Here is a 72,089-nt window from a genome sequence, read left to right as displayed (position 1 = left end):
GGCGAGCCGAAATGACTGGCAGCTTCGTGCTTGCTGTCTTTCCGCGCACCTATATTGTTGGAGGCGACGTAATATCAAGCTTGAATCGAATTCTGGTGTTTTACATCCCCAAACCAGGACTTGTTTATGAGGCACGCTGAAGTGTGGGACTCCGGGTTAATTTGAACACCAGGGGAGGTTTAACGCGCCCTCAGTGCACGAGACAAGGGCGTTTTCCCATTTCGCCCTCATCGAAATGCGGCCCCCGCCACCTTGTCTAGGTCTACGGTCTATGGGACACCATAGCCGCCGCTAAGCGACTGTGACGGGTCGATCTCATGTTTCAGCGATGAGGTGTAGCCAGCGGCCGCACGAAGCTTTCACACCGCGATGCTTGGGTGCCTCGATATCCCCGTTTCGGAGAGGGTGCCATTGGAACACCTTTCTCGTTGCCAGCACTCCTCATCACGCCAACGTTGTGACAACGAGTGCTCGCTGTTCATGTTTGTCTGTGCCCGCGTTTTGTGCGCGCGCAAGTAAGCGTATGTTTACCACAATTTATACAGCCGCCAAAACTACGTACCTTACTTGCCATAATTTTCTAATACTTTGTTACCGACCCGCCGTGGTTGCTTAGTGGCTTTGGTGTTGTTGCGCTGTTAAGCACGAGGCATCCCGGCCACGGCGCCCGCATTTCGATGGGAGCAAAATGCAAGAGCACCCGTGTATACTTAGGTTTACGTGCACGATAAAGAACCCCAGGCGGTCAAAATTCATCCGACGTCCCCCACTATGGCGTGCTTCATAATCAGATCGTGGTTCCGGCACGTAAAAGTCCATATTTTAATGTAATACTTTGCTGCCTTTACCAGTGCTTCGCCTTTCGAACTACACTCCGACATTTTTTTAAACAATATCTGAGAAAATGGTGGCACATTTCTGAAGTTGCATGGCATGTTTGCAGTAAAATGTTCACTGACTTGCTAGAGCAGCAAAATTTAATCAACTTCCTACCAAGTTAATCACGTTCTTCGGACATTTCATCCAATAAAATGGGCGTCGGCAAGAGCCCCGAAAATAAATACGTTTTCTTTTCCGTGCACCTTAATGGAACCTGGCCTGATATCTGCAGCTTAGGCTTCTCGTGCGTTGTCCTGACTTGGTATATTCTAACCCGCAAAAGGTAAAACCTATTTTCAGGAGCGAAACCCTCTGTCTCGACATCGAAGGCTTCTCCTATGAGCATAAAAGAAAGGGACGTAGTAGAAACGACAAACGATAGAGATTTTTCAAAAGGCACGACTCCTTGCTCAACCACATTACCGGAAAGCGGATTAAGATAGGGCTTCCTTCCCACTTCAGTGCTCGCCGGCGCAGCGCCATCGCGCCTTTCCTTGAGTGCTTGTTTGACCTGCGTCGAAAGTAGGTTTAGCACCGAGTGTTGATCGCCGGGCGTACGGCGTAGAGTTGGGATCCAATCATCGTAGTTCCATCGCGCGGCGTTTTCTTTTTTCTTGATGTGCTTCGGCGGGTGCGTTCGGTTGGCGCTGGTAATGCACGTGGGACCGATACATGCTAGCTTCTTGCTTCGCATAAGCGCGATCTAGAAAACATTCCGAATCTTCTCAGAACTTAACAATATTGGACTTCCATTCATATTATTTACAATGCAAATCACACTTCTTTCGTCTAGTGGCCGGCTGCGGACTAAGCGAGCGTCCACAAGAGCTACAGCGATAGACGCTGATTTTCTTTAACTGTTTCTTATATGGCACATGGACCGAGCATGCGGCATGACCGTGCGTGGTATGCACTGTCTAACTGTACTTTTTTCCATCTAAAGATGTCAAGCACATCGACCGATCGACCACTCTAGAAAGTGTGGTTCCCACTGTACATAAAAGTTGGGCATCAAGTGTGCCAGTATGTCAAACCCTGCTTTGTCTCTGGCTTCCGGGCCTCTGTCAAGCTGCAGACCGCATCTTTTAGTTCAGAAAGCCATTGAAAGATTGTGTTGTAAAAATAAAAAGGGGGAATTGCATTAAACTTGCCTGACTCAATGATAACCTCCAAGTGTCCCGCTTCTTCGAAGACTTAGTTTTGTAATGACTGCTCTATATTGGAAGTCCTGACGACCACTTCAACAACGAAATGCCCGTACATATCCCGGGGGCGAGCGCTGCTTCCGCATCACACGCAATGAAGGCGCTGTTGTCTTCGTAATGTTAATGTCAAACTTCCTCGGGTTGGCGTGTCCGTTTACTGCAAACGCGTTTAGTGCGTGAGCCTGTGCGCTTGCGCGTGCATGCGCATTTTTCACGCTTCATTAGTTGCAAGCGTTTGTCTCACGCCAGGCATTCGACTACATAGGCAAGCCTCTCCAGTGCTTACCAAAGCCGCTATTTCTATTAGCAATTTATGCATCATGAGACTGGTCATGTTTAGTAGCCAATACAGCGGGCCGTTGATTTCAGGTACCGCGGGGTGGTTATCGGCAAGATTCACTCGTGTATAATTAGATCAGTGAAAAAGCTTACCATTGATCGTGGTCTTCTGGTCGCCACACGATGATGTAGCGTATATTTGCAAGGCCACTCGTCATGTCTCTTGCAACAGTGTTCGTGCCGTGGTATGTACGAATGGAGCAAATTATTTGATAAGGTGGAAGCTTTGGCGACTTTGTGACTCAATATGGCCATGTGTGCAGAGCGCTAAAGACGAGGACTATAATAAAGATCAGTTGAAGTCAGCGCCTGTGTTGTTTTCTTCCTTCAGTCCTCGTCTTTTGTGCTGTGCACACATGTCGATACAGCAAATTACGTCAGTTCAGGAACCTCTAAGCAACAAGGCGCGGGTGTTATTCTCCTGCTTACTTCTCAGTCAAAGTGATCGCGCACACTTTAGCATGAGTGAGTCCTGTGTGTTTCTTATTACGTACTAAGTCCCTTAGTGTAGCGCTGCGTTGCCACCCAGTGTAGAAAAGCGGCAGTGTTGCCCGACCAAATCAACCACCTTCACAGGAACCACAATACAGTATGTCGCGCGTATATCGCACGCCTATTTTATGCACGGTTGCCAGATCGGGCTATAATTAGCCAAATTGGGCTACTTTTTAATAATAATAATAATAATATATGGGGTTTTACGTGCCAAAACCACTTTCTGATTATGAGGCACGCCGTAGTGGAGGACTCCGGAAATTTAGACCACCTGGGGTTCTTTAACGTGCACCTAAATCTAAGTACACGGGTGTTTTCGCATTTCGCCCCCATCGAAATGCGGCCGCCATGGCCGGGATTCGATCCCGCGACCTCGTGCTCAGTAGCCTAACACCATAGCCACTGAGCAACCACGGCGGGTTACTTTTTGTCCGAGTTGGCGTCAGAATTTTCCTTTTGGCTATGTGGCTATTTTCGGGCTACATATTTTTCCTGTGTAAGAAAAAGTACAAATAGTTAAGCATAAATGAAAAGCACGCTGGAATCAAAATGCAGACGTGAGCAGGTTAAATAAATTGAGCGCGTCTGCCTCAAGATCAAAATTTGCCAGTTATATGTGAGAGAACACATATGCATGTCAGAAGGTCAAGGATCGCGGCCTTTTGATAATTTTAATTGAGAAAGCTGGCCTCAGGAAACACGTCTGCATCCGGGAACTAACGCTACCCGCGCGCTGGCGCGCCAGCGAACAGACTGTTGCTGTCTCCACATGTGAGCTTTCGGCGTCCTGCGTTTTAAGCACGAGACGCTTTTAGCTCCCGTCGACGGTGCGCCGCGGGTGACCTCGGCGCCAGAAGGGAGGGAGAACACCGAGCTGAACCTAACCGAAATTTGCCGAATTTCCTGCCTGCCGCATGGTGCCTACGTGGCAATTCGCTCGGGCCCCTGTTCCAAAGCCAACGTAGAACATATGCTCTTCCGTTGCCCCACAGCCACCACACCCATCCGTTCCCTACACAACTCCAAACCCCCTTCTTGTCTTTGCTATCATTACACTATCAAATGCCGCCGTCGAACGAGTGTTCAGCTAGGTATGGCTCATTAAAACCGACCTTTGAAATACAATGTCGAACGAGACACTGCTGGCGCTCCTCCCCGTGAAGGTTGGCCTGGGCAGGAACGGAGGCTGCTTCAAGGATTTTAAACCGGACCAAGAATTTTATCCCGTTTCAGCTCTGACATTTTGTACGAATCAAGCAGTTTCACTTCGCAATAAGCTCGTGATGCTTAATCAACGCATACTTTTTATATGTATATATCGTACTGGATTTTCTACCAACCGGCATCTATTGTGTTAGATTGTCTTGCAATTTTTTGTAGTTTTTCTTTTACTGCATTGTGTGGTGTAAAGCGAAACTATCATGAGCTGTAAGTAATACTACTGAACGGCCGAATACATGCCATCGCTTAGCATGTTTATTGCGCGGTTCTATTTGTGTGTTGTTCTTTTCGTGATTTTTTGGTGCTCTGGGAAAAATAAAACAATGCATTTGCAATGAAGACCGCATTGGCCTTATCATGAATATGTCTGCATGCCTGCGTTTCTGCACTTCTTGTGCAGCATCTGCTGTCCGTGCCGCATGGCCTCCGTGACGATGCGCGCGGAGGCCATGCGTGGTCATCAAAGAAAAACTAATATGTAGCTATTCTTGCCCGAAAATTATTCAATACGCTTACGAAATGACGTCACGAAAAGACAGAGCTTTCTGGCTACTTTTGGGCTACACAAAAGCTTCCCTTTTGGCTATATTTGGGCTACTGCAGAGGCCAATTTGGCTACCTGTGGTTGGAGAGATCTGGCAACCCTGATTTTATGTCGAGGGTATAGCTGGAGAGTTCACGTTCACAACAAAAGAAGCTTCTCGGAAGAAAGGCCAACGCAAACACTTTGAAATTATCTATGTTATTTGCCAAATTTCTCACGTCGCTACTCATGTCGGCTAAATAAGTGGGAAGTGTTCAATCCAGAGCATTCTAGATTACATAGCAATCGGTGCTTCGCAGCAATCTCTGTGCTACATGGCTGGTTACTGGGCCAAGAGAAGGAAAATTGCTTTATATAATAGGCTAGTTATATTCACGTTATCAAACTAATTATACTCGCTGTAGGAGAAAATAAAACGAGCGTCTGCGCGCTAACGAGACACGTGTCCGCGAAATTGATCGAAACTTCTTTATCTTTACGGGGGCGGAGACACAAGGCCTCTGTGGGTTAAGTGAGATGGGGTATGCGACTGCGCGCGGTTATCTCAATTTCAGGAAGTCAAACAAAAGCATTAAGATACATTATATGCACGCGTTAGCGCGGGAGGCAAGAAACGAGCAATCTTATAGCGGCAATAAGGAAGGAAAACTGCGGCACCTTCTTTGGATATTGCCTAAAGCTACGTAAAAGTATACTTTAAGTGCGAGTCAAAGCGCTCCTTTTAAAGATGCTCTGTCCCACCCACGTATATGGTGTAGTGAAATATTGATGAAACATCTAGAAAATGATGGAACGAGAGGCACAAGTGGGACAGAATCTCGTGTTCCTCTTTCACACAGAGCTTCACTGCTAAGTCATCTGTGTAGAGGATATGGCCGCGAGCAAAATGAGGCCTGAAATATAGCGCGCCCGGATGGCCAAGGCTAGATGAGCCCTTCACTAAATGGAGCTTGTTCAAGCAACTTCTCAAAGGGTGAATAATCCACTGGACGCACGCTGTTTCTCTCTCTCTCTCTCTCATTATCGTTGTTGTTATTGCTGTTAACTTGAACGACTGGAGGGACGGATGGAACAGCAAGAATAAGGCAGCGCTCGAGCCGTCAGCACCCTAGTGCTGCGACAAAACTGCTCCCACATTTTTTTAAGCGGTTCCCATGCCTCATTCTGCCGTTCTTCTCCCAAGCGATGACCGTGTTCCTCGCGGTAATGAATATGATGAACGACTGCATGCGTGTCACACGATAACAAGAATCTCGCACACAGCGTATAGGACCGGCATCGACTCTTGTTTCCGGCCGTTCTTCAACAAAGAAGCCCTCACTTCCCCTAGTTTCAAGCGCTCGCGGTGCATGTCGTTGATGCATTGCTACCGGAGGGCTTTGTCGGGCATGGGCGCGGAGACACGGTGCTGCATGGCTGGCCACCGCCTTTTTGGGACGCATCACACGCACGCTGCAGCCCATGTAATTTCAAACGCTTGCGCTCGAACTTGCACGCGGAGCGATAAACGTGCTTTCCCATCGAGAAAGGCGGCAAGTGATTGCCCTTCGTGCTGCTTGTGTTATGGCTCCACCACGCACGCCCAGAATGCACGGCTAAAAAGCGCTTTCACTGTTGACCATAAAATAAAGCAGCGTCGGGGGAAACGTTTGAATGGGCAAAAATGACCTAGATACGTCTCGGGAGACCTCCGTGCTTGAGTGTTTCTTTTTCGCTTGAAAGTGCGAACTTCGGCGTTCTTTTACGTCTGTGCTATAAATAAAATACGATGAAGGAGAAGAGAGTTGCGGAAGAGAGTTATTCAGCGACGAAGGAATCGTCGTAGCTTGTAGCGTAGTCTACTATACATAGGGTTTTTCAGCGAACACTTTCAAAATCTTGAAAAGTTGCCTGTGGCACATATCATAATTCTAGTTCGTGAGCTGGTCTACTCGAAGCGGCGGACAATACTTACACAAAAAACTGAGATGCAAAATCGACTAATTAATGAAAATTCACTAATTAAGTTTTTCATTAATTACATAATGGCCCATATTGCAATTTACATATTTTAACCGTGGAGCTCGCAAGGCTCCACGGATTCTCCAAGCAAACTCGACGGATTCGCCGTGGAGTTCGCAAGTGCACTCCCACTTGGAAGGAATTTTCAACATGACCCCAGTTCCGAGACGTGAATTCCCGAACTTTGCGGGGTAATGCATTGGCGTTGCAGTTATTTTTTTTACAAAACGTCGTTTCATGCACTGAAGCACAAAAGTAACTGGACCGCCAATGCATTTCTCCGCAAAGTTCGGGAACTTATATTTCGAAACTCGTGTCGTCCTGAAAATTCGTTCCAAGTGGATCCGCCTTGCGAAGTACACTGCTAGAATTTGTAAATTGCAATATGGGTCATAAGATAATTAGCTTAAAAGGTAATTAGTGAATTCTTTTTAATTAGTCGATTCTGCATTTAAATTTTTTGTGCGAGTAGTGTCCGCCACTTCGAGTAGACCGGCTCATAAACTAGAATTGAGCTATTTGCCACAGGCAACGTTTGAAAATTTTTGAAAGTGTTCACTGAAACACCGTGTATGCACAGTAGATCTTAGGAAAGAAACGCCACCAGAAAGGAAGAATGAAAAGTGAGAGGTGTGCAGGTTTCCCAAATCGATCACGCCCGTCGAAATGTTTGGCATGCGAGAGTGGAATCGATAGACGGGGACCTACTCGGCGGAGCGCGAATTAGCGTCGCCCACAAGAGGGCCACCATGTGAACCATCCAACTTTGACAGTGTCTTTTTTTCTTTTTGAGAGTGGACAGGAACGCTTCGCTGGCACTTGTGAATGTACGGATATATTCGTTATAGGCGTCCACGCTATTCTGGTTCTGGCAAGCCCTTTGCAGGGCCTTTGCGCAGTTGCAATGCCGCGAAAGCTTCCCAAAGCGACGAAAATTTCCCGCTGAATTGCAGCTATAGTGAGCTGATTTGCCATATAATTTCGACTGTCGCCTACTGGTTTTATACTTTATCTGTGCCTTTAGGCCTCCGACACATGTCTGTTGTTTCTATAGTCATAGAGTTTCGTACCACAACTACTGCAGGGAAATATGCTAGCTAGCTATCTAGCAACAGCAACGGCGCCCTCCAAGTAGCGGAAACTCATCTTGAAGGCTATGCTTTTGCTGACTTCATGCCCCGGAAGCATTTGCAGAGCCGGAAACATGTCATCGACTTCTTGATTTGAGTACGACGCCGATGATGAACATGGTGAACATTAATTCATCCAGCATGGGAATGGTTGGCAGCATATATTTTACTTAACTCCATTTGTCTGGATTCTAACGGCCTTTGGAGCACATGAAGAGTTTTGTTGCCAAAAATAAATTGCACGCTTTAGATGTGCCAAAGATTCAGAGATTATGCAGAATGAATGTTTGGGCATAACGGCTTAGGGTTGGTACACGTTTTCTTCAGTAATGTGCACTTGACTTGTATGCATCCAATGGAACGGCCAGGTATTTTGGTGGCTCACAAGACCATTCAATACCAGCAAACTGTGTTGGCTTAAAGATCCATTAGCCAAACCACAGCCACAACCTTTTAGCACAGTTCATCCGTGCACCAGAGATGGCGCCGAATTCCTCTATCTCGGATACCACATTCGGATACGGGACTTGTCCGTACAAAAGAGAGCGAGGTCGTCTGCATATGCAAGCACTTATGCATGTTTCGTAAACACTGAAAGCATAAGTATTACTAGACTAAATTACATGTAAACACAGGGGTTCTAGGTAAAGGGCAACAAGTAATGGCGACAAGGGACAACATTGCGTCGCAAAAGGAAAGATGGGCACAGGTTTGGACAGGTGACAATTAACAATCAAACGAGATGAACAGTCGTTATAGCACAGCCTCACCATGTTAAATGTAACGAAGCCAGCGTTGGAATGCTCGAGAAGAGAAAACAGGAAAGAATGACGGACCCTATCAAACGCCTTAGCTAAATCTACTTGGAGCATTGCTAGTTCATCACGAGAACTGGAACACTGTCCCAATACTGTACGAACGATGTGTATGTTTGTTTGTACCGAGCGGCCTTTCAGTCCACAGGTCTGGTGAGAACCAATAAGAATCGACATTGTTTTGATCTGGATACTCTTCAATAATTCACTAGAAGCCATACAGTGTTCATTCTAGAATACACCGACAGAGAGAAACTGCGACCTGTTGAAGCTCACAGACCTATTACACTGTCTAATGTAGACTATAACATTTTAGCAAAGGTACTATCAAACAGACTACAAACTCGCATTGTCGATTAGTATTCCGTGAAGGTTTGTAGACTTTGTCCACCAAAGACAAGTCCACTTGTCGAAACGTTGACTCCCTCTTTCACCTTCTTCTCGTTTTGTTCATCATCTTGAATTTGCATCTCCCGCCTACCCCATGTATTCACGGGAGAAAGTAGGCATTTAAAGGCTTTATAAAACTCGCCTGAAATTCCATCCAGAACTGGCGTTTTTCATATCGGTAATTGGTCAATAGCTAAGGCATTTCTTATTGAGTGAATGAAATGCTAACGACAGCACGCTTTTCTTCAGTTAAAGGGGACACAAAGGACACATGACGTGCTACCAGATTATCATTCTGTTTATCAGAAGGCCCATCAAACAATGCCGTGTAGTAAACCTCGAATTCAGACATAATTTTCGTTGTATTAGACACCAAAGACCCGTTGCAATATACATCTGATATCAGCCTGTGTTTTTGCATTGCGGTATTCATCAAGTAAAGTTTGACGTATAGCTTCCTCAGAATGCAAGTACAATTATTACGCGATCGAATACGGCTTCCTCTATAGCGTATTGCGTCATACTCCTGAAGAGCACATTTAGCATTAGTTATACCGTCCATATAAGCACCAGGTGCCTCACATTCTAGGTTATAGAGGTTATAAAGACCTTTTAATAAAGCATCTTCTTCAAATTTTCTATAGAACGTCCTAACAGATACAATTTCAATCGCAATTGACAGAACCTCTTGTTTTAAAAGCTCCCAAGAGGCAAATAAAGGCATGTCAGCCGCCAAGCAAGTTTTGAGCGCAAACCACACACTAGAAATAAAGTCCCCATTATTCACAAGTGAAGGGTTGTTTCCAGATCGCACCGTTGGGTCTGAAATTTGAACGAATGTTTTTGCCAATCTGCGCGATAATAATGCAATGATCTGAAAAAGAATCAGGTTCGGCTTTATAAGACGTTTCAGGGGATATAAGAATCGTTGGAAAATAAATGCGATCGAGTCGTGTGTGCGTAGTACCTTGTGCATGTCTATAGGAGGGTAGGCTATTCGATGCCCCTGTGTCAATAAGCCGAGCCTTCTCAACTATAAGATACAACGCTTCATCACTCCCATCACTATGGCTAAATCCAGTACGGTCACTTATATTGCGCATACAATTGAAATCACCCATGAAGACAACGTTCCGGCGACAATCAAGTAAGCTAGTTATGTTCTCAAAAAAGTGAAGGCGTCGCGGTGCATATTTAGGCATATACATTGATTAGGTGCCATGGCAAGCCGTACAAGAATAAATTGCATTGTATAGATCGCCCCACTGTCACTAATAAATGCTACAGTTGAATATAGTAAACTTTTCATGAGATACAAAAAACAGCCCACCGAAAGGCCTACCGCGTGAAAGACAAATATATGGAATACAGAGAGAAGAGAGAGAGAATCAGCTTTTACTGAGCGCTTAGTAAAGGTTGCTGCGCGCTGGCACCAGAAGGGGTGGAACCTTCTTCTCAGCTCCCATATGCGTCCAGCAGTTCCTGGCCCCTAGCCGACCCGCCGTGGTTGCTCAGTGGCTATGGTGTTGGGCTGCTGAGCACGAGGTCGCGGGATCGAATCCCGGCCACGGCGGCCGCATTTCGATGGGGGCGAAATGCGAAAACACCCGTGTGCTTAGATTTAGGTGCACGTTAAAGAACCCCAGGTGGTCAAAATTTCCGGAGTCCTCCACTACGGCGTGCCTCATAATCAGAAAGTGGTTTTGGCGCGTAAAACCCCAAATATTATTATTATTGGCCCCTAGCCGCCAGCGCGAGCTGGGTCGGTAGGTCGGGGCTGGACAACAAGGTCTCCCATCGCTCGGGGGGTTCGGTGCTGGGGAGGGTGGGGGGTTCTTGAGCTTAGTGCACTCTGCGAGGATGTGTGCTAGAGTGCCTTCCGATCGTCTGCAAAAGGGGCATGAAGTGTCATGCTCTGCTGGGAACATCTTGTGCAAGAGCATGGGATGCGCTAGCGACCCCGCTTGCGCGCGTCGCACGATCGTTTGCTGCCTTCGGCTGAGTTGCGGATGCGGACGGGGAAGCCTACATCTGCCGCCTCTGTACATTTGGGTGATGTCTTTGTAATTTGTCACAGGGTGCGGTAGCGCTGGCTCGTCCTCGGTCCGGATTGACAGTTCTTGGGCATAGTGATCGGCGAGTGCGTTGCCTTCCACTTGCGAGTGAGCCGGGACCCACACGAGCTCAACGGCCCGTCCCGATAATTTGCGTTTTGTGAGGATCGCTAGTGCCGCTGGAGAGATGCTACCCTTGCCGTAGCTTGCATAGGCGGTCTTGCAGCCTGTGACCACGGTCCTCACTCCGGGTTGTGCGAGTGCGAGGGCCACGGCCACTTCTTCTGCTTCGGCTGTATTCGTCGTCCGTATCGACGCGCCTGTGACCAGTTTATCGATGGTGGTGACGACTGCCGTTGCTCTGGTGCCGTGCTTCGGAAGCGAGGCGTCCGCGTAGAGAACCTCGGGGTCCTCTTCCAGCTGTCGAGCCAGTGCCTTGGCCCGCGCAGAGCGTCTCTCATCGTTGCTCCCCGGCTACACGTTCCGGGGGAGGACCTTTGTCTTAATAATGTCTCTCCACGTTGCGGGGAGCGGCTACGTTGTCGGTTGCTGTTCAATTTGCCATCCTATCTTGCGTAGGTGGAAGAGCTGGTGGAAGCACACCTATACAGAGAGAATATACAAAGTGTCTGCTGCACAGCAACCGGCATAGCTGCACCTGTTTCTGGCGGGGCCGGAGGCCACATACGTTAACCGTTGCAAACATAAATTGATTGGACAGCGCCATGGCGACTACAAGTTTTGCCTCATTACTGTATGCGGAGATCTGGCGGGTCCTCCCTTGTAACAACACCAATCCTCTTTCATCTGGAGTGTCTGCGCTTCCCCAAATGCTTTGATGTTCTGCTACGACGTGATGGTTAGGACCGCTTGTTGAGTCGCTTTCTTCTTTCGTAAGAGCGTTGTACGAAGCAGCGCGCTTAGGTGCAGGTATTTCGGTGCAGACACATAAGTCTACAGCGGATACTCTAAGGAAGTGCTGTGTACGAGGTGGTTCTGTCTCCAAAGTTTCTGCGGGAGTAGCCCAAATGAGATCCTCCTGTTCCCTTGCCGTTGGCTCAGGTGCAGTGGGCGTTTCGTTCTCGCAGTGGAGCGTCACAGGTGCATTTTCTGCCTTGTCTTCAGACATCACCGCAACTGTGCACTCACTACCTGATGCCTTTGTCAACAGCGTTGGCTTCGGGTATCCCAGTACCTTGAAGGTCGCCCATTGCTTCTAGGACTTCTGTAGCATCGATGATGTGGTCTTGCAAAACGTCATCAGGTGGTCGTGTGCGATTCCGTAGTTTATCGGCATACGTCAACACACATTCTTCTGCCGAGTGTCCAAATCGATGATAATGCTCGCAGTGTCGACGAATGTGCCCGGCCCTGTGGCAACGCAGGCATAATGGAGGCCTGCAAGGAATGAGTACTAGGCTCTGTAGGCCACATGTCAGTAGATGTGAAATATCGCTGACGCGAACTCCATACGCATGTGAGAGTACGACGTCACTTTACGCCGTACGTCAATGTGTACGTCAGTGTGTTGGTCAATGTGTACGCTGGAGGAAAGGGTGGCGTGGTAACGCTCGAACGCTTTGCGCAAAATAGTGTGGTTGCTCAATGCCGCGATGCTCGTATCTGGGTCCACTATTAAGCGCAGCGCTTGCGATTGTTGGTGAGGCACGGAGAGGGAGCTGAGGGAAAAGCTCAGAAAAAAAAAGAAAAAGCAAATCGTCCGTACGTGATCAACGTCCGAAGTGGACATTACAAATGAACCATAGCAGTGCCGGTTCAATTTGTCGGACGACATCTGGTGGTGTTCCTGCTGGAGTTCCTTCACTCATTAGCCGTTTACATTTGAGAGGAAGACTTGTAATGAACGTCACAAAAAGCTCACGTTCCTTGAAAAGGCGGACAAATCTCTGATATAATTAACTACGCAACTGCATATTCTTGAGCCCTAAAATAACATTTGTCACAATCACAAAATCATGTGTATATACGTCATGTATGAGAAAGACAGGAATATTTACGTTTAACGGGCAAAAACTTCCATCTAAATCAGACAAGTGATAGACTGCGCTATAGGAAGAATAATTGAGCAGCAGCTCTTCCCGCCTATGAATGCCGCTTAACAGCGCTTCCAACAGAGGTGTGCGAAACCGCAAGCCAACCGTGTTCATGTGTTTGAGGCGTTGCGCTGATTGCGCATCCGCAAGGGGGCTGCGTGGCCCGACCGAGCGCGTTCTACTGTAGCTCTCACCGAATTGAAGTGCTCAAGCCTGCGTCGCCTGTTAAGATCGTCTAGTCAGTGACGTTGCTGGTTACACGTAGTTGGTTATTCAAAAAGAAATTTCATTAGGGTTTGCCTCACCGAGTTAAAGAGTAATCGGTCAATTACAAAACTACAATACAATTATTTAGAAGTAATTAATCGAATGTAAGTTGTTACGTACGAGCCTGCACATAACATACCACACAGAATCAAAGTACATCATTGAGGCCATAGAACGTTACGCAGATTTAGAATACTTTTGACAGTAGTTGAAATAGCGCCACAGCCTTTCTTTTTCTTATTTTTTTAAAGATAATGATTTTCTTAGCAAGTTACCCCCCTCCCCTTTATTCTTTTTTTTTCGAATCGGGTATGTGCGTTTCTAGCCTATTCCGTAGTCCGATCGTGAAGAAAGTGCACTAAAAAAAATAATGAGCCCAACGCTGCTTCTACTCTCGAGGAGTAACGCGATAGAGTGCCGTGCGCAGAGATTCCGCCCCATTCTCACCCACAACAACTCGCTCAGAATGACTATGTTTTTGATCGACGTCAGCTAAAAGTTGAAACGCCTTCCAACTTTCTTCGCTCAGCTTAGCTGCGCATACACACAAGAAGTTAGCAAACTTTGCGAGAGCGCCGAAACAGGTACAGGTATATATACACATAGGCATATGGGCCAGGCTGGCATATGAGCCACGTGAGAACACACTGTAAACGCATATTGCACACAAACAAGCATTACACGTGAGACGGGCTAGTGCGGCGGCGCTTGCGTATAACCCGACGCGGGGTTCAGTGGTCTATGTCCAGACGTGATTGCGCCTCAGTGGACGAACGCGGATTTCCTACCACAGAAGCCTGGCTAGGTCTTTCTATACTTATCGCTTTTCTCGTCGACGAATCGAGCCCACAGCTTCCAACACCGGCGCTGTGATCTCTCGTTTTCCATCATGCGTTCGGTTTGGCCGACGGCCGACACGATTCAGCGAGCATCGGCGAGAACTTACCGAAGTCCCGGGTATGGTTCGCTGCGCATAGGCGGCAAAACTCAGCGCACACGCTGCGAGCTTTGGGCGCCACACATGCTTGACGACATTGGTTTTCGTCTGTATGCCTTTGCCAAGTTACATCGGCGGCTAATGGACATATGCAGGTGGTATACGTATATGTGGGACGTATATGTAGGAGATCATGCGGAGAGTCCGGAAACAGCGTGCTGCCCGCCGTTCCTTGTCGCTTGTGCGCACAAGTGAAAACCTGAAGCACACTCACCTTCGTGGTTCAGTGGCCATCGCCTCATTATGCTATGCAGCACGAGGTGGTGAGATCGGTCGCTGGCCAGGGCGGCCGCATTCCAAACGGCACCGCCGCAGACGTTAGATAACCCCAGGCAGTAAAAAAGAATCCAGAGTCCTCCACTATGGCATCTCTCTTTGTTTAGGACGTGAAATACCATTAGTTAGAAAATAAATTGGAAACACAGAACATATATACGAGTCTAGCGTCTTACAATGTAAGGCAGGCGACAAGCCTTCGCCCATACCACCCTCCCGGCCTCAGACACTGGATTTGTGAACCCTTCGGCCTTTGCCTTTTATACCTCGTGTATCGAACAAATATGTTTGTGCTTGTGAACATGCCTTTAGATTATGCTTAAAGGTAGGCTTCCGCAGTTAAAAAGGAAAAAAACAAAAAAAAAGGAAAAGGAAGGTAACGTTGTCTCGATCGACATATGTCCTTCCAGTTAAGCTGGATAACATATGCTGCATAACGGGGACCATCTTTGTCGTCTAATTATCATTATCATCATAACCATAGTAACCGTATGCAATTTTTACGTAACGCAGTGGCTGCAGAGTGAACGTGCTCATAAAGAAGGCTACAGGTCAAGGACAAAACGCAGCGCGCAAAGAAAAAAATAAACATTCATTATTGTGGAACCAAGAATGTGCATCCCTTTCTCGCGTAAGCAAAGAAAATAGTTTGGAGTTATCTGGAAGGTAAAACATGTTTTTCAATATTTCTTTCAATGGTCAAAAGAGCCGTTCGCGCTTTTTCTTGGGCACTGTTTAAACTGCGTTAAACAAAGCCGTAACTATACCAGCAACTTGGCCCCGTTTCACACGAAAAAAAGGCATTCGAGATATTGTGTATACGCTCATGGCCTTATTTCGCAAGCCACGCGGCGGCAGCATTTCTTTTCATCTCTGCGCTTACTTTCGCGGTGCAGCTGCTCTCGAGAGACAGATAACAACTGAAGCTATTTGAATAACCAGTCCCGAATTTAAATAAATCACGAAAAGGCTAGCAAAAAGTTGATTGAGACACGCAAAACACCTTAGTTTATGGGTAGCACCCTCCATTGTATTCTAGCAATATTCTAGCACTTTCGAAGTTTTTTTATTCTGTTCTTTTATTTAAGTAGCAGGGTATTGGTGGGGAATGAAACTCAAGCACAAAAAAAGAAGAATGTGATACCTTCTCCAGGTTTATTTCTATCTATGAGTGCATGCATGCTGTAAGCACTCTGTGGTGCCACAGTTACACAGAAAAATATACATATATGATGCATCCTGTTATGCCGGATTATATCAGCTCGGTAGCAGTTTCCGTTAATTAAGGAAGGCGCCTTGCAGCAACATGCATGGCGAGTGCATCTGCTGTTATGTGGTGATAATTATTAGATATACGAGTACATACTCGCACCCCGTCATGGACAACGCGCTGTGAGGGACACCCACGAAGACTTCCATCCCACTCTCAATACCGAGGCGCTCTTAGCCTCGCGAGGTGCATCAAATTCCAAACAGAAGCGCATATGTACTCAGCAGTACCAGACGTAACGTTTGACATTTAACGCGCGTATACTATCTGCATACACATGACCAATTGAATCCCCCAATATAGACGCCGCGGTAAATGTCTGTTACTGTTGCAATGAACTGTATAAACATCATTCTGCTGAACACAAACAAGTGTACAAACACCGAATTGCGTGAAATTCGTGGGCAGAGGCAAAGAAAGCTTTTTTCACAGAATAATTGCTGCGCACACAACGTAGCACTTTGTGTTGCTGTGTTTCTGAGTTGACCTTCAGTATTGGTGTGGTTTTATGCGAGCTCTTTTTCACATACGTGGCCTCCATTATTTGCGCAACTCTATGTGAAACAGTGCAAATTAAAGGTGCCCCTTCTCCAACATATCCTAAACATAACCAAAAACAAAAAAAACGCTGCGCGTTGCAAGAGGAGTAAGACGTGACTGCCGTCACGCAGGCGCGAGCGAACGTGAGCTTGGCTTCTCAGCCTTCAAATGTGGGGATCAAAGTAACCAATTGGGCTTGTTGGTTGAAAACAGTAGAAGGCTACAGCACGGGAACCGACGGAGACAAAGTAGGTACACAAAAACCACCGACATCTGTGTTCTTTGTGTGCCTCCTTTGCCTCTGCCGGTTCCCGCGGTTTAGCCGCCTACCTCGAGATGAGGGGCGGCGGCACGAGACCCCGGCAGATCTAGCGCGCAGACTGCTGTAGCCGCCTACCTCGAGATGAGGGGCGGCGGCACGAGACCCCGGCAGATCTAGGGCTCAGACTGCTGTAGCCGCCTACCTCGAGATGAGGGGCGGCGGCACGAGACCCCGGCAGATCTAGGGCGCAGACTGCGGTAGCCGCCTACCTCGAGATGAGGGGCGGCGGCACGAGACCCCGGCAGATCTAGGGCGCAGACTGCGGTAGCCGCCTACCTCGAGATGAGGGGCGGCGGCACGAGACCCCGGCAGATCTAGGGCTCAGACTGCTGTAGCCGCCTACCTCGAGATGAGGGGCGGCGGCACGAGACCCCGGCAGATCTAGGGCGCAGACTGCGGTAGCCGCCTACCTCGAGATGAGGGGCGGCGGCACGAGACCCCGGCAGATCTAGGGCGCAGACTGCGGTAGCCGCCTACCTCGAGATGAGGGGCGGCGGCACGAGACCCCGGCAGATCTAGGGCGCAGACTGCGGTAGCCGCCTACCTCGAGATGAGGGGCGGCGGCACGAGACCCCGGCAGATCTAGGGCTCAGACTGCTGTAGCCGCCTACCTCGAGATGAGGGGCGGCGGCACGAGACCCCGGCAGATCTAGGGCGCAGACTGCGGTAGCCGCCTACCTCGAGATGAGGGGCGGCGGCACGAGACCCCGGCAGATCTAGGGCGCAGACTGCGGTAGCCGCCTACCTCGAGATGAGGGGCGGCGGCACGAGACCCCGGCAGATCTAGGGCGCAGACTGCGGTAGCCGCCTACCTCGAGATGAGGGGCGGCGGCACGAGACCCCGGCAGATCTAGGGCGCAGACTGCTGTAGCCGCCTACCTCGAGATGAGGGGCGGCGGCACGAGACCCCGGCAGATCTAGGGCGCAGACTGCGGTAGCCGCCTACCTCGAGATGAGGGGCGGCGGCACGAGACCCCGGCAGATCTAGGGCGCAGACTGCTGTAGCCGCCTACCTCGAGATGAGGGGCGGCGGCACGAGACCCCGGCAGATCTAGGGCGCAGACTGCGGTAGCCGCCTACCTCGAGATGAGGGGCGGCGGCACGAGACCCCGGCAGATCTAGGGCGCAGACTGCGGTAGCCGCCTACCTCGAGATGAGGGGCGGCGGCACGAGACCCCGGCAGATCTAGGGCGCAGACTGCGGTAGCCGCCTACCTCGAGATGAGGGGCGGCGGCACGAGACCCCGGCAGATCTAGGGCGCAGACTGCGGTAGCCGCCTACCTCGAGATGAGGGGCGGCGGCACGAGACCCCGGCAGATCTAGGGCTCAGACTGCTGTAGCCGCCTACCTCGAGATGAGGGGCGGCGGCACGAGACCCCGGCAGATCTAGGGCGCAGACTGCGGTAGCCGCCTACCTCGAGATGAGGGGCGGCGGCACGAGACCCCGGCAGATCTAGGGCGCAGACTGCGGTAGCCGCCTACCTCGAGATGAGGGGCGGCGGCACGAGACCCCGGCAGATCTAGGGCGCAGACTGCTGTAGCCGCCTACCTCGAGATGAGGGGCGGCGGCACGAGACCCCGGCAGATCTAGGGCGCAGACTGCGGTAGCCGCCTACCTCGAGATGAGGGGCGGCGGCACGAGACCCCGGCAGATCTAGGGCGCAGACTGCGGTAGCCGCCTACCTCGAGATGAGGGGCGGCGGCACGAGACCCCGGCAGATCTAGGGCGCAGACTGCTGTAGCCGCCTACCTCGAGATGAGGGGCGGCGGCACGAGACCCCGGCAGATCTAGGGCGCAGACTGCGGTAGCCGCCTACCTCGAGATGAGGGGCGGCGGCACGAGACCCCGGCAGATCTAGGGCGCAGACTGCTGTAGCCGCCTACCTCGAGATGAGGGGCGGCGGCACGAGACCCCGGCAGATCTAGGGCGCAGACTGCGGTAGCCGCCTACCTCGAGATGAGGGGCGGCGGCACGAGACCCCGGCAGATCTAGGGCGCAGACTGCGGTAGCCGCCTACCTCGAGATGAGGGGCGGCGGCACGAGACCCCGGCAGATCTAGGGCTCAGACTGCTGTAGCCGCCTACCTCGAGATGAGGGGCGGCGGCACGAGACCCCGGCAGATCTAGGGCGCAGACTGCGGTAGCCGCCTACCTCGAGATGAGGGGCGGCGGCACGAGACCCCGGCAGATCTAGGGCTCAGACTGCTGTAGCCGCCTACCTCGAGATGAGGGGCGGCGGCACGAGACCCCGGCAGATCTAGGGCGCAGACTGCGGTAGCCGCCTACCTCGAGATGAGGGGCGGCGGCACGAGACCCCGGCAGATCTAGGGCGCAGACTGCGGTAGCCGCCTACCTCGAGATGAGGGGCGGCGGCACGAGACCCCGGCAGATCTAGGGCGCAGACTGCTGTAGCCGCCTACCTCGAGATGAGGGGCGGCGGCACGAGACCCCGGCAGATCTAGGGCGCAGACTGCGGTAGCCGCCTACCTCGAGATGAGGGGCGGCGGCACGAGACCCCGGCAGATCTAGGGCGCAGACTGCGGTAGCCGCCTACCTCGAGATGAGGGGCGGCGGCACGAGACCCCGGCAGATCTAGGGCGCAGACTGCTGTAGCCGCCTACCTCGAGATGAGGGGCGGCGGCACGAGACCCCGGCAGATCTAGGGCGCAGACTGCGGTAGCCGCCTACCTCGAGATGAGGGGCGGCGGCACGAGACCCCGGCAGATCTAGGGCGCAGACTGCGGTAGCCGCCTACCTCGAGATGAGGGGCGGCGGCACGAGACCCCGGCAGATCTAGGGCGCAGACTGCGGTAGCCGCCTACCTCGAGATGAGGGGCGGCGGCACGAGACCCCGGCAGATCTAGGGCTCAGACTGCTGTAGCCGCCTACCTCGAGATGAGGGGCGGCGGCACGAGACCCCGGCAGATCTAGGGCGCAGACTGCGGTAGCCGCCTACCTCGAGATGAGGGGCGGCGGCACGAGACCCCGGCAGATCTAGGGCGCAGACTGCGGTAGCCGCCTACCTCGAGATGAGGGGCGGCGGCACGAGACCCCGGCAGATCTAGGGCGCAGACTGCTGTAGCCGCCTACCTCGAGATGAGGGGCGGCGGCACGAGACCCCGGCAGATCTAGGGCGCAGACTGCGGTAGCCGCCTACCTCGAGATGAGGGGCGGCGGCACGAGACCCCGGCAGATCTAGGGCGCAGACTGCGGTAGCCGCCTACCTCGAGATGAGGGGCGGCGGCACGAGACCCCGGCAGATCTAGGGCGCAGACTGCGGTAGCCGCCTACCTCGAGATGAGGGGCGGCGGCACGAGACCCCGGCAGATCTAGGGCTCAGACTGCTGTAGCCGCCTACCTCGAGATGAGGGGCGGCGGCACGAGACCCCGGCAGATCTAGGGCGCAGACTGCGGTAGCCGCCTACCTCGAGATGAGGGGCGGCGGCACGAGACCCCGGCAGATCTAGGGCGCAGACTGCGGTAGCCGCCTACCTCGAGATGAGGGGCGGCGGCACGAGACCCCGGCAGATCTAGGGCGCAGACTGCTGTAGCCGCCTACCTCGAGATGAGGGGCGGCGGCACGAGACCCCGGCAGATCTAGGGCGCAGACTGCGGTAGCCGCCTACCTCGAGATGAGGGGCGGCGGCACGAGACCCCGGCAGATCTAGGGCGCAGACTGCGGTAGCCGCCTACCTCGAGATGAGGGGCGGCGGCACGAGACCCCGGCAGATCTAGGGCGCAGACTGCGGTAGCCGCCTACCTCGAGATGAGGGGCGGCGGCACGAGACCCCGGCAGATCTAGGGCGCAGACTGCGGTAGCCGCCTACCTCGAGATGAGGGGCGGCGGCACGAGACCCCGGCAGATCTAGGGCGCAGACTGCGGTAGCCGCCTACCTCGAGATGAGGGGCGGCGGCACGAGACCCCGGCAGATCTAGGGCTCAGACTGCTGTAGCCGCCTACCTCGAGATGAGGGGCGGCGGCACGAGACCCCGGCAGATCTAGGGCGCAGACTGCTGTAGCCGCCTACCTCGAGATGAGGGGCGGCGGCACGAGACCCCGGCAGATCTAGGGCGCAGACTGCGGTAGCCGCCTACCTCGAGATGAGGGGCGGCGGCACGAGACCCCGGCAGATCTAGGGCGCAGACTGCTGTAGCCGCCTACCTCGAGATGAGGGGCGGCGGCACGAGACCCCGGCAGATCTAGGGCGCAGACTGCGGTAGCCGCCTACCTCGAGATGAGGGGCGGCGGCACGAGACCCCGGCAGATCTAGGGCGCAGACTGCGGTAGCCGCCTACCTCGAGATGAGGGGCGGCGGCACGAGACCCCGGCAGATCTAGGGCGCAGACTGCGGTAGCCGCCTACCTCGAGATGAGGGGCGGCGGCACGAGACCCCGGCAGATCTAGGGCTCAGACTGCTGTAGCCGCCTACCTCGAGATGAGGGGCGGCGGCACGAGACCCCGGCAGATCTAGGGCGCAGACTGCGGTAGCCGCCTACCTCGAGATGAGGGGCGGCGGCACGAGACCCCGGCAGATCTAGGGCGCAGACTGCGGTAGCCGCCTACCTCGAGATGAGGGGCGGCGGCACGAGACCCCGGCAGATCTAGGGCGCAGACTGCTGTAGCCGCCTACCTCGAGATGAGGGGCGGCGGCACGAGACCCCGGCAGATCTAGGGCGCAGACTGCTGTAGCCGCCTACCTCGAGATGAGGGGCGGCGGCACGAGACCCCGGCAGATCTAGGGCGCAGACTGCGGTACCCGCCTACCTCGAGATGAGGGGCGGCGGCACGAGACCCCGGCAGATCTAGGGCGCAGACTGCTGTAGCCGCCTACCTCGAGATGAGGGGCGGCGGCACGAGACCCCGGCAGATCTAGGGCGCAGACTGCTGTAGCCGCCTACCTCGAGATGAGGGGCGGCGGCACGAGACCCCGGCAGATCTAGGGCTCAGACTGCTGTAGCCGCCTACCTCGAGATGAGGGGCGGCGGCACGAGACCCCGGCAGATCTAGGGCGCAGACTGCTGTAGCCGCCTACCTCGAGATGAGGGGCGGCGGCACGAGACCCCGGCAGATCTAGGGCGCAGACTGCGGTAGCCGCCTACCTCGAGATGAGGGGCGGCGGCACGAGACCCCGGCAGATCTAGGGCGCAGACTGCGGTAGCCGCCTACCTCGAGATGAGGGGCGGCGGCACGAGACCCCGGCAGATCTAGGGCGCAGACTGCGGTAGCCGCCTACCTCGAGATGAGGGGCGGCGGCACGAGACCCCGGCAGATCTAGGGCGCAGACTGCGGTAGCCGCCTACCTCGAGATGAGGGGCGGCGGCACGAGACCCCGGCAGATCTAGGGCGCAGACTGCGGTAGCCGCCTACCTCGAGATGAGGGGCGGCGGCACGAGACCCCGGCAGATCTAGGGCGCAGACTGCGGTAGCCGCCTACCTCGAGATGAGGGGCGGCGGCACGAGACCCCGGCAGATCTAGGGCGCAGACTGCTGTAGCCGCCTACCTCGAGATGAGGGGCGGCGGCACGAGACCCCGGCAGATCTAGGGCGCAGACTGCTGTAGCCGCCTACCTCGAGATGAGGGGCGGCGGCACGAGACCCCGGCAGATCTAGGGCTCAGACTGCTGTAGCCGCCTACCTCGAGATGAGGGGCGGCGGCACGAGACCCCGGCAGATCTAGGGCGCAGACTGCTGTAGCCGCCTACCTCGAGATGAGGGGCGGCGGCACGAGACCCCGGCAGATCTAGGGCGCAGACTGCGGTAGCCGCCTACCTCGAGATGAGGGGCGGCGGCACGAGACCCCGGCAGATCTAGGGCGCAGACTGCTGTAGCCGCCTACCTCGAGATGAGGGGCGGCGGCACGAGACCCCGGCAGATCTAGGGCGCAGACTGCGGTAGCCGCCTACCTCGAGATGAGGGGCGGCGGCACGAGACCCCGGCAGATCTAGGGCGCAGACTGCGGTAGCCGCCTACCTCGAGATGAGGGGCGGCGGCACGAGACCCCGGCAGATCTAGGGCGCAGACTGCGGTAGCCGCCTACCTCGAGATGAGGGGCGGCGGCACGAGACCCCGGCAGATCTAGGGCGCAGACTGCTGTAGCCGCCTACCTCGAGATGAGGGGCGGCGGCACGAGACCCCGGCAGATCTAGGGCGCAGACTGCTGTAGCCGCCTACCTCGAGATGAGGGGCGGCGGCACGAGACCCCGGCAGATCTAGGGCTCAGACTGCTGTAGCCGCCTACCTCGAGATGAGGGGCGGCGGCACGAGACCCCGGCAGATCTAGGGCGCAGACTGCTGTAGCCGCCTACCTCGAGATGAGGGGCGGCGGCACGAGACCCCGGCAGATCTAGGGCGCAGACTGCGGTAGCCGCCTACCTCGAGATGAGGGGCGGCGGCACGAGACCCCGGCAGATCTAGGGCGCAGACTGCGGTAGCCGCCTACCTCGAGATGAGGGGCGGCGGCACGAGACCCCGGCAGATCTAGGGCGCAGACTGCGGTAGCCGCCTACCTCGAGATGAGGGGCGGCGGCACGAGACCCCGGCAGATCTAGGGCGCAGACTGCGGTAGCCGCCTACCTCGAGATGAGGGGCGGCGGCACGAGACCCCGGCAGATCTAGGGCTCAGACTGCTGTAGCCGCCTACCTCGAGATGAGGGGCGGCGGCACGAGACCCCGGCAGATCTAGGGCGCAGACTGCGGTAGCCGCCTACCTCGAGATGAGGGGCGGCGGCACGAGACCCCGGCAGATCTAGGGCGCAGACTGCTGTAGCCGCCTACCTCGAGATGAGGGGCGGCGGCACGAGACCCCGGCAGATCTAGGGCGCAGACTGCTGTAGCCGCCTACCTCGAGATGAGGGGCGGCGGCACGAGACCCCGGCAGATCTAGGGCGCAGACTGCGGTAGCCGCCTACCTCGAGATGAGGGTCGGCGGCACGAGACCCCGGCAGATCTAGGGCGCAGACTGCTGTAGCCGCCTACCTCGAGATGAGGGGCGGCGGCACGAGACCCCGGCAGATCTAGGGCGCAGACTGCGGTAGCCGCCTACCTCGAGATGAGGGGCGGCGGCACGAGACCCCGGCAGATCTAGGGCGCAGACTGCGGTAGCCGCCTACCTCGAGATGAGGGGCGGCGGCACGAGACCCCGGCAGATCTAGGGCGCAGACTGCGGTAGCCGCCTACCTCGAGATGAGGGGCGGCGGCACGAGACCCCGGCAGATCTAGGGCGCAGACTGCGGTAGCCGCCTACCTCGAGATGAGGGGCGGCGGCACGAGACCCCGGCAGATCTAGGGCGCAGACTGCGGTAGCCGCCTACCTCGAGATGAGGGGCGGCGGCACGAGACCCCGGCAGATCTAGGGCGCAGACTGCGGTAGCCGCCTACCTCGAGATGAGGGGCGGCGGCACGAGACCCCGGCAGATCTAGGGCGCAGACTGCGGTAGCCGCCTACCTCGAGATGAGGGGCGGCGGCACGAGACCCCCGGCAGATCTAGGGCGCAGACTGCGGTAGCCGCCTACCTCGAGATGAGGGGCGGCGGCACGAGACCCCGGCAGATCTAGGGCGCAGACTGCTGTAGCCGCCTACCTCGAGATGAGGGGCGGCGGCACGAGACCCGGCAGATCTAGGGCGCAGACTGCGGTAGCCGCCTACCTCGAGATGAGGGGCGGCGGCACGAGACCCCGGCAGATCTAGGGCGCAGACTGCTGTAGCCGCCTACCTCGAGATGAGGGGCGGCGGCACGAGACCCCGGCAGATCTAGGGCGCAGACTGCTGTAGCCGCCTACCTCGAGATGAGGGCGGCGGCACGAGACCCCGGCAGATCTAGGGCGCAGACTGCGGTAGCCGCCTACCTCGAGATGAGGGGCGGCGGCACGAGACCCCGGCAGATCTAGGGCGCAGACTGCTGTAGCCGCCTACCTCGAGATGAGGGGCGGCGGCACGAGACCCCGGCAGATCTAGGGCGCAGACTGCTGTAGCCGCCTACCTCGAGATGAAGGGCGGCGGCACGAGACCCCGGCAGATCTAGGGCGCAGACTGCTGTAGCCGCCTACCTCGAGATGAGGGGCGGCGGCACGAGACCCCGGCAGATCTAGGGCGCAGACTGCTGTAGCCGCCTACCTCGAGATGAGGGCGGCGGCACGAGACCCCGGCAGATCTAGGGCGCAGACTGCGGTAGCCGCCTACCTCGAGATGAGGGGCGGCGGCACGAGACCCCGGCAGATCTAGGGCGCAGACTGCTGTAGCCGCCTACCTCGAGATGAGGGGCGGCGGCACGAGACCCCGGCAGATCTAGGGCGCAGACTGCTGTAGCCGCCTACCTCGAGATGAGGGGCGGCGGCACGAGACCCCGGCAGATCTAGGGCGCAGACTGCGGTAGCCGCCTACCTCGAGATGAGGGGCGGCGGCACGAGACCCCGGCAGATCTAGGGCGCAGACTGCGGTAGCCGCCTACCTCGAGATGAGGGGCGGCGGCACGAGACCCCGGCAGATCTAGGGCGCAGACTGCTGTAGCCGCCTACCTCGAGATGAGGGGCGGCGGCACGAGACCCCGGCAGATCTAGGGCGCAGACTGCTGTAGCCGCCTACCTCGAGATGAGGGGCGGCGGCACGAGACCCCGGCAGATCTAGGGCGCAGACTGCGGTAGCCGCCTACCTCGAGATGAGGGGCGGCGGCACGAGACCCCGGCAGATCTAGGGCGCAGACTGCGGTAGCCGCCTACCTCGAGATGAGGGGCGGCGGCACGAGACCCCGGCAGCCTAGCGTGCAGACTGCTGTAGCCGCCTACCTCGAGATGAGGGGCGGCGGCACGAGACCCCGGCAGATCTAGGGCGCAGACTGCGGTAGCCGCCTACCTCGAGATGAGGGGCGGCGGCACGAGACCCCGGCAGGCCTAGCGTGCAGACTGCTGTAGCCGCCTACCTCGAGATGAGGGGCGGCGGCACGAGACCCCGGCAGATCTAGGGCGCAGACTGCTGTAGCCGCCTACCTCGAGATGAGGGGCGGCGGCACGAGACCCCGGCAGATCTAGGGCGCAGACTGCTGTAGCCTCCTACCTCGAGATGAGGGGCGGCGGCACGAGACCCCGGCAGATCTAGGGCGCAGACTGCTGTAGCCGCCTACCTCGAGATGAGGGGCGGCGGCACGAGACCCCGGCAGATCTAGGGCGCAGACTGCGGTAGCCGCCTACCTCGAGATGAGGGGCGGCGGCACGAGACCCCGGCAGATCTAGGGCGCAGACTGCGGTAGCCGCCTACCTCGAGATGAGGGGCGGCGGCACGAGACCCCGGCAGGCCTAGCGTGCAGACTGCTGTAGCCGCCTACCTCGAGATGAGGGGCGGCGGCACGAGACCCCGGCAGATCTAGGGCGCAGACTGCGGTAGCCGCCTACCTCGAGATGAGGGGCGGCGGCACGAGACCCCGGCAGATCTAGGGCGCAGACTGCTGTAGCCGCCTACCTCGAGATGAGGGGCGGCGGCACGAGACCCCGGCAGATCTAGGGCGCAGACTGCTGTAGCCTCCTACCTCGAGATGAGGGGCGGCGGCACGAGACCCCGGCAGATCTAGGGCGCAGACTGCGGTAGCCGCCTACCTCGAGATGAGGGCGGCGGCACGAGACCCCGGCAGATCTAGGGCGCAGACTGCGGTAGCCGCCTACCTCGAGATGAGGGGCGGCGGCACGAGACCCCGGCAGGCCTAGCGTGCAGACTGCTGTAGCCGCCTACCTCGAGATGAGGGGCGGCGGCACGAGACCCCGGCAGATCTAGGGCGCAGACTGCGGTAGCCGCCTACCTCGAGATGAGGGGCGGCGGCACGAGACCCCGGCAGGCCTAGCGTGCAGACTGCTGTAGCCGCCTACCTCGAGATGAGGGGCGGCGGCACGAGACCCCGGCAGATCTAGGGCGCAGACTGCTGTAGCCGCCTACCTCGAGATGAGGGGCGGCGGCACGAGACCCCGGCAGATCTAGGGCGCAGACTGCTGTAGCCTCCTACCTCGAGATGAGGGGCGGCGGCACGAGACCCCGGCAGATCTAGGGCGCAGACTGCTGTAGCCGCCTACCTCGAGATGAGGGGCGGCGGCACGAGACCCCGGCAGATCTAGGGCGCAGACTGCGGTAGCCGCCTACCTCGAGATGAGGGGCGGCGGCACGAGACCCCGGCAGGCCTAGGGCGCAGACTGCTGTAGCCGCCTACCTCGAGATGAGGGGCGGCGGCACGAGACCCCGGCAGATCTAGGGCGCAGACTGCGGTAGCCGCCTACCTCGAGATGAGGGGCGGCGGCACGAGACCCCGGCAGGCCTAGCGTGCAGACTGCTGTAGCCGCCTACCTCGAGATGAGGGGCGGCGGCACGAGACCCCGGCAGATCTAGGGCGCAGACTGCTGTAGCCTCCTACCTCGAGATGAGGGGCGGCGGCACGAGACCCCGGCAGATCTAGGGCGCAGACTGCTGTAGCCGCCTACCTCGAGATGAGGGGCGGCGGCTCGAGACCCCGGCAGATCTAGGGCGCAGACTGCTGTAGCCTCCTACCTCGAGATGAGGGGCGGCGGCACGAGACCCCGGCAGATCTAGGGCGCAGACTGCGGTAGCCGCCTACCTCGAGATGAGGGGCGGCGGCACGAGACCCCGGCAGATCTAGGGCGCAGACTGCGGTAGCCGCCTACCTCGAGATGAGGGGCGGCGGCACGAGACCCCGGCAGGCCTAGCGTGCAGACTGCTGTAGCCGCCTACCTCGAGATGAGGGGCGGCGGCACGAGACCCCGGCAGATCTAGGGCGCAGACTGCTGTAGCCGCCTACCTCGAGATGAGGGGCGGCGGCACGAGACCCCGGCAGATCTAGGGCGCAGACTGCTGTAGCCTCCTACCTCGAGATGAGGGGCGGCGGCTCGAGACCCCGGCAGATCTAGGGCGCAGACTGCGGTAGCCGCCTACCTCGAGATGAGGGGCGGCGGCACGAGACCCCGGCAGATCTAGGGCGCAGACTGCGGTAGCCGCCTACCTCGAGATGAGGGGCGGCGGCACGAGACCCCGGCAGATCTAGGGCGCAGACTGCGGTAGCCGCCTACCTCGAGATGAGGGGCGGCGGCACGAGACCCCGGCAGATCTAGGGCGCAGACTGCTGTAGCCGCCTACCTCGAGATGAGGGGCGGCGGCACGAGACCCCGGCAGATCTAGGGCGCAGACTGCGGTAGCCTCCTACCTCGAGATGAGGGGCGGCGGCACGAGACCCCGGCAGATCTAGGGCGCAGACTGCGGTAGCCGCCTACCTTCGAGATGAGGGGCGGCGGCACGAGACCCCGGCAGATCTAGGGCGCAGACTGCGGTAGCCGCCTACCTCGAGATGAGGGGCGGCGGCACGAGACCCCGGCAGATCTAGGGCGCAGACTGCGGTAGCCGCCTACCTCGAGATGAGGGGCGGCGGCACGAGACCCCGGCAGATCAAGGACGCAGACTGCTGTAGCCGCCTACCTCGAGATGAGGGGCGGCGGCACGAGACCCCGGCAGATCTAGGGCGCAGACTGCGGTAGCCGCCTACCTCGAGATGAGGGGCGGCGGCACGAGACCCCCGCAGATCTAGGGCGCAGACTGCGGTAGCCGCCTACCTCGAGATGAGGGGCGGCGGCACGAGACCCCGGCAGATCTAGGGCGCAGACTGCTGTAGCCGCCTACCTCGAGATGAGGGGCGGCGGCACGAGACCCCGGCAGATCTAGCGCGCAGACTGCTGTAGCCGCCTACCTCGAGATGAAGGGGCGGCGGCACGAGACCCCGGCAGATCAAGGACGCAGACTGCTGTAGCCGCCTACCTCGAGATGAGGGGCGGCGGCACGAGACCCCGGCAGATCTAGGGCGCAGACTGCGGTAGCCGCCTACCTCGAGATGAGGGGCGGCGGCACGAGACCCCCGCAGATCTAGGGCGCAGACTGCGGTAGCCGCCTACCTCGAGATGAGGGGCGGCGGCACGAGACCCCGGCAGATCTAGGGCGCAGACTGCTGTAGCCGCCTACCTCGAGATGAGGGGCGGCGGCACGAGACCCCGGCAGATCTAGCGCGCAGACTGCTGTAGCCGCCTACCTCGAGATGAGGGGCGGCGGCACGAGACCCCGGCAGATCTAGCGCGCAGACTGCTGTAGCCGCCTACCTCGAGATGAGGGGCGGCGGCACGAGACCCCGGCAGATCTAGGGCGCAGACTGCTGTAGCCGCCTACCTCGAGATGAGGGGCGGCGGTACGAGACCCCGGCAGATCTAGCGCGCAGACTGCTGTAGCCGCCTACCTCGAGATGAGGGGCGGCGGCACGAGACCCCGGCAGATCTAGCGCGCAGACTGCTGTAGCCGCCTACCTCGAGATGAGGGGCGGCGGCACGAGACCCCGGCAGATCTAGCGCGCAGACTGCTGTAGCCGCCTACCTCGAGATGAGGGGCGGCGGCACGAGACCCCGGCAGATCTAGCGCGCAGACTGCTGTAGCCGCCTACCTCGAGATGAGGGGCGGCGGCACGAGACCCCGGCAGATCTAGGGCGCAGACTGCTGTAGCCGCCTACCTCGAGATGAGGGGCGGCGGTACGAGACCCCGGCAGATCTAGCGCGCAGACTGCTGTAGCCGCCTACCTCGAGATGAGGGGACGGCGGCACGAGACCCCGGCAGATCTAGCGTGCAGACTGCTGTAGCCGCCTACCTCGAGATGAGGGGCGGCGGCACGAGACCCCGGCAGATCTAGGGCGCAGACTGTTGTAGCCGCCTACCTCGAGATGAGGGCGGCGGCACGAGACCCCGGCAGATCTAGCGCGCAGACTGCTGTAGCCGCCTACCTCGAGATGAGGGGCGGCGGCACGAGACCCCGGCAGATCTAGCGCGCAGACTGCTGTAGCCGCCTACCTCGAGATGAGGGGCGGCGGCACGAGACCCCGGCAGATCTAGGGCGCAGACTGCTGTAGCCGCCTACCTCGAGATGAGGGGCGGCGGCACGAGACCCCGGCAGATCTAGGGCGCAGACTGCTGTAGCCGCCTACCTCGAGATGAGGGGCGGCGGCACGAGACCCCGGCAGATCTAGGGCGCAGACTGCTGTAGCCGCCTACCTCGAGATGAGGGGCGGCGGCACGAGACCCCGGCAGATCTAGCGCGCAGACTGCTGTAGCCGCCTACCTCGAGATGAAGGGCGGCGGCACGAGACCCCGGCAGATCTAGCGCGCAGACTGCTGTAGCCGCCTACCTCGAGATGAGGGGCGGCGGCACGAGACCCCCGGCAGATCTAGGGCGCAGACTGTTGTAGCCGCCTACCTCGAGATGAGGGGCGGCGGCACGAGACCCCGGCAGATCTAGGCCGCAGACTGCTGTAGCCGCCTACCTCGAGATGAGGGGCGGCGGCACGAGACCCCGGCAGATCTAGGGCGCAGACTGCTGTAGCCGCCTACCTCGAGATGAGGGGCGGCGGCACGAGACCCCGGCAGATCTAGCGCGCAGACTGCTGTAGCCGCCTACCTCGAGATGAGGGGCGGCGGTACGAGACCCCGGCAGATCTAGGCGCGCAGACTGCTGTAGCCGCCTACCTCGAGATGAGGGGCGGCGGCACGAGACCCCGGCAGATCTAGCGCGCAGACTGCTGTAGCCGCCTACCTCGAGATGAGGGGCGGCGGTACGAGACCCCGGCAGATCTAGCGCGCAGACTGCTGTAGCCGCCTACCTCGAGATGAGGGACGGCGGCACGAGACCCCGGCAGATCTAGGGCGCAGACTGCTGTAGCCGCCTACCTCGAGATGAGGGGCGGCGGCACGAGACCCCGGCAGATCTAGGGCGCAGACTGCGGTAGCCGCCTACCTCGAGATGAGGGGCGGCGGCACGAGACCCCGGCAGATCTAGGGCGCAGACTGCTGTAGCCGCCGATCCTCGAGATGAGGGGCGGCGGCATGAGACCCCGGCAGATCTAGGGCGCAGACTGCGGTAGCCGCCTACCTCGAGATGAGGGCGGCGGCACGAGACCCCGGCAGATCTAGGGCGCAGACTGCTGTAGCCGCCTACCTCGAGATGAGGGGCGGCGGCACGAGACCCCGGCAGATCTAGGGCGCAGACTGCTGTAGCCTCCTACCTCGAGATGAGGGGCGGCGGCCACGAGACCCCGGCAGATCTAGGGCGCAGACTGCGGTAGCCGCCTACCTCGAGATGAGGGGCGGCGGCACGAGACCCCGGCAGATCTAGGGCGCAGACTGCTGTAGCCGCCTACCTCGAGATGAGGGGCGGCGGCACGAGACCCCGGCAGATCTAGGGCGCAGACTGTTGTAGCCGCCTACCTCGAGATGAAGGGCGGCGGCACGAGACCCCGGCAGATCTAGCGCGCAGACTGCTGTAGCCGCCTACCTCGAGATGAGGGGCGGCGGCACGAGACCCCCGGCAGATCTAGGGCGCAGACTGCTGTAGCCGCCTACTTTGAGATGAGGGGCGGCGGCACGAGACCCCGGCAGATCTAGCGCGCAGACTGCTGTAGCCGCCTACCTTGAGATGAGGGGCGGCGGCACGAGACCCCGGCAGATCTAGCGCGCAGACTGCTGTAGCCGCCTACCTCGAGATGAGGGGCGGCGGCACGAGACCCCGGCAGATCTAGGGCGCAGACTGCTGTAGCCGCCTACCTCGAGATGAGGGGCGGCGGTACGAGACCCCGGCAGATCTAGCGCGCAGACTGCTGTAGCCGCCTACCTCGAGATGAGGGGCGGCGGCACGAGACCCCGGCAGATCTAGCGCGCAGACTGTTGTAGCCGCCTACCTCGAGATGAGGGGCGGCGGCACGAGACCCCGGCAGATCTAGGGCGCAGACTGCTGTAGCCGCCTACCTCGAGATGAGGGACGGCGGCACGAGACCCCGGCAGGCCTAGCGCGCAGACTGCTGTAGCCGCCTACCTCGAGATGAAGGGCGGCGGCACGAGACCCCGGCAGATCTAGGGCGCAGACTGCTGTAGCCGCCTACCTCGAGATGAGGGGCGGCGGCACGAGACCCCGGCAGATCTAGCGCGCAGACTGCTGTAGCCGCCTACCTCGAGATGAAGGGCGGCGGCACGAGACCCCGGCAGATCTAGGGCGCAGACTGCTGTAGCCGCCTACCTCGAGATGAAGGGCGGCGGCACGAGACCCCGGCAGATCTATGGCGCAGACTGCTGTAGCCGCCTACCTCGAGATGAAGGGCGGTGGCACGAGACCCCGGCAGATCTAGCGCGCAGACTGCTGTAGCCGCCTACCTCGAGATGAGGGGCGGCGGCACGAGACCCCGGCAGGCCTAGCGTGCAGACTGCTATAGCCGCCTACCTCGAGATGAGGGACGGCGGCACGAGACCCCGGCAGGCCTAGCGCGCAGACTGCTGTAGCCGCCTACCTCGAGATGAGGGGCGGCGGCACGAGACCCCGGCAGGCCTAGCGCGCAGACTGCTGTAGCCGCCTACCTCGAGATGAAGGGCGGCGGCACGAGACCCCGGCAGATCTAGGGCGCAGACTGCTGTAGCCGCCTACCTCGAGATGAGGGGCGGCGGCACGAGACCCCGGCAGATCTAGGGCGCAGACTGCTGTAGCCGCCTACCTCGAAATGAAGGGCGGCGGCACGAGACCCCGGCAGATCTAGGGCGCAGACTGCTGTAGCCGCCTACCTCGAGATGAAGGGCGGTGGCACGAGACCCCGGCAGATCTAGGGCGCAGACTGCTGTAGCCGCCTACCTCGAGATGAGGTGCGGCGGCACGAGACCCCGGCAGATCTAGCGCGCAGACTGCTGTAGCCGCCTACCTCGAGATGAAGGGCGGCGGCACGAGACCCCGGCAGATCTAGGGCGCAGACTGCTGTAGCCGCCTACCTCGAGATGAAGGGCGGCGGCACGAGACCCCGGCAGATCTAGGGCGCAGACTGCTGTAGCCGCCTACCTCGAGATGAAGGGCGGTGGCACGAGACCCCGGCAGATCTAGGGCGCAGACTGCTGTAGCCGCCTACCTCGAGATGAGGGGCGGCGGCACGAGACCCCGGCAGGCCTAGCGCGCAGACTGCTGTAGCCGCCTACCTCGAGATGAAGGGCGGCGGCACGAGACCCCGGCAGATCTAGGGCGCAGACTGCTGTAGCCGCCTACCTCGAGATGAGGGGCGGCGGCACGAGACCCCGGCAGATCTAGGGCGCAGACTGCTGTAGCCGCCTACCTCGAGATGAAGGGCGGCGGCACGAGACCCCGGCAGATCTAGGGCGCAGACTGCTGTAGCCGCCTACCTCGAGATGAAGGGCGGTGGCACGAGACCCCGGCAGATCTAGGGCGCAGACTGCTGTAGCCGCCTACCTCGAGATGAAGGGCGGTGGCACGAGACCCCGGCAGATCTAGGGCGCAGACTGCTGTAGCCGCCTACCTCGAGATGAGGGGCGGCGGCACGAGACCCCGGCAGATCTAGGGCGCAGACTGCTGTAGCCGCCTACCTCGAGATGAAGGGCGGCGGCACGAGACCCCGGCAGATCTAGGGCGCAGACTGCTGTAGCCGCCTACCTCGAGATGAAGGGCGGCGGCACGAGACCCCGGCAGATCTAGGGCGCAGACTGCTGTAGCCGCCTACCTCGAGATGAAGGGCGGTGGCACGAGACCCCGGCAGATCTAGGGCGCAGACTGCTGTAGCCGCCTACCTCGAGATGAGGGGCGGCGGCACGAGACCCCGGCAGATCTAGCGCGCAGACTGCTGTAGCCGCCTACCTCGAGATGAGGGCAGAAGATAGCGGAAGAAATGGTGCGTTCAGCGAAAGTCCACAAGCTGTATACACGTAATTGCAAAAGTAATTGAAAAGGCACTTGATGCGAAGGTTTCAATTCAGTTGCAATAATTAACTTTACATTCAGATGCTCTATCTACTGCCGGTTGGCCTACAAACGCAATGTGCTTAGACCAATCAACTAAATGCTGTCATTACCAAATGTATACTTTTTAAATATAAAAATCAAAATTTTAAAAATAACTTCCTAGTTACCAACTTGGCCGCGCATGTGTGCGGTCAAAAGTTGGAGGGAATCGCCTTATATATCTAGTTCCGCGCTTCTAGACGTTTCAAAATGGTCGTGTATACCGAAATAAGAGGCGTCAAAGTGTTTGTTCAATTTACGTGAATGCGCATAGGGCCCCAGGAAACGCCGCAATCTGTCCAGCACCTGTGTGACGTAACAGTGTGGCGTAAAGTGAAGCTGCCATCACATTTACTTTCTCCCACGATTTCGATCTTTGATTTCGAATTTTCAAGTGGATGCATAGTCATTTCAGCAGGATAGCTGAGACGTGCATCTATGCATATCGAGCCTTGCTGCCAAGCTTCGTTTCACCCCGCTCTACGACTTCACTCGAGGATTGCACTGCGAGCCGCTCCTTCGCAGTGCTGCGTGCGTAATCAGCTGAATTGAGCGAATAATGGGACACCAGTTATTTCGGTTTAAACGGCCGTTACGAAATGTAAAGAGAGGCGGAAGTTCAATTTTATGACGAGTCGCTTCAACTCTCTAATATAAGCCTCTGCCGTAAAGTTGATACCTAGCAAGTTAATTAATGTAATGAATAAAGGGAAAATCAGACATCCACCCGTACGTAGCAATTGCTACAAAGGAAACCCATACGGGTTCCTCGAAAGAAACGCTTCAAAGTTGAAGAAAAATTCGTCCTGGTCCGGGACTCGAACCCGGGACCACCGCCTTTCCGGGGCAGCCGCTCTACCATCTGAGCTAACCAGGCGGCTAGCAGATCGCAGGGCGAAGTCGAATTTGTCGACAACACGAAGCAAAGGCAAGTGTTTGACTACGTCTAATAAATGTAATTAGCTTAATAAGCGAATTGGTTGTGTTGGCTTCTTGTGCAGATGTGCGACTGGGCAGATAATTAATCTGCAATGGCTTGATTCGACTAAGTTCTGTGGGCTTTTTTTAAGAGTGTTTAAAGCAAAAGGAAACGTGCTTATAGCACCATGGCGCTCGCGCAGTCGAAGCTACACATTTATTGAAAAAAATAAATAAAAAAAAGACACGTTGCAGTGTCTTTTTGACCATGCGGAAAGAATCGTTTACAATCTGCCTTTGACTTCTGGGTCCTGCGTATTGATCAGAGTGGACGATGGCTTATTGACAGGCTTCGGGAGGATCGCTACAATATATGAGTGGGGAGTTTTTGGGTGCAAACTGTAGAACTTGCCTGCGTAATATGGCAAATGCCACAAAAATATAACGCCTAAACCAGTGTATAGTGCTTGCCCAATTGTCAGAAAAAGTCGTAATCAGTTAGCCTGCGAGATCATCGAAGCGCAATTGATTGACAGGTGTCGGGACACCTGTGGGTCAAAATCGTCTATCGAGCGTGCCAGAAACGAGCTACCTTCCTTGCGTAGAGATATCCAGGGAAAACACTGGGAAGGCGGGAGATGGAAACTCAAGACCATGAGCAAAACGAGAACAAGGTGAAAGCAGAAGCCAACGCTTCGACAAACTTGTCTTCTAAGAAGAAGGACTTGTCGACTTGAAGAAGACAAGTCCACTTGTCGAAACGTTGGTTTCTGCTTTCACCTTTTTCTTGTTTTCCGCATGGCGTAGAGATAAGAGTTTTCTTCGGGCGGCGCACAAGTGATGTGTCACAGATTTTTCCATATATGTGGTTGCTTTCTTCGACATAAACCACCCTTGTAAGTCTGCGCTCGTACGTCTCAGCCTCTTCGCTGTCCTCGTCTTGTACGCAAAAAGCTGCACACGTTACTGCATTCATTAGCTAAGCCTGCGCTTTCAACAGCCGTCCACACACGCAAACAAGCTGCCGGATGTTGGATTGCTGTCATATAGGTTACAAGTTCATCTGCTCGAGACAGCGGCGAGGCTCACTAGGAAGCTTCCTTCGAGGCTCCTTGACGGGTTCCGGTGAGCCTATGGGCCCTAGGGTTTCGCTAATTAGCGCCGCCGGAATGATCCTGAGCCTAGGGGCATGAGACTGGTCGCTTAGATTCCTGGAACGGAAACAGTCTCCTAAAATTTGACTAATTATTTTTGTTGTAGCGAAGATTTACGACGAGAGAAACTTCCCTAGGTATTACCTATATCGCACGCGCTTCACTGCGAGGGGAAAAAGAGAAAAGAAAAATAAAGAATACAACAACGGACCATTGCGTGTATACGCAAACATTACAGGAAGGAAGAATGAGCTTCAGAACGGTAAAGAGGCTTCATCTTATATATAAGGTAATTTTATTGCAGCAGCGGGGCAAACGAATTCGAAAAGTTGTCAAACGCAAAACAGAGTACAGCTGCATTATGAACATTGTGGGCCATACGAAGTAGTAACTGGCAGATTTTACGCATCCTCTTTACAGTGCGTAAAATGTATACGCTCCCATAGCAAAAAATACAGGTTGCTTAGTTGCAACATATGTACTCTGGAGTGCTTTACAGGCTGCAGCAATGTTCTCCTAAGAATGCGCGCGTGAAGTTAATGCAGCATTCGATCTCATATACGGTGTGATTATTTTTAAGTTTTCCGGAATTTTTAGACATCGCTTGTTGCAGGTAACATAATTCTAGTCCCTGACCTGGATTATTCAGAGAGGGGCACATTACTATTCAACTGCTTTGGAAAATATTCAACTAATTAAACAAATTCACTAGTTAACTTCTGATTAATTACTGTACGGCACATATTGTTATTACGTATTGTAGCCGATCAGTTTGCAAGACGTATACACTTGGAACGAATTTCCAGAATGACATCAATTTCGAGATATGCGCCATTAAACTTGCCGTAAAAAATGCACTATTGTTCCATTTACATTTTAGCAAAAGGCTCTCTTTCCTGCACGTTTAACTTCACTGCGGAAGGGGACTATTGGTCGAGCCATGATGCTTAATCGATGCTAGCAAGCACTGGATTTAGTGCATCCTGTATTTGCAGACAACTTCGAGCTGCTGGTGCTTGCAGCTTGTTCAGTATGATGCGCATTCTATTAATTAGCGATTGCAGCATTACAGCCACCTGCCTGTCTTGGTCGCAAAAATCACCAACAGTAGACGTCGGGGCATGTCCAGCAAAAGTTTGCTATGATTCTGTTGGTGAATTCGGTCGTTTCGGTAGGGCCGGCCAAGATTCGGCAGATGTAGTCTTCTCAGTGTCCTTGTTCTTCGTGGTTCTTTCTACAGTGCCTGGCCTGGGCGGTAGAGGAGGAGGTGGTGTTGTAGGAAGTGGCATGCGCGTCGCAGAGGCAACAGCCTTCCTTGAGGAGCGTCCGCGATGGGAACGTCGCTTCCTAATTTTATCGGTGGCTTCGCGACGATATGAATGATCTCTCGCCATCTCCTTTAAAGATGGTCACTTCCTTCTTAATATGTGCGCACTTCTTCGATGAAGCTTCATGTGACCCGCCTCAGTTGGAACACTTCATTACAGTGGCGCCACATTTATCTGCAGCCTGGGGCTCGGCGCAGCGGGGCGATTTTCGCAGACGCTGCTCACGTGCCTCAGTTTCATGCATTTGCGGCACTGAAGAGGTTTCGCAATGAAAGGCCGCAATGCATGTTTGAAGTGTCCCACCTTAACATGCAAGGGTATATAATTAACCTTGAACGCAATCTTCACGCAGCGTGAACTGCCTAGCCGCTTAACATCAACAATGACCTCGTCATTTGCTGGCTTGATAAGAATCAGAAAGTTATTAATAAGGATGGCGACGTCTATGTCGTAGATAACGCCGGTGACTACGTCAGATCCCAGAGGGATGTAAGAGCGCGCCTGAATGCCATTGAGGTCCATTATGCTTCGTAGAGTGGTCATAGCAGCCGCATGCTCGACATCAACCACCAGTAGATTTTTTCGGGTGTTCCCTCGAATGTCCGATATTTCGTTTGGCACCAAAGCTTCCAGTACCATCGACACCGATTGCCTGTTAAGTAGCTTCATGTTGACCGTGGGAAGGATGGGCACAAATATGATGGTTTTGGCATCCGCCGCGTGTCTTACTGTTTGCGTGCTTGACAATGAAGACGTCCTGGTGTTCCTTCTCTTCGCTCTGCGGCTCTGCACAAGCTGGAAGTCGTTAACGGAAGGGTGCTCATTGCTGGGAGAGTAAACATGGGTGTCCTCGTTGTCGCTGTCGCTCTGCTGACAGATCCGTTACCTGGAGGCGGCCATAAAGATTAGAGGAGCTGAGCAACGCTCCTCTATTGTCTTGTGTACAGTTGATTGGTCAAGGTTTAAGAAGGATATGGATGACGCATGTCCGGAAGGCCTTTCATACACTATCGAATATGCAGTCGGAGAAGCATTTAAAACATCCATGTGCTCGCCTACAAGGTCAGCAAAGCGAACAGACTTGGACATTGAAGTGGAGACGCTGCGTGCGGCACGCCGACAGGGGGAGAGAAGGTATCGCCGCACTAAGTCCGTCTTGGATCTGAGGGCTTCACGGCGCATACAAAAGAAAGCCCAGCGTGGTATGGATAAATTGGAAGAGAAGCGATGGAAAACTTTTTGTCAGTCGCTTGTTCCGCTAAAATCGCTCTCGCAGATATGGAGAACGATTAGGAGTCTTCGCTCATCTCCGCATCAAAGGGATCCCGTTTCTGCTCTGGCCTTCTGCCAACTCCGCTCGAAACTTCAAGTGGCTGAAGAGTTCTGTGCGCTGGTTGCTGGGTCCGTGGTCATCATTACTGACGCAGCACTGAATGATATCCCTGAGGCACGTGTACCAGGAATGAACGTGCTATTCTGACTCAAAGAGCTCAACGCTGCGTTGGCGACCTGCAGGCGTTCTTTATCACCAGGACCAGATGGCATTACGTACACTGCCATATGCCACCTTGGACGTGATGTGCGTAGTGAGCTGCTTAACTACTACACTGAGTCTTGGCAGAACGGCGCCGTTCCTGAACAATGGAAATCAAGCCGCTTGATCCCTATTCTGAAACCTGGAAAGTCTCCGCTTGTTCTATCATCATATAGTCCTATTGCGCTCTCGAGCTGCGTCAGCAAAGTGGTAAAAAGAATGATTCTTGCTCGCTTGGAATGGTACCTAGAGCAATTGAACATCTATCCGGACGTCATGACATGTTTTCGTCGAGGTCGCTCGTCCATCGACAACGTCACTGATATCGTAACCTGGGTCCAAAATCAAAAAAACCCTCAAGCGCCTATCAGTGGCACATTTTCTAGATATAAAAGGAGCATACGACACGACGCCCATGAGGGCATACTGAACTCACTTGAGTCTGTTGGAGTTGGTGGCCGCATGTATCAATGGATTCGGGACTATTTGACTGAGAGGCAGTTTTTCTGAGAGACCGAACTTCAGAACATTACATCTGCCGTGGTGTGCCGCAGGGTGGAGTGTTCAGCTCCATATTGTTGAACCTCGTCCTCGTAGGACTAGCGGAGTACTTACTGCGGTGTTTATGCTCTCACAATACGCCGACGACATTTGCATCTGGTCTTCTGTGGTGACTCGCCCTCAGGTACCAGCCAGGCTTCAGCGGGTGGCAGCCGTAACAGCGTCTTATCTCCGAGAACAAAGTCTCAGCGTGTCTACTGAAAAGTGCGCATTGGTTGGCATTACGCGCAAACAAATCTCATTGTATCCTGTTTCAATCAATGGTCAAGCTGTCTCCTATGTCAAGACGTATCACTTTCTGGGTGTCACCATTGACCGCAACCTCTCGTGGAGCCCTCATTGCGTGTATGTGAAGAAGAAGTTAGTTGCCATTGCTCAGGTCTTCAAATTTCTCTACGGCAAGAACTGGGGTACACCAGTCCATTCTATGATGCAGCTGTACAGGGTACTGTTTCTCGGACTCCTACGTTACAGTCTACCAGTTTTGTCAAATACATACAAGACGAACATTTGCGCTTTGGACAGCATACAAGGAAGGTCAAGCCCTACGCACGTGTTTAGGGCTGCCTCGGTGCACCTCAACAGCAGCAACAAGTGCCATCGCTGGAGACCATATGATCCAGACACACATAGCTGTCGACTCTCTCAGAGCGCACATTCGCCATCTTTCAAGGATCCCCAGCCATAATTTAGCCTCCCTACCAGCCGAGAGACCTCAAGCGAGCTTTTCAAGAGGGATTAGCGCTCATCAAGAGTGCCTACCGCCAACTTATTCACTGGCGGCGAAGCCTTCGTTTCCCCTATGGTGCCTGGGAAACCTTTAAGTGAATTTTGCTATTCCCGGAATTAGAAAGTATATATATATATATATATATATATATATATATATATATATATATATATATATATCGATTGTTCGTCCTCACCTACCAGCTCAATTGCTGCCGTCGACGTTGTTCCAGCTAACCAGGTTAAAGTTAGATTCAAATTGTAGCGCATGACTACATCTACGTCGGTAGAACTTGCAGCTCTCTATGCAGCTATGACGTACGTCACCGAAGAGCCAACAGAGAAATGGGCCGTACTTTGTGACTCCAAGGCAGATCTTCACAGTATCAAATCTGCATAACATCCCAGAACTTACGAGCAGATATCTGACATCAGAGAAGTGGAGCACCATGCTCTGGAAAGAGGGCGCAACATTATCTTTCAATGGATTCCTGCTCACTGTGGCATCGTCGGCACCAACCTTGCTGACAAGGCTGCCCGGTCTGCCCACGAAGACACCGAGACGCGTCCAACACCTTTGGCAAGGTCGGACGCTGCCGGGGGACTTTGCCTACTTCCACGCAAACAGTCACAAGATATCTGGAGTTCAGGTGCCTTCAACTGCTGATTGCATAAGCTAGACCCGACGCTACGGCTGCAACTGCCATGTAGCCTTTCTCGCGGCGAAACAACCTTGCTGTGCCGCTGTGGCTGGGAGTGGCGTCCACGAACGCCTACTCCTATCGTGTGGGAATGGCGGAGAGCCCGGTGTGCCGCACTTGTGGGTGCGAGGAAACCATCGAGCACCTATTGTGTATCTGCTCTCGCTACGATGCACAACGCCTCTCTCTGCTGGGAACTTTAAACTGACTGGACCCAAGACCGTTCTCCGAATCAAAGATACTCGGACCGTGGCCACACCCATCACTCTCACGACAAGCGATTCGTGCACTAGTGCAATACTTGAAGTGCACCTGCTTAAGAGACCGTTTATAGTGTTCCTGTGCATCCCCCCACACGTACTCAGTGCTTACTCTCTCCCTTTATCCCTTTTTCTATTCCTCTTTCTCCCACCCCCCGTGTAGGGTAGCGAACCGGGTTCTCGTCTGGTTAACCTCCCTGCTTTTCCTGTCCTTGCTCTCTCTCTCTCTCTCTCTCTTATGCATCGGAGCACAAAATTACTGGTAAACCCATGTATTCCGCCCCACACTTTGGGAAATATCTCGAAACTGGTGTCATCCTGGAGATTATGTATGTGTGCGTGTGTCCGTGTGCGTGGCGAAATTGTAAACCAATAAATGTTCTTCATTCGGTGGCGACTTGAGCGGGAATCAGTAGCTGTATGTGGCTCGTCTCAGCTAGCATTAACCAAGCCGTTTAGCCACTAAGGAAAAAAAGAAGATTAAAAAAAAAACAACGCGCAAGATCGCTAAAGCTCTGGCGACCGAACACGGCAGGTTTAAAAATCGTATCATGCACCATGTTTTTTTAAATCTTTTTATCCTTTTCTTTTTTTTTGTTGAACACCTTGACTAAAGTTAGCTCGGACACCCTATATACGTAGACGACACTACGCTCAACGTTCATGCTATAGTACGGCTGCTTTTTCCAACGAGTACGAGCTAACAATAGGTTAGAAGAAGAAAATAAACTTTATTGGAAAGAATGGTCAGGCAATTTTGGTTGTGGGTTTCTCAGGTGGCGGCTCGAAGTCCTCAGACTCGGGCGGCATCTTCGGCTAGCTTCCAGCTCCGAACTTTTTACAGCCGCCTTCGAGCGGCGGCGACGCCGACAGAGAAAGTCCCCGGCGGCCCCCGTAGACGGGGCGGCGTCAGGATGGAGCGAGCTCGAGGCTTCCCGTACTGTGGTAACGGCCGCGGTTATGGACGCGTCGCGAATGGCGGCGGTTTGAGTGCCGATAGGTCAGCCAACAAATATTTCGGCTTCGACACTTTTTACTACCATAGCTCATGATCCGAGCTCCACAACTATTCTAGTACAAAGTCTCGGCTTGCTGGTCATGATTATGGCGCAGCCTTTGGGAGCTGTTCTTTTTTTTCTTCTTCAACTTTTCACTAGCAAAACAGCGATAACGTGAGAGACGCGTCTTTTCCTACTGCTAAATTCGGTCGTTTATATCTGTGGCCTACAAAGAAAAATGGGCAGTAAAAATGTCACATTGCTGTGCATTCACGCTAACAGCAAGCCACGACACACGATTGCTGTACTTTCGTGGACAAAGACGACGACGCCATCCAGCCGCAGTTTAGGCGGGCTACCGCGAAATTCGTTTAGAGCGCAGCTCTTGTTCGCCCATTCCTGCCGCGAGCGTCAACGTCGGTCTCGGCGTCATAGAGTTTCGTACAATAACTACTAGAGGGAACTCTGGCGCTAGTGTCTACGGTGGCTGCAGTGGGAGCGGTTGAGCCTGCATGGATATTACGGTAAGTACGTGGACTTGCCTAAACTTCGTACTTCTGGCTTCAAATGGCTTCGTAACTTTCTAAACTCGTCATTTTCAACAACGTACTGCGTAATACGTCAACAAATACACATTATTAAAATTGTTTGAAGGCAGGATTCGAACGAAGGACCTCTAGCACAGAGGCCCAACATTGAAACCATTACGCCGCGGACGCATACATCGACAACCGATATTAAACACCCTTATTAATTTATCGCGGGCAAGATGGTGCCTTGAGACGCATGATGCGCTTCGATTTAGCCACCTCGACAAGCTCAATCGTTGTAATTAGTAGCGATTGTGAGTGTTCGCAGTGTCGTCTGCACTTCGAAGAGTATAGATTGCTCTGAAATTTACTACAATGAAGGCATACAAAGCGTAATAAACAAGGCCGAAAGAACGTCTTAATCCACAAGCACGAGCATCAGGCAAATCCATGTGCTTGCCATCATTCCCACGGTGGCTCAACGATTGCAGCGCCAGAGTTCCCTCTACTGTATTCTAGGAAGCGTCGGCGTAACCGAGCGAACGAGCGCATCGAAAGATTAACCCGAAGGCGAGGAGGAAAGCGGAGCGGAGGGTGCAGTGCAATCAGGAAGTTTAAAATAGAGGAGGGTGGTGGCAAAACGGGCGAGGAGGAAAGCGGAGTGCCACCACGAGACGTGCTTGACGGCGGCCACCAGGCATGCGGCGAGCGCGTCCGCCGATGCCATATATGAAAACAAAGCGCTGGCGTTGGCTTCGGACCCTCTGCGCATGCGCTACATTGCCTCCGGCGCCGCCGCCGCTAGAGAATGCATTCCACGCGAGCCAGGCGCTCCCGTGCTAACGCTTTCTTTCTGAACGATTAGTGACGGAACCGACGGAAATGCTTCCGTCTGCCGCTGCTGCTAACCGAGCTGCCCAAGCAGAGACTCGGCGCTGCCGCCGAGAGCACCTTGTCCTTCAGGATGAAATGCTTTGTCACAATATATCGCGAATTCAAAACACCTAAACAGGTCTGCTCAAAGTTCGCTAGGGGAGTACCGTAATATTCGGTTATATTTTTTCTATTTATTTTTTGTATTGCCTTAATACGGATAACACATCTTTTTATATTTGATTGTCGAATCATGTTCATTATCATCATGAACATCATATTTATTTATGAACTCCTAAACTTACTTATGCGGTATTACACAAAGGAGAAGCATACATAAAGAAAGAGGGGTTACTACCTCAACCAGAAAAATGCAACATTCAACTGAATACAACTGGAATTGCACAATTTAATACAACCCACAACTTCGCCAGAGTAATTTGCCATTATTTCGTGACTACTTCATCGATTGTACGCATTCATTTCTCCTCGTTTTATAATTCTGTAAGCAAGGTATGCTCTGTAGTTTGTGGAGACGCTGGGGACAAAATATTGGCCCCAAATTTCCAACCATATCCAAATACCTTATTAATGATGCACTCGCCATTCCAGTTCAAATCCTCAGTTCCAAATCCCGTCTAAAATTTTTTTTCTTGCACAAATTAATGAAGCAATAACCCACGCGTGCTCCTTGACTAATATTAGCATGCGGGTATTACAGCGTGGTTCCCAGCAGATATGCTAATGCCCTGCAAAACAAAAATAGAAAGATAATGAATCAAGGCTCGCTAACTTGTGTTGTAACAAGCGCCGAAATAACGGAGTCTGCGGAAAGCGTACCCTGCACCTCCGGGAATAGTTTGGACCCGGCGACGGACCAAACACGCAAGCACGCACGAGGAGTCGCCGAGTCTATACGCGGAGAGCCTCTCAGCAACAATGTCAAACCAGCTCTGCAGTATACCCCCGACAAAGTAAAGAGACAACTTCGTTTACTTTTTGCTTACCCTCTGCCTCGGTTTCTTTAAAACATATACGTGCCGCTCAGAAGTGCCAGCGCTTTTCGTCGGACTGGATGTAGTTCGTCTCTGAATGCAGCCGTATGATGCAATTTCCACACTGTGCGGCTGAGTCCCCTTTGGCTATACAGTGGCTCCGTAATTGATCGTCGAGCCCAGAGCACTCCAGTAGTGCCGCACTTCTTCAGACCATTTCCCCATCCTGCAGCCGAGCTGGCAGTAATCTCGGTTAAAACAGAGAGAGTGGAGAGATCGGAGCTCTTCGAGAGTGGTGACATAAATCAGAGAGGGCGACTGCGGCGCGGAACACCAGCATCCAGTGCTGCCGCACTTAGTATACGAAGCAGAAGAGGCGGCTTACCGCGGTGCTCGGGTGCCGAAAGAGGCAGCAATGAGCCCCACGTGCGTGTACGGCGCGTTCGAACCTGACCGGCTCCTCTAGGCTGCTGACAATTTAATGGCCGCATCTCTCGCCGCGTATCACGCAAGAGCACGACCGCGACGCTTCGTGAAACATTTCGCAGAGTCGCAATTTCCTGCTGCAAGGAAACACGCCTGTCACATCACACGTGCACAAGTACAATATATATATATATATATATATATATATATATATCGGCAGGAGGGCGAAGGCGGTGAGCGGAGTAGCGGCTGCGGCGACCAGCGTAGCAGGCTTCTATAAAAGGGACACAGCGCGTGCCCTTGAGCACGTGCCGCCTACATTTATTTGCCTCTTATTTTTGCCGACGCTGGCGGCCGCTACGCCCCCTTTGTGTTTTTAAAAGTATGGGACCAAGTCCCAGTAGAAAAAATAAACGAGAAGATAATGAATGCAGATTACTAGTGTATGTTATAGAGCACACTTTTATTTAGGCGCACAACGGCTTCATAATGTGTGTAACATTATCTTTATACTTCTTTATTTAATAAAAATTAATAAATGGCGACCTCGCGCCAACACTCATAAGTTCAATTTGCCCCATCGCAACAAAACCACTGCGGCAGCAATATAGGTGAGCCCTTGAGCTTTGTAATGAACCAAAGCTAGTCAGATCCAGTGAATCTTCAAAGCACCCTGATTAAATAACGAAAAAAAAAAGCTTTTCCAATTGACCCGCACTGCTATAAAAGGAAGCCATATAAAAACGTGCTGTGCGATTTTACTTATTGTGGTTCATTGCACACAGAACAATGTGAGAAATTGGTGTCGAGGGTCACTAAAAAAATTTTTTTAGCCCCCCCCCCCCCAAAAAAAAGAGAAAGGCACGCTTGTTCGCGTATGGAATAATTGCCAGAAAAATATAGGTTTTGCGAAAATAAGTAAAGAAAAAGATTTCAAAGAACGTCATCGTTCACGAAAGGCATTTAAGAGAGCTAAAATCCCCCATGTTTGCAACGTTTCTCGTCCTGATGATTGTTATATAAGTCTGCTTTCAATCGCGTGGCACCTCGTATTTTTTTTTCTAGCTGATTTTACGGCCTCAATACTGTGATGCCGGGTCCGCCGGGCACTGCGATATCTGTGTGATAATTACCAGACAACAATTGTTTTCCTCACATCTGTGCTCCGAACTTCCCCGTACTGTGGCTACTAGTATGAAATAGGAGAGGACAGCCTGTAAACACCGGTAAACAAGACAAAGCTAGTCAGATCCAGTGAATCTTCAAAGGACCCTGAATTGGCAAGAAAAAAGCTTTTCCAATTGACCCGCACTGCTATAAAAGGGAGCCATATAAAAACATGTTGCGCGATTTTACTTATTGTGGTTCATTGCGCACAGAACAATGTGAGAAATTGGTGTCGAGGGTCACTAAAAAAATTGCTGTTCCTTTGACGTCCGCAAAGGACCCCCAGAACGTAAACAATGGGTTTCATATGTAACGCGTCCCCCTGGTGAGAGTTAGCTTCTTAAAGAGAAAAAAAACGTGCTGAAAATCCCCTTACAGCATTATTACGTTTGTACGCGCAATATTAACGCCGAATGACAAAAAAGAAAACTGCATATTTCGGGCACATTTATTTTCACATGAGACAGGTACTTCCGGTTTCCCAGGTGCCAGACAGGGTTACAATTGCTGCGACATCTTTTGAACGAAACAACACAGGAACAAGACTTTGGGTCCTGTAACGTAAAACTATTCCAACATGTTTTTATTGCAATCTGACGTCAAATTTGCATAACCGCCGACGGAAGCATCGGGCGGTCATCCGCAGGTTTGTCTGAACAGACCAATCAAACGCTCTCCTCGTTCATAAGAGGTCAATTTTGTTTGCTTGAAAAACGAATAACATTGCCTACAGAGAGCAGCTTGTCTTATCTAATTGGCTGACAAGAGGCGAGGATCACGCTCAAGTGGAGAGGGATTCGATAGGGTCGAGCCACTGCAATAAAAATCGATAACCGGACAAAGAAGGTGGTGCCGGCGTCTGCGATTGGTTCACATTCCCTTACTTAGCTTGCGGTGGCTGGTCGAAAATCGCGGCGGCATGCAACGGAAGGTTAAAAGAGGCGCTAAAACGAATCCTCAGCAAAGAAGAGTTGGCAGAATGAGGTCATAAACGTGCCGAAAGTGCTCGAAAACGTTACACGGCCACGCAAAAATATTTATTGTACGAAAATAAACTCATGCTCTCTGGTAGGTGCCAGTAGCCAGAGCCTGAGTTATCGGCGGCAGCCATCTATTATTCCTTTCAGAACGGGGCAACCTGCGGCTATTCAGAAGAAAATTCAGTTTTGTTCGGCATATTAATGCATCTTTAACGCGTACACGTCACTTTGACGCAGTGAGTTTTTGCTGTTTCGTGACGTAGCGTGACAGGCAGGGGAAGTGGGTGCAGCCCGAAAGCTTTCTACCAATAGCCGAGGGCAAATGGCGAAAACGCGTCGAATCAGAAATAACTATATTTCTTTTGCGTGGTCAAATCATGCATAATGAGCGTGTACACGTCGAATCAGATGGGAAGCTATCGCGGTTTTCGTGACGTCTTGTGATAGACAGGTGAAGTGGGGGTGGTCCAAAAAAGCTTTTGACAAATCGCGGAGGGCTGATCGCAGAAATGAAATAGATAAGTTTGAAATAGTTTTACGTTATAGCCCCCTGTTTCTGCAAAATGATTCTCGATGAATTGCACATCTAACGAAAGAAAAAAAACGGCATCCTGAAAAAAAAAAAAGAAATCGAGTTTTCGACTTGGCCTCATACCTGAATGGAGCATCCTTTATTATGGAGTGGCATTGAGTTGCCGCGAGACTGGCCGCTCGAGGCACTTCGCAGGTATTTGGGTGCTTTTTTATGCTCGGAAAAACACTCTTATGAAACGCGTATTGGGCAACAGAAAGCTGTATCGGTAGTTTTTCATGTCGCTCTACAATTTTCCCACTGATACTTTTCACCTAATTATTATATTTGAGAAGTCGAATAATTATTTAACACTAATTGTCTAGTCAGGCTGAATAAAATATAATAGTTTGAGCATCTCCAAGCGACAGCCACCAACATTACCTTGGTTCTTTCCAGCTACGTGGCATTTCCATATTTTTAATGTTTGGCTCAAGTTACGTGCGACATCCTGTATACTTCGGACGACTTTGTAGCTGGGCACAGTAAATACACTTACGCACTTGAGCTCGCCACGTCGACACCGCGCCCGGCCGTTAACGAGGTCTGGCCGTTGCGAACGAACCATAGACGCGTCAATTTATAGGCGCCATTTCTCGTGTGCCTCTCCCGGCTCTAACAACCAGCCTGGAGTGTTCACGACTTTTTTCTTTTTCCTGCAGGTACTGCGCAATTCCGGAAGGGAAGAGGACGGCATTTCTGTCGGCAAGCAATAACCGTGACCGCCTGCCCTCGCTCAATAGTTGCAATGGAATCGTTGCTGTGGCACTAATATGGCACTATATAAGTCACGAAGGCTAACGCCATGGATGCGCTCTCACGGAGTTTGCCGTTGCACCGATGTGGAGGTAAGTGTGCTTTCAGAGTGCTCGCGTAATATCATGCAACGAAAACACTTTTCCGCGGAAGCTCTAGAATTGGACGTGGCTTGATAGTGCTTGTTTTTGGTGGTACATATGTTGCTGCTACGTTACTTCGAATTTCGTAATACGCGATGTCTAGTTTTATGAATCGAATGGAAAGTTTATACGCGAGCCCTGGTGAGTGATATACGCGAAGTCTAAGTGGAAAAGTACCGCAAGGCTCCCGGCACGACGCGTTAGATATTCAGCATGGCGCGCATGAGTTGACAGCGAGTGGGTTCTGCGATGTATGTACTGCTTGCCCAACTCGGCGTTTTCTATCTCCCCCTCCCCCCCCCCAGCTCCATTCTATCGCACCATCTTTCTTCTTACGCCATTGCAAACGCACTCAATCAGGCTTAAGTACAGCACACGGTATACTGTGTGCAATGCTAACGCCGTGCAGCACATGCGATACTCGGCTACAGTCCCGAACCACCATTCTGTCAGTGCAAAATTTTCCTAGATTTTCTTTCGCGTCGATAAGGCTACGTATATAAAGGTATGCGTATAAATTGAAGTGGGAACAGAATATGACTGACCAGAACGCCTGTTACGCGTAATTTCAAAGAAGTGCGATGTATAATATCGCTGTGTAGTCGGTTTTTGCAAGCGTTGAGTAGCCCCAAGTGCATGCTTGAAAGTCTTAAGTCACTGTTACAAATGCAGGTGAACCCGAAAACGGGCCAACGCATTGAAGTAGCTTACGAATTGTTTGCGCTTGAATTTATGTACATAGTACACACTGTTGCTCACCCGTTCAAGCTCACTCCCCAATAGCGAGTCTTATATTAGAAGGCCTCCTGGCTATTCTCTAGCACGCATCCTTGGATCACGGAGACGACAAAAGATTGTCAAAGGCTGAGACGCAGGAAAGGGCGAACTGAGAAGCTGGAGAACCTTTCGAATGGCACAACGACAATATAGAACGAGAAAACGACCATAATAATAAAGGCGGCTTCGCCTGGCGGCAGAGGCATGGGGATGACAAGGCCGAGCGTTGCCCTCGCGAGGTCCTCGGACGGCGTCACAACACGACTCGTTGTGGCGGCGCACCCTGCGAGGCGCCGCAGAAACAGCGCCCTGGCAGCTACCAGGCGTCTCGAGGCGCTGGCATGATAAGCAGCGCCGCTAGCTGCGTTGCAAAGGCCACGATGGCGCACACGAGATGAGACCGACGGAAAAGCGTCGGTGTTTCTAGCCCAGCAATTGTGCGCACGACGCTAGATCCTGCCAGCGGCGGAAGACAGAACACTTCTCTGGCGTTTCTGCAGAGCCGATGGAGCGGATCGTGATGGAGCGTACACTTCGTCTTTTGCAGCGAAACGCACTGCGCCTCTCTCGCCTCTCTGGAGACCTGCTAACCCTCCACATGCGGACCACGCATGCGCCGTCGATGCCGTTACCGCACGACGGTCGCGCCAACAGCGCGACCACATCTCGAGTGTCCATGTAACTCCCACCGCAATAAAACCAAGATTTCAGTCAATATATTATTACTGATGGACGACAAATGGCTTTAAACTATAGGACACCAATTTATTTTTTAGTATATTTTGGAAGGAAGGGGTAGAAGACAAATTATGGGCCTGCGGTGGTGAAATGCTATACAACGGATAGCTGTCTTAGGCGCTTCTTAGCTGCATCCGTGGAGTCGCTGAAGCAGCGCGCCGTCTCATTACTGAATACACAGGCGCCGTATTATATTAATGAAATATAAATTAAGGACTTAAGAAAACATGTTGTCAGACGCAGTAAAGGTGTTGATGGGAATATGTGCAGAAGCTTTGAACGTGCAGTGGATTTGACGAGAAGAATGAAGAGTAGAATGACTATGATAATAATGAAGAGGATGATTTATAAAAATTTTGTCTACAAGAGGCAAGACCTGAAGAATGAGCTCTTTAGGATGTTCTTCTCTCCAGAACAACGACCACAAATAACTAAGTACACAAGCCACACAAGGCGTGCCACAAAATTTGTATTATATATTTAGGAAAGATTTCTCAACCAAGGATTAGTATTATTGAATACCGTTTGAGTGGCAGGGGCAAATAAGAACGTTGTAACAACAGGACTTCCTCTATCACAAGGGGAGTTGCACCATATCTTAAATCTTAAGGTAGGCTTCAGCCCGTAGTTTTAAAGAAGCGTAGTTTGGTAAAAATTCAATGTGTTCAGTATTATTTACCATTGACCATTGTCTTGATTATCATACACAACGCACAATAAATGTCAGCAGATCTTTTTAAACGCTAGTTTACCGCTTAAGACTTGGTACCGTGTTTACAAAACATTTGCTGCATAGAATTTGTCGCCCTTATAGCGTCTGTGATCCGGACTGAGTGACTGACCGATATCCCCGGTGGACTTTCTTCTTTCTTTAATCTTTCCGTCCCCGTTTCCCTTTCCCCAGTGTAGGGTAGCCAACCGGGCTCAGTCCTGGTTAACCTCCCTACCTTTCGTTTATCATTTGCTCTCTCTCTCTCTCTCTCTCTCTCTCTGCCACGTGGATGAAGACAGACATCATGTATTGCTGGAATGGCCATGATATGACACCGAAAGACGCCATACGATACGCACTCTAATGGCAATAGACCGCCAGGCCCATAACCTTTACATTAAGTATATCCTAGTCCCACGGTCAACAGTTCTATTACAAAAGCCGGCGCTAGTGGCTCTTCAAACATTTGCGGTAGAAAGTAATATTGTTGCAAATTATTATTAGCAGTTTCTATTGCTTTCTGTACGCATAACCATTCGAGCCGATCTGACTTTGTGCTCTCTGTATTTAGTGTATGACAGCTCACTTTACGCTCTATATGACATCTGTTGGGATTTGTATTTATTTTATGTGAGTTGACTTTCCGTTGGAATGTGTTGTGACGTGTTTCTTGTAAATTTATGTGATAGGACTTTGTGTTCGAATTTCTTTTTGGTGGGGTTTCTGTGGTGAGCTAGTTCAGTGCATTTTCGTCACCTCACTGTCCCACTTTTTCGTTGTTAGCTTACGTTTGTTAGGTGCCGGCTTGTTATACCATATTTAGAATAAAGCTGTTCAATGAGAAAAGGAGTAGTCGGGGCCGACTGAAAGCACGAAGATGTTATAAACATCATGTATTAAAAAAAATGCTCGACAATACTGGTGTCACGTTGTAGTGAGGGTCAAGAACAAAGTAGCGCGACTGTGAATGACGAAACTAACTCTCTATTGGGAGACCGTGTGCACCTAGAAAGCAAGTGACAACGATAGCGGCCATCACAGTCGGCGATCGTCGAAAATTTCACCTGCGGGTCAAGCGCGTCAGCTTTTACACATGACTCGACGAAGGTTCCAGCGTAATCACTGGTCCCCCATGCTTTCCGGAAAGTACTGCACAATTCGTGTCGCGCACACAATCTGATTACAGAAGGTTCGGCGAGGACATGCACAACACATAGAATCAACGATAACATTCGAGTAAGTTCCAAATAAATCCGGCGTGTCTGGTACTGAGCGATAACATTATGTCTTTAGCGGCTGAAGCGCAGTCCCTCGAAAAAGGAAAAATGAGTAGACGCATCATTGGGTATCATTAGTGTTAGCAGTTTTCTTCCAATTTCCCTTTAACTTATCATTCTTACCCTCAGTCAACTAAAACTACAAAGTACTTCCCCTGTGTTTTTCCTGGCTTCATAATCTGCTGGCTACATATGGCTGTGACTAACGAAAAACCGGGACCCTTGGTTCCCTTTCTTCCGGTCCATTATATAGCGAGGTTCTCGACTCCGGGAGATATAACAGTTTCAAATAACAAACAAAGGCTCATTGGTCTGCTGCCTGCTTCCAAGTAGTTCACGTACTACATGGCGCCATCGGTCAAAAGGATGCTCCACATTCGCCGCCATGACAATGAATGGTTCTGGCTAACACCCTCCTGTTAGATCTTGTACATATACACAAATGCCCAAGAGTGCGGACGTCGGAGCAACTACAGCCGCAGTACAATTGGTCGTGCAATGCACTCGTAATGCGGGAGCTGTGTCTTCGGCTCCCTCCTCGGCAAGTTGCTTTTTCGTTCCCTTTCATTTCCCTTCAGATTATCAAGTGTACACTCCTTTTAAATTAGGAACATAAATAATATCCCCTATGCTTTCCTTCGCGTCTTTATCTGTTGGCTTCTTGTGGTATAGCATCAAAAGTTACTTTAATAATTTAATAATCACATTTCTTTGGACATGACATTCACTGGAAATACAGGCTTGGGAAGATTATTTGTTCGGCGATCTAGCCATTTATCTTTTACACCAATTATTTATTTCTGAAATAATAAAAAAAGAAACTACGTCATATCGTACATAATTACGATTAGCTGACAACAAATATCCCGAGGCATAAGAAGTTAAATTTCCCTTTCTCCGGAGTTCACTGAAGTAAATGGCAAGAAAAAGGCATCTATGCAACTGATAATGAAACGTTGTGTGGTTTTCCTAATTATCCCACGAGCGACACATAAGCAGGACGCACACATTTTTTTCTTATTTTTTGTGCAGCCAAGTTATAAAACTATGAAAACAGTGAACCAATACCATCTAGCCCAATTTAGCGCACTCCGAGTGACTCGAAATTCGCGGTTAAAAATTAAAATAACAAATAACGTGCGCTTCAAATCAAGCAGCTACAAGTTATTGCGCAGCTTTGCGAAGGAGTTCCGAGACACTAAATTAAACGGCGTCTAGCGGGTCTAACTGCGATAGCAACTGGCGCTGAATCACTGATGATACCTGGGAAATCTGTCTGGAGCTTACGACTTTGTACACGTGTTGATGTCAAAGTTGGTATCGTGAACACGAAAACAATTTAGGTTTCTTACTTCTCTAGGCCTATGATGTAGCATTTGCAGTTTCGCATTTCTTTGTATCATATTTTTGTCCTTGTGTCCTGCATGCATGGGGCGAGCGATGAACGGGAAACGTAAGGACCCTGCGCCCCAACCTGCCTTTGTTTTCTTTTCTTTTCATTCAAATGGAGTCCAAGTCAACGCTACACCATGAAGACCAAAGAGTAGCGACGTGGCTTCCCATGCCGGTCACACTGACTGGCGACATTAGAAGGGCGTTCTTTGTTGCGTGAAAAAATGCCGCAAGCTCAAAGTGAGCAACGCCGCCTTGAAAGCACGGGGTCGCTGTTTTGCTTGCGTACCATATGTAGGCTATTCCACATCATCCGTGTCTGCAGGACACAGCAGCTCCAACGACTGTTTCATCGCTTTTCGCTTCGCCGAAAGAGGAACGGTGCCTTGGCGACGCCTCTGTGGCTTCCTTGGTGCGGAGACGTCAATGTAGCGTTATCAAGCCTCTTCACAAAGTGCGCTAGACGTCTGCAGTTTTACGTGAATTGCGCGAAAAGCAGTTCTCTCTTCGAGCATGCTTTCACCATTCTCTACTTCGCCAGCCCCCGTGCGACGAAGTGCGCAACCGAAAAGGGTGATGAAGCCTCCATGCGCCACTGCACATGCACCGTATCCTTCTTTCTTTCTTTTCTTCTTTCTTTCTTTCTTCGTCTTGCTCTTTCTCTTTTCCTTTTTGTTGACTTGTTTATCCGCACAAATGAAGCGTTGTGTGTACGAGTAACATTCAGCGCAGCCGTTCTCAGCAGCACGGAACAGAAACTGACTGTGCCGGAGGTCATTTTCATTCTCGAAAACTCATCCGGGCATTGCTACAAAGCACGCTTTCACACGTCCCTGTCAGCTTGAATTTGATGCCCCCTTTTGGCCCCAAGTCGGTGCCTCTGTCTTGCCGTTTTAGCGTCTACTTTCGCTACCGCCGTCAAACATGTCTTTTGTCCCCTTTTTTAAAGACAAGTATTTCAGACACAGAGTTGTCTTTTCAAATGCAAGTGTCTTTTTCTGTCTTATTCTAAATAAGTACGGAGGACTTAAACTCTAGACATATGTCTTTGTTTCCATAACTGCGTTTCTATTTATTTTACATATTTGTTTGTGCTATTCTTTTACTGTTTATTAGGTTGTGTTCTAACATCGGTTCGGAACTTGTGCCTCTCTTATGATTGCAATATATAAATTGATACTTTTATAACAGCTAGAAAGAGGTTTGCTTCTGTTTACTTGCTGTCTGCAAAATTCATTAGCTACGTTGTCACATTGCAAAAGTAGGCTATCATTTTCGCCTTTTCCTTTTACTGAATCTTTATACTTTCAAATGATAATAAAGTGCGACGCGAGCTCACGCAGGCTTAACTTTCGATAAGTAGCACACACACACACACACACACTAATATATATATATATATATATATATATATATATATATATATATATGCTTTAATTCGCATTGCAGCATAGAAACAACGTACGATAATAAGGTAGCTTCAGAGAAACACCGGACGTGAATTAACTTGATAAGTCGCGTTTTGATGCCACAACTTGCTACTGAACTATACATATTTTATTATAATATCAATGAATAAGTATCGCAAAAGACGTGAAGCATTATGGCCGTCTCCTACAGCCAGCTTCCTTGAAGTCTCCGTTGTGACAAAGGCCAGCGCGGCTTCGATGATGGCCAGTTTAGTTTTCCCTGCTTGGCTTATCATGGTGACCAGCATTCCCGCTAGAGCCGAACTGACGATTCGCGACGGCAGCGTTATTAGACAATGCAGCACAAGTGGGGCACCGCAAGACGTAGAGCCGGCCATAAGGCCACCTCAACACGTCCGCCCTGCCTTCCTTATATTCTCTCATCGAATAACAGACAGGATAAATGGGGCGTGGACTAAGCGACAAGATTGGAAAGAGGAGGGGCGGGGAGGAAGTGAGCAACCCACGACCACGCAACGCCTGACGGCTCTTGGCGACGGCTTGACGCATCGTCAGGCGGAGTCGATCGGCGGCAACTTGCGCAGTATCTCTTCGGAGGCTTCGTTTTCTCGATCGCCTTCTGTTCGCCGTGGGTGCGCTGTACAGACGGCACGACGGTGGTGACGGTGCTCTCTAGCGGCCACGCGCTACCGCAGCTGTTCTATCTCAGCGTGGCCGTGACAACCAGAGTGGCTTGTGGTATACAAAGACGGTTGCGCTAGAATTAAGACGACAAGCGTGTTGTCTGTGCAGGCGAAGCCAACCGCTGGTACTGCGAACGAACTGTATAGAAGCGTTACGCTCAGCTGCAGCTCCCGACGTCCTCGAAGAACAGAGGCGGCTAAGCAGAGAAAGGAAGAGGGGAAAGGTCGGGATGGGGAGGTTGAATTTTGAGCAGTGTCCTAGGTGCGACGGAAACGACCAAGCACAGACAAGCAGAGAAAGAGACAAGGACCGGTAAGTTGAAGCCTTTTGGCACAGTATACTTCGTTGCCTGACCGACCTTGAAGAGTGAGCGACTCACTGTGTCCAATCACGTCTCGCCTCTGAGGCAACTGATTTTGTGCAGTGTCTAAGCAACGACTAATACTTTTCTTGAAGGCAGGACGAACAAAGGTCGCAGAAAACGACAGCAGATTCATCATATACTGTATAAGCGCAAAACAATTCATGTTGGTGTTTAGCGCTTATTTAATTGTTCCGATCAGAAAATTGCACATATATAAACACAGTTATTGAAATGAAAAACGCCAGGGGGCGCCGCTGGGACCTTCGCTTATAGATAACGCTCCTGAATACTAGCGCATGACGCGATGGGTGGTGGTGGCGGCAAGCAGTGAATTTTGCGCATGAGTAGTGAGCACTGCTCGCATATTCTGTAATCCGTTGTGTCATATTCAAAACTCTGTGCCCAATGGTCAGAGAGAGCGCTCAGGCCACCTGTGAAATTGGTCCAGTTAAGTGATCAAATTAAGTAGCGCAAAAACTGCATGGACAAAACTTTTATGTAAAAGCTTCTGCATCGTCCACCATTCCGGCGTCCCCCAGGCATGTGCGATTGGGGTAATACCGAGACGACCGCTTCTGCGTGGGCCAATTATGAACAGCACTTATATAAGGGCAGATTTGCAACGACCCCCCAAGGCGACTCCCCAAGTCGCCTTGGGGAGTCGCCTGTCGCATTGAGAAATATTTTCATTCGTAGGTGCTCTTTCCCATTGGCGGATCTCTCTTCCCTAATAATCTGTTTCAGCATCAGGGATGGCTGGGATTCGCCGTAACGAGCAATTCTAGCGCAAGCGGCTACTGTGTCTACGGGTCCACTGCTCTGACAAGCAGTTCTAGCGTAAGAAATTTTATGTGAATACCGACATTGGGGCCTAATTCACAAATCTTTTCGATCCTAAGGGTCGCATGCCATAGGCCGCGTTCGTTACTAACATGTCCGACATCCCCGTTGGCTGTCACCGCTCTTACGAACAGCTTGAGCATAGGATCTTTTGTGAACTCACGTTCAAGGGCCCTGTTACGTTTCGCCTACGACGCGCGGTTTAGCCGGCGCGATTGCAACAAAGCGGCAGACATTTTGGCCCGTTCGGCGTCGCCGCTACGCTCCCCGCCAGGCGTTTCCAGGCGTTTCCAGGCGTTTCCAGGCATGTTCCGATGCCACGTGTCTTCATGTGCGTGTGTGAGTGTATGTGCCATTGTGCCCGACCGGCGGCGATGCGACAGCAGGGGGTCACCTTCTCCTCCCAGTCATTGTGCCCGACCAGAGGCGCTACGAGAGCCGAGGTTACCTTCTCCTTCCAGTCATTGTGCCCGACCAGAGGCGCTACGAGAGCCGAAGTTACCTTCTCCTCCCAGTCTTTGTGCCCGACCGGTGGCGCTACGACAGTGTGCGTCACCTTAGCCCATTGTACAATCACGTGCTCGTCTATTGAGGGGTTCCTTCTTGCCCTCAACTGCGAGAGTATAAAAACAGCTGCCCCCGGACGCCAAAAGGAGGGCTCCGATTTCTTCTGTTGAGTAAAGTGCTCTCCCGTCTCTCTACTTCGGTCAACCTGACCGCCAACTCTTTGCGATGTTAAAATAAACAAGTTGTTTTGTTGTTACCAGTCGACTCATGCTTTGCCGGGACCTTCGGATGCTTCCAGTTGTACCCCAGGCCGCCAGGCCAACGCTACCCTTGGGGCTTGCGACCCAGGTGCAACCACGGGCGTCAGCGCCGAGTTCCCAACAAATCGTACCAGCGGGTACGACCACAACAACTCGTACCAGCGGTACGATTCAAACAACCGTTGCCATCGGTGGGATTAAAACAGCCCTAATACGTTAGAACAGGCGCCGGCAAATCAGGACAGAGAAAACAGTATTTTGGAAGGCCGCGAATTCGGCCTCAGAACATATATTACGCTGAACAACACCCCCTCCTCCATCGATTCTTCTTTCTTTTTTTAATTATCGTATGTGCGCGCGCTTTCCCATTCATCAGCGGTAATACTATACGCTACCGCTGACATTATTTGACGGCGAATTCAGTCAGAATGAAGTGGGTTGGCCTTGTAAGTAAGTGGGATGGGAGGTCGTGTCACGAAAGGGATCGCGAACATCGCACTAATATAACCGCGGTGCCCTAGGACGTCGAAACACGTTTTCTTGAGGCTGTCAGCGTCTGTTTCCGAGAAGCTGTAGTGCAGCTGCCTCTTCGATGAACTCGCCATGCTGACGAAAAGCACTTCGACTGCGACTTCGGCTATAGCTCCATGCAAACGGTACAGATCGCAAAATGCTAACTGCATCATCGAGAGAGATAAAAAAAAAGAGCAAGCATATCCTTAATTTGCTTTCGCGAGTTGGCACGACAAGGTGACATTTTCTTGTTTTGGATGTCTTGTTTGAAGACTGCAGCAAGAGCCGCATTTTATTATGCTTGCTGACGACAAATATCCCTCGAGACCAATGTCCTATGAAGCCTTATGAGCGCATCCCCCCGAGCAGCAAAACTAACACGAGAATCGACTGCATTCGAGCAAAGCGATTTTCGTCGAAGTCGCCTTGGGGATTGCATAAAACGTTATTTGTCCCTCTCCAAACCCGCCATCTCATTCGCGGTCGTCATAGCGTTTGCTGTTTCCTCTCTGCACAGAATTCCCAGGCTATTTGTTTGTTTGCATGTTTGCTTGTTTATTTTTTTAATTTTTTTTTCTGCACGTCGTCAAACTCTCCAGCCCTCGGTGTCACCACGGGTCGTTGATCAGGAAAGAAAATTTACGCTTCTTCTGAGATCAAAGAGATCGAGTCGTAAATGGGAAGCTTAAGTCCTCCATTTCTAAGCTGCCAAGCGTGGTCGCTTACGTAAGCAATACAGGAGAAACGAATACCGTACAACATGTGTTCTCAAGTTGCCCTGCTTTGATCTCGACAGGACCAATCGTTCTTTGCGGCCTCTAACTTCCCATTTTTTACGGCTACTGTTATGGGCGCCAAAACTCGGGACCAATTATGCGCCTTATTTACAGCACGTATTGTTCTACTAGGTGCAGCCCCGGAGAAGCAGTTAAAAAAAATAAGTACGAGGCTTTGAAGAGGGTTCAAGAGCTGCGAGTACCTGCCCTGCTTCAGATGCCGAACAAAGTGTGCTTCTTGCAACAGCTTTGCGAGCGTCTATATACCTACTAGTACCTAATGCGACAAGTATGCCATTACAATTTCCCTCAGGATACCGTCGGAAAGCTCCATGTGCCATGGAATATCGGTGCCTGCGGCCGGCCTCTCTACCAGCGGCCATTTTATTTCGGCGGAAGATTACTGGCGACCCGCCTGATAACGGATTTGCGGCCTTCCGTCTCTCTTCCTTTGACTACAATGTGAGGTTTCCTGAGCTCCCTGGCCACGCAATCATGCCGCGAACTCGCCTGCGCGAGCATCGATCCTCTCAACTTATCCCGTGTGCGCAACGTTTCCTTCCATCTCCACTATTGCATAACGAGGAGATCGGAGATAAGGTCGGCTGCTTAGCTTGAAAGTTCTTGCGCTGCTACAAGAAGGTATACACACGCTTTACATCACAATGCCGGACGCTAAACAAGACGAAAGTTGGTAGGGAGATGGAGGCTCGAAGTGAACAAGAGTGGTAGAACAAGGAATGCCGCTGAAGCCAACGTGGAGACAAGTGGACTTGCCTTCGTCCGGACCAAGACACGTTCTGACGGAGGCAAGTCACCTTGTCTAAAAGTTGGCTGCAGGAACATTCCTTGTTCTGTGCACTTAATTCAATGCAGGACGATGTACTCGCAAAACCGAGAATGTACTCCTAAAAAAATTAAATAATGGGTATTTACATGCCAAAACCACTTTCTGATTATGAGGCACGCCGTAGTGGAGGAGTCCGGAAATTTCGACCCACTGGGGTTCTTCAACGTGCACCTAAATTTAAGTACACGGGTGATTCCGCATTTCGCCCACATCGAAAACTGGCCGCCGTGGCCGGGATTCGATCCCGCAACCTCGTGCTCAGCAGCCCAACACCATAGCCACTGAGCAACCACGGCGGGTGAATGCACTCCTAATATCGGCATTTCTCTTGCGAGAGATCTATCAGATCAATTGATTAAAAAGCTTACGATCTTTTCTTCAGCCCATTCAGCGTCTATAGTGCATTTTACAAAAGAGAATGAGTTACACTGCTCTTGAGCCAACAGGGACCCAAACATGAAAAAAAAAAATTCCACAAGCTAGAAACGCTGTTTTTAAACAGGTAACTTAAAACAGTTAGTATCTTTCGCTGAGGAGTACTTTAGTATCGGTCACTGTGGCGATGGATGCAGGCAAGCGGTTCCATTCATTATCATTCCTTGAAAAAGAAAGATTAATCTGGAAAACAGTTATTCCTCGAGGAAGGAACTGCTACTTTATGTCGGTGATCAATGCGAGATGGGGTGCACATCGTGCCGCAAAGCCGCTGGTATTTAAGCTGGAGAATTTGGTCACGGATTATGTGAAGCAGGACAGAAAAATGAAAATTTTCCGGCGCAATGAGAAAGGTGAGGAACGCTGAATATGAGAACGTTGAAGGTTCGCTAGGGAAACTGGAGTTGTTCGATATTATGTTTGCGAAGATTCTATGGTGTGTTAACCATGAAATAGTTGCTTGAGTTCTATTAAGAACAAAGAAATTCTAATTATTAACAAATAAAAGCTTAATAAAGTAGCAGTCTAAGAGTTGATGGTGCCTTTAAAAACTTCCAGCGTAAATATAGAAGTGATTGATTTCACGGTATTAATGACAAACAGCTACTCATGATCAATAGCATAACAGGGTTTCTAATCCAGCGACGTACACAAAAGCCATGGGTCAAGAAATTCTAAGGAGCGTTTTGAGATAGCCCGTTAACAGTGTTGCTCACGTGCTAACTTTCCTGTGTGGCCCTTTCAATTGGCCAAAACATAAGCTAACGAATACACACCGACCTACGTATCTAACCTTTATATCTATGGGTGCCGCATACGGCTATTCTACCTGGCCTTAAAAGCTAAAGGAATAAAAGACAGAATAAGAGAAGGGAAAGCAAGGAGGAGCTTTGAAACGGTCGACTTAGCAGAAGTATAATTCATTCCGTAATTGCTCAACGTAATGTACTTTATATATATATATATATATATATATATATATATATATATATATATATATATATATATCTTCATCCCTATACCCCTTCCCCCATACAAGGCAGCAAACCAGACGTGCGTCTGGTTAACCTCCCTGCCTTCTCTCTCTTCAATTTCTCTTTACCTCTCTCTCACCGCACTTCACACTTTCCCAATTGACACTACGTCGTTAAGTAAGTAAGTGAGAAGACGATCGATTAGGTTACAAGTTAGGATCAAATTAATAGGAAAATGCGACTTGGATAGAAAGCACAGGTTGGTAAAGCACAGTGCGCGCCGGCTGTCATGGGTTTATAAACTTGCTCGGCAATTCTCGTGGCACGACATTAATGCTGTACCCTGTACTCGTCGGCGAATTTCTCGTCTTGGCCAACTCCAAAGCGTGTGAAGAATCTTCAGTGACACGAACCGAATAGGGCTTGAGGAGGCACGGCTATATACTGCGTTAGCTAACGGCTGTGGGAGCGTAAAAAAAAAAAAAAACGAAAGGGCACATTTAGTTAGCATTTTCTCTTATTTCTCCAAGGAATATCGTGAAAAAAAAAGAGCGCCTAGATTGCAAGAAACCAATTACTTATGTTCAGGAACAAAATGCCAGCCTGTACGGCAGCGATAAATAAGAAAACGAACCTCTACCGTTGCTTTCACGGCCTTACTTGGTAAACTTAACGTAGCTTTTTATTATCAAAATAAATACCTTCTGCTGTCGCAGCTACTTCCATGCGTCACTCCCACTTATGTCATGCGCATCTTGAATATTTGCACCCGCAACTTCGTGCTTGCGTGTTGGTTTTATACAGACGGTATCAGCTATGGGCTCTTCTCACAGTCCGGAGGTGTACGTCACCGAAAATCCACCATAAGGGGTGAAAGAAACCGCAAGTCATTTTCGCCATTTGAACTGCTTGGTCGAGAGTCCGCCGGTACGTCACTTGAGAGTAAACTGCTGCGTGCAGAGCACATTAGGTCGTACAGAGCCGTGCTTCCCTTAAAAGGCATGCATGGGAAGCGCTTTAAAGCCCTGGTAGGCAGTCAGTTCGTGCGACTGTCGAATCCACTTGCGATTTCGTGCGGCGGGTCAAGAGGGGACGCATTGGCCTATAGGGTATACGGAACATCGCGCGACGAACGATGTCTGGTGTTACGTCTCAATGCAGCGACGAGTATTCGTTAGACGTTTTCCACGAGGCATTCCTTTCTTCAGCGCGCGCCCAGACGACGACGAGGCCCGCCACAGACTGTGACGCGCAAACAAAGGCGCTCACTTCGAGGCGACAACAGTCGCCGCCCTGCGTGGAAGCGGTGATTAGCGCGAAAATCACTGTACCTGAGCCTGACAAGCTCAACTAATTGAAAGGGGCTGACGTCGAAGGCTAGCGTGGGGACAGCGTCGGCCTCGGATTCCCAGATTGCTACGCGCTTGCGCCATATGCATGGGGCGAAGGTGCAACATATAGAGGCGCAACGGTGTGACATCATCGGAGCGATATTGCGACTGATTCGACGACTGTGATTGGCCGAGATACAGTCATCAGATTCCCTAGTCTAGTCTCGTAGGGAAGACGACGGTTTTAAAAGCGGACACCTTTGGTGCAGTGAGAGGTGATGCTGACGTGTACTGCTGTGAACTCAAACGTTTAGTACGCTCCTACATGGAGTGGGCTCCCGTGCCTGAAGCCAGTGTTGATAATGTAAAATAAACCGTTTTTGCGTCATTCCTACCACCGGACGTACTCGTCAATGGGCTAGGTGGATTCCTGGTGCACACGCTACAGCGAGCCGCAACACTGCGGTGGTACAACGTGGTGAGCGCGAAGCCAGCGATGGCTGCGCGCTCGCCACCGCTGAAGAAGCAGAACGCAAGGCGAACCATGCCGCCGCAGCCACATTCCACCGTATCCCGGAAAGCCGCACAAGCCGGTGCTCTTGCTCGCCGCCGAAGAAGTCCTTCAGGCCCGGGTATATGCGTAAACGATCCACAACGTTGTTCCTGTTTTTCTCCAACTATGCAATTATGCACTGCGGGTCGTGTAACGGTTAACGACTCATAATTGCCACAATCTAGCCATCGATTGCGCGTCTTCTATAAGAACAGCATCTGATGAACGCCAGAGTTGCGAGCCAGCAAGACCATTCGTCATGAAAACGACGCTGTCGCCCGCCCCCCCTTTTTTTTTCTGAGGACACGTGGCTGTGTACGTACGTGAACCCGCGTGCGTCATTACATTTTGGGAAACTTTCGTCGTTGTCTCCTCCCCCTTACCCCTGCCACAATTCTAATTTCGTATTGTCCGGGACCACTTTCGGGAAAGTTAGCCAAATCCTTCCGAAATATAAATTTCTCTAATTTAATCCATTTAACCTTTGCAATGGGGGGCCTGCGTGAAGCTGCACGCGAAGCACTATAGGCGCCGCTCCATCGTAAAGCCTTTTAGATGCTAAACGGGATTTGTCACGAAGTGGGAGCAAATGCCGGAGCAAATGCCACCAGGCTGCCACAAAGAGTATCCCTTCGGAGGAACTCCCGCCTCACATTATAGCTACGGCGTTTCCCTTTCTCTCTCTTTTTCTGTGCTCGTCGCTAATCTTCCTATATAGTGTAACTTTTTTCTTTCTTCTTTTATATTCCTCCTTGATAAGTGCGAGTTCCCGCGCAGTATACAGCCGATGGCCGCTTATTTGAGTGCAAAGTTGGTCAGTCACCTGAAACAAGCGTTACACAAGACCGCGCTCCATAAAAACTTTCTACGACTGTTTTTAAAAGGTCGCTGCGTTTAGCCGGTCGCTTTCTATCGCTTGGCGTCTGCGTCTGTAGTAAATCAATCCATCGTTCGTGAGGGCGGCCACTAAATGAGAATAGAGTATAGGCGTTGCGTATAGGCGTAGCGCGCCAACGCACGTGATTGGTCTTAGTCAGAATAAAAGTTAAAAAAAAAAGAAAACAAGGACGTTCGCCTCTTAGTAAAGCTGCTGAATGGTGACTGGCATGACAAATACAGAATAACGTGACGTATGCCGTGATACTGGCCACGGGGAAGATATGCGACGCGGCTTTTACAATTCAACAATTCCAGCACCAATCTCGCCGTGAAATGAGCTAATTAAAGAAATGCTCCCTTGGCCACAGGAGCTCGTTCTACAGTGCTCTCTCGCCGAGTTCGTCTTTGTGCACAGTGAGATTCCAGACGGTACCCTCAATTTCCCAGCACCAAGTCGCCAAAAATTTCTGGTCTGTCTCGGCCAGTCGTTGGACTGAGCATGGGGACACGTATAGAGTTTCTGCGTCGCCTGGGTGACACATCAGATGGGAGCGAAGTGTTCGCTTTCTCAGTCGTTACAGTGTTTCTTTTCTCTATTGCCGTAGGTCACTGTAACGTTGTATTTTTCTCATTTGGTCTCTCAGATGCGCTTACGTGGAAGAGAGATGAATAAAGGGAAAGGGAGGGAGAGTAACCAGTTCGGAATATATGGTTTGCTATCCTCCCGTGTGTCAGGGGCAGAACGCTGAGGATAAAAGGTAAATGTGGAGTGAAAGTATGCCGTCGGAGCGAGCACAGGACAAGCACAAAAAAAAAAAGAAGTAACGCTGAAGTGTCGCACGGGCCAGCACTTCGAAAGAAGCAAACCATTTTTGCGTTGAGTCGCTTCTGCGATGCCTAGATTGTGTACACCAAATGACTGCACCTTGTGGAGCGTTCGTCTACACGAGAGATGCCGTTCACGTAGAAAGTTTACATAGGAAATGGTGCCTGAAACATTTCATGCAAATACTTTTCGCACTACGTTTTTTTATTTATCATTTATCATTCTTTTTCTTCAAGTTATCAGACCCATAAAATAGGCGCAGAGGTTCGAAAAACGCAATCGAAATAGACATGAGACGACAAAAGGCTTTGCCGCCTGCACAAACCCTTGCCCAATGCTTCGGAAGGAGCCTTCGTCTTTCCAACGAACCTTTGAGTGCATTTCAATAATGGGGTTCCTTGGAACGCTTGCGCGGAAATGCCGTTTAAGTCTCGTTTTGATCTATAAGCAGTGTTTCGGTAAAATATACGAATGAACCGTGAAGCGCTCATGTTCGTGATGGGTATGCGTCAGGAAAAAAAAAAAAAGAACTTGCAGATCGCTCAACAGGGAAATTTGGCATCGATACTACACTTTCAATTTATAATTTTAGCGCAGTATTCAAAGAAACCGGAAAACCTAACTGAAATATGACAAGCGTGGTAGGATCGAATGCGAAATAAAATGTGCAATACATGATGTCCAAATCTTACCCCACAATCTCGATGGCCGTGGTTAGCCATAATGCGGGTGCCAGGGAGCTACTGGGAGTGCTTGAAGCTTGTCATCACGTGACGCGAGTGATACCCAGTCCATTGCGACTCAGATGCAAAAGCATTTTATTGTTATTTCGGGTTAGAATAAAGTCCCATTTGTATTCATTTGTATTCTCTTAGTAAAAAAACCTGTCGAGGAAAATATTATGGTATTGCATTTTGCAAAAATCGGGGTGCGTGTTTTACAACCGAGAGCGCGTTATTATAAAATAAATGCGGTAAACGGAAACAAAGATCAAGCTTGTTACTCCACACGCAAGGAAAAAGAATTTAAATAAGCATGAAGGGAAAAGGACGAGTAGGGAAACAAAAATAGGGCGCACAAAGTTCTGAGGCCCCACACATCGCCATCACAGTCTACCTCGCAGGCCCGTAGACCGAAAGAAGCGAACTAATGTTCTGGATGCCAGAGTACCAGTTAAGGACCACTGCAATGCTGCGAATACATCTTCAAGTAAAGAAAGAAACAATTAAAAATTTCACATAAGGGACTTCTGGAAACGCCCACCCAAAAATTCTTGAGGCATGGATCGACTGACGCACGAAAACGATGGCATGCAGTGAACGCCTGCCCTAAATATGCGGTGGCGCGGTGGCATCTCTTCTATTTTTCCCCCACCCCCAGTGTAGGGTAGCAAACCGGATGCTGTTCTGGTTGACCTCCCTGCTTTTCCGCCCCTTGCTTTCTTTCTCTCTCTTTATCGCCATCGCATATATATATAGATATATATATATATGAACACAACTGCATATCACAGCAGCAACGAAAAATTATTGATGCGAAAGCATTATATGCCCCATGAAGCGGAAGATATGGCGTTTGTCCGGCATTAACATCCGCTGGTACCAAAACGTACATGACCAAGCGATGACGTCAAGTTCCCGGCGCTGGGCCTGCTACGGCTCCCACAGCGAAATTCCAGGGTTAACAGCCACGGCGTCGCACTGCCCACACCCAAAGAATTTACTTTGCCCAGTTCCAAAATTCAGTTGACCCACATTCTAAACCGACTTGGCCCGCTCCCAAAATAGACTTGGCTAACCTTCAAAAATCTGAGTGGGCCACCCTTGAAATTGACTGTGGCCAATTCGAAAATTGAGCTTACCCACGTTCAAGACCAACCTGACCTACTACTAAAATTCACTTGGCTGACCCTCAAAATTTGAGTGGCCCAAGCTCAAAACTTACCTTGACACATTTGAGCACACGACTAAATGAAAAGTATCGTGCCGAAGAGTCATAATAGGTTCGCATTAAATGCACCTCAGGCGATTTAAGTGCGTCTGCAACTTTTGTTGAACCGCGCGAGTTCTTCTTGGGCCTTGACATAAAACTAAAATTGGGAACTTAAGCAGTGAAGCGAGCGCGAGATGGGATTCGGGTGTTTTACTCGCTGGTCATTGCCGCGAAATTGTTGCGCGCCCGTTTGTGTACGTGTTTACTTATCTGCCTAAAGAGACATGCGCACACACGTGACCTACTTTCGCTCCACCGGTATTGCTCCCTTTCTTTCTTTCCGCGCTCCCTTTAACTTTCGTGACCGGTGCAGACAAAGTAAGACCGGTGTGGTCTAATAACACCAGTGAATTTTCAGCAGCACAGTAGTTGCAATCTGTTGCGTCCCCCGCCCCCTTCCCCCATATCAATAGCAGGCCTGCAAGTTTCAGTCCAAGGAGCAAACGGCCACAATGGAAACATGGAGCACTGTGTGGAGGAGCTGGAGACATAGTATACTGCGTGTTCCGACGGACCGGCGAAGTCCAAGTCACTTCCGTGTTCGACGCACGAGGTCTGTAAAGATTGTTCGTGAGAGCAGGTGGCCAGGAGAGAGCGCGAGGATGGTTTGCTCGCATACGTAGACTCTCCCCGGGGCTTCACACACCGAGGAAGCGCGAACCGTAAACAGGGAAACTAGACAGCAGACAGCTCTTGATTCGTTTGCTTCGCCTCGTCGCTACGCGGTGGGACGGTTTGCAGATTGCACACGAGGACGTATCTTCAGTTAAACTTTACTTACGAAGCCGAGTTGCACTTGATGTTCGTCTTGAAGAAATTATTTTTTTGAGCGAACATTGCTTAATTTCAGGTGACCGTGGGTTTTCATCTTCCACCATTGTTTACGTATATTGTTCATAAGTTATCTAGCATTTGGAGCGTCCTTGCAACCCCCATTATGTAAGTACTTGTTATGTATATGTAGATCATTCTTAATTATACCGGCGAGCTTGTATTTATTGTCGTTTTCTATCACTTAGGTCTGTCACTGTTTTTTTTTCACTGGGTGTATTTGTGTATTTTAGCGCTCAACCTAGCTATTCTGGACCTTCTTTGACTCTCTCCTTAATCCAACAGTTAGTGCTTTATTTTATTTTATTTTATTTTTCATTTGTGCTGCAGCATAGCTACTCCTTTCAACACTAAACTTTAGCAGGAGGTCAGAATACAATCGTTGACTATGGGACTTTCGCTGGAATTACACAATACCAAAACCGGGACCATTATACGACTGAACAAATTGAAGTTAAAAGTGAAATTAAAGGGATCCTGAAATGGCCTTCCGTCGGAGCTGAAATTTCTTTGCCACTGAGACCTTTTCTTTACCTCCACCGACACTGCAAGTGCTGTGGTCTGTACAGTGCGGGGCCGGTGCCACACGTTCCACGCTCGCAGCGCTCAGCCTTTGAGACCTGTATTACATGTTCTTTTTTTGTTTTGTTTTTTAAATTGATGCCTTCTTACCAAACCCTTTCGGACTTTGCTGACCGTTAGTGCTGGTGTATTGGCGAATAGCTGGTCACACAGAGAATAACAGAATCTGACGGCAGGATCGAACCTCGGCGTCCAAACAACAAAAACCCGATGCTCTATAACCACCAAGCCGCCAATCACACGCCCACTTCTCTCATGGCAACGCCAAGTATCTCTCTGAGACTATTGGCGCCGGCGTCACGTCGCGTAGCACGTGCGCGCGAGAGAACCGCTGAAGGAAAGCTTAGCTTCGCATAGATTGCAAGACGTACGTTGAACCTGCACACTTGTAGAAGTGAATTCCGGGGTTTTACGCGTCAAAACCGCGATTCGATTATGAGGCGCGCCATAGTGGGAGGATTCCGGATTAACTTCGACCAACTGGCGTTCTTTAACGTGCACCCAATGCACGGTACGCAGACGTCTTTTGCGTTTCACTCGGATCGAAATGCGGCCGTCGTGGCCGGGATTCTATCCTGCGCCCTCGGGCTTAGTAGGCCACTATAGTATAGTATACTTATATAGTATAGTATAGTATAGTATAGTATAGTATAGTGGCCACTTAGTACAGCCACTATACGCCACCATGGCGGGTGCTGGACACTTGTTGAGCGCATTTTCGTCGACACGCTGGAAAGCCGGCCACCGGTATCCTTCATTTGGGAGAATGCATTATGACGCTGAAAAATGGATGAAATATCTTTGACGGGTAGAAGAAATGAAAAGAGGTGGCAACGGCGTTTCAGGTCAACGCTGTGTGAAGCCTGTCCGATGCTTTCTCCGGGCGCGCACGAGGTCTGTGACGCCTCGCTGCACCGCCGCTTCTCATCGTACCAGCGTTGGGGCATACCAGGTGAGGGCGCTGGCGCGCCGTTTGTCCATTGTCAGAACACCGTGTGAGGCGCTCGAGCGCCGCGCTAAACCTTGCTATCGACTTCGATGCTTCACCTTCGGGCGAGCCTGCCATTATTTTTCGCTTACAATGTTTTGAGATCTCCCTGGCATTTTACGCACCCACTCCCTCAGTCACCTCTGGTGTCATGCCGACTACGCTAGACCGTTACGGTGCGGTCAGAGGTAATTTCTTTCCCTTTCTTTTTATTTATTTATTTCAATAAACAAACCATTACTATACTATGCTACCGTAGAGACCCGCATCCGTGCACCATGACTTTGGAACAGGTGGTTGTGTTAAGGCCAAAAAAAGCTTTGTGCGCGGGACTGCATATGCAATTCCGATGCTTCAGGTAGGGACGTCTATATAATCGAACCATTCGAATAGAAATGGGAAGCGAACGTCAGCCAATCACTAATGGCCTGGAAAACAACATGATAACGAACGCTTGCAAAAACCGCGATTTTGTAGTGATGCCTTATCCGACGCTAAGCCTTCTTGCGCTTTTTCAGTGGTCAGAGTGACGCTTGGGCCGCGCTATCAATCGGATCGGCCGGCTGTGGATAACAGCGGCATAGGATCGAGTGGAAGGCATCGGTACGCGGCCCAGTACACTTGCCTAGCGTACACGAGAGCCATATGGCGATGTGCAGCACGTGTGTTTGCACTGTCTTGTGTAGAGGTTGAACAACAACAACATAAAAAGAAACGCCGACAACAATCGTTTGTTGCTGAGACAGTTCTCGGTAAGTGGCGCCTCATCAGGATGTCACCACGAGTCGTGCTACCCTCTGTGAAGCGTAGACAGTCGCTGCAATGAGCGATAGTGAGGTGAAAAGGTATACATGACTTCACTTTGCATCTTGGTGACTTGCTAAGACTCCCATAGCGTATAGGGTGGTATTGTTGATAAAAATGGAGTAATGAAAGCCAATGCCATAACCAGGAACAAATCAAGAAGAAATCATAATCAGCAGCACAAAACCCGCCCATTCTGCAACGAACGCTCTAGAGCAGGTTGTCTTGAGCTCGTAGTGTATACGGTAGACAGCACAAACCCATTTCTGGCAGTCACTGCTCCGGCGTTCCAGACAAGTCTGATTTACGTAGCAAAATGGTGTCTGTGCGGGGGCGGGGGGGGGGGGGGGGTTGCAGAAAAGAAGTATTGCTTTTTAAGCGATCTAAATATAACAAATGGTTAGAGCCTGTCGTTTCCCGATACCGGTAACAAAAATATTGAAGGCAAGTGACGCGATCATTTCGAATTCTGTAGCCCTTAACCGCAACAAACGACTGGTTTATATCGAAAGAAAAAAACTGAGCGTAAGGTATCGCCTCACGCACACGTCAAATAAATTGCGATTGTTTCGTTTTTAAACTCGACAGGCGCAGTTTTTGCGACGCTGCACTGTCCACTAGCGAGAATTTCTACACAGGGCGAGGAAAAATCGCGTGACCGATCGATAAAATGACCGTGCTCCCAGAACTGCGGTCCACCCTTCCCCTGGAACGAAGCTGCAGGCAGCGCAGCCTCATTTTTCAAAGATTTCTGGCTCCTGCACCGGGAGAATTAATAGTTGGTTGTGGCAAAGAACATGCGATGGCACGCCCAGAATGACTTCAGCAGCCGCGCCTATGGGTTTGAAAAAAATATTGACAGTACCTTGTTTGCATATTTTGCTTGTGGCATCCGTGAATCGCAGAGTTGATTCCGCTATAAGGTTTACTAGATCTAGATATTAATGTAGACTTAGTAACTCCAAATCAAAGATGGCTGTTAACAAGTGCCTCGTTATAAGACGGTATATGAAGGACGCTTAAACGCGAACTATGGTGCGAAATGTGCAGAGATTGGTCACGACCGCGTTTTATGAGTGACGAGTGATTTTAGGTGCACCTAATCCTTATGCTATTAGCTTAACTGGAACAAGAACGCCTACCGAAGCTTGCTGTCGCACTGAGCCAGTCTTGCGCCTTCATGTTGAAACAGCGTAAAGGAAATCACATTGCATCTGTCGTTGCTCCTCGTTTACATCAAAGGTGCTTCCAAAAAGAGCTTCCATCAGCGCGGAGGCCCGCCTCGAAGTATGCGTTCTGCATGTGCTTCGACGCTGGCCCCCGCTGATGGAAGCCGTTATTCTGAGTTGTGCTTGTTTAGTTACTTCAGTGCTTGAGGTGTCTGCTTGAGTATGCGCTGCAGCTTACGTATCGTTATCACTTTCACGCAAAGGCGACAGCAGACATTTGGACGCACGGAATCGGCGAAGTAATATTTACTCGCCATTTCTCGAGTAAGCCATGAGTCGGCAAACAATGGTAAACAATGTGGTTGGTGGTCGTTTACGGGCAAGTATCCACTGCATCTTTCTTTCGATTTGATGGCGTGTTCTATCTTCGCTCTTCTCCCGTTCTCGCGTCCCAAGAACTTTCGCAGTTAAATTTGCTGAATATGACTGTGCGGCTTCCCCCACTCACCTCCCACACACATGAACATGAAGCAAGGGACTGACCATTGAGATAGACGTATGAACTTAAGGTACCATATCGCTCTCGATCTGATTGACGTAGCGTGAATGCAGGGAGGCCATAGTATGTGTGCGGGAGGGGCGGCGACAATATGGTGTATCGGCAAACAGTAGGGCTCCAGTTTTGTTTGGCCTAAATGCATTAACAGCGCACGCACCAGAAAATAAATTCTTAAAAGCTTGTGGCTGGCACTAACGACGCTTGAGTAACTACGGCCTGAGTGCGGCAGCCACCAGATGCTGACTCGACGCCACGGATTGCCTAATTCCCACCCAGTAGACCCAGATTGTGCACGCTGCGCGTGCGCCTTCAGCCTCTGCCTTGAGCGCGCTAATGAGCGCTGTCGCAACCGACCATGAGTTTCCCGTTAGCTCTAACAAAGTCGTCAGCGCCGCCACGTCGCCCATATCCTATATACTAGAGAGCGAGAGATGAAAACTTTATTTAAGCTCAGTAATGGAGCTGGTGGAGGCTCTCAGTCCAAGGCCTTGCTGGTGCCGTCCTTCAATGCAGCGATGATCAACTCCACCAAATACTGTTACGCCGGTAAAGAGGTGGCTTGTGTCAGCCACGCAGCCGATGGTGAGGAGGGACAAGGAAGGTGAGGGGGAAGAAACCAGGAGAAAGTGTTGGGAGTTGAGGTAACCTCCACAAGAAGAGCAAACAGGTGGAGCTTAATCTGCGAAAGCACGGAGAAGGTGTAGGCGGGGTGGTTAGAGAAAAGAGTTGGGGGACTGCGCCTGCCGCTATAGACTGCCATGAGCACGCGGGAATGCCGAGTGGGGA

Source organism: Dermacentor variabilis, chromosome 1, assembly GCF_050947875.1.
Source record: "Dermacentor variabilis isolate Ectoservices chromosome 1, ASM5094787v1, whole genome shotgun sequence".
Lineage (NCBI taxonomy): Eukaryota > Metazoa > Arthropoda > Arachnida > Ixodida > Ixodidae > Dermacentor > Dermacentor variabilis.
The sequence above is the reverse complement of the archived record's forward strand: the minus strand, read 5'-3'. Positions refer to the sequence as shown.